Source organism: Bos mutus, chromosome 28, assembly GCF_027580195.1.
Source record: "Bos mutus isolate GX-2022 chromosome 28, NWIPB_WYAK_1.1, whole genome shotgun sequence".
Taxonomy (NCBI): Eukaryota; Metazoa; Chordata; class Mammalia; order Artiodactyla; family Bovidae; genus Bos; species Bos mutus.
Window position 1 is genome coordinate 17,302,409 of NC_091644.1, and position 70,204 is coordinate 17,372,612.

The 70,204-nt window shown below is 50.6% G+C and overlaps 2 protein-coding genes and 1 long non-coding RNA gene across 7 annotated transcripts in view; 2 read left to right on the forward strand and 1 right to left on the reverse strand.

Moving 5' to 3' along the window:
• Positions 1-4,999, forward strand: part of DNAJB12 (DnaJ heat shock protein family (Hsp40) member B12) — an 18,146-nt gene extending 13,147 nt beyond the window's left edge. The window contains exons 7-9 of one of the 2 annotated variants that reach the window (XM_005888690.3): positions 1,239-1,411; positions 1,957-2,054; positions 3,181-4,999. In XM_005888690.3, coding sequence (XP_005888752.1) covers positions 1,239-1,411; positions 1,957-2,054; positions 3,181-3,210 — 301 coding nt within the window. In that variant the 3' untranslated portion in view covers positions 3,211-4,999. Of the gene's footprint in view, positions 1-1,238; positions 1,412-1,956; positions 2,109-3,180 lie in introns of both variants that reach the window. The other variant, XM_005888691.3, reaches the window with a different exon arrangement.
• Positions 5,000-21,000: 16,001 nt separating this feature from the next.
• Positions 21,001-38,656, forward strand: LOC138986098 (uncharacterized). 4 transcript variants are annotated; one of them, XR_011462995.1, is made up of 5 exons: positions 21,001-21,479; positions 22,173-22,446; positions 27,178-27,349; positions 29,293-29,448; positions 35,164-38,656. It is a non-coding gene; the product is annotated as an uncharacterized lncRNA (long non-coding RNA). The 4 variants fall into 4 exon arrangements; XR_011462996.1 differs by having other exon boundaries at positions 29,293-29,389; XR_011462993.1 differs by lacking the exon at positions 35,164-38,656 and having other exon boundaries at positions 29,293-33,463.
• A 7,121-nt stretch (positions 38,657-45,777) lies between these two features.
• Positions 45,778-47,907, reverse strand: DDIT4 (DNA damage inducible transcript 4). The gene is made up of 3 exons (XM_005888692.3): positions 47,768-47,907; positions 47,390-47,645; positions 45,778-47,116 (listed from the first exon to the last, which is right to left on the reverse strand). The coding sequence occupies exons 2-3, from the start codon at positions 47,583-47,585 to the stop codon at positions 46,623-46,625; spliced, it is 690 nt and encodes a 229-aa protein (XP_005888754.1). The 5' UTR covers positions 47,586-47,645; positions 47,768-47,907; the 3' UTR covers positions 45,778-46,622.
• Positions 47,908-70,204: the final 22,297 nt, after the last annotated feature.

A 70,204-nucleotide genomic window follows, 5' to 3' on the forward strand; every position in this document is an offset into this window, starting at 1 on the left:
CTGGACTAGTTATGTAACTTCTCTTGAGCCTTTGTTTCTTCACCTACAAAATGGGAATATCTGCTTGTGATAATTAAATGAATAATACACATAAAATGCCAGGCTCATTAGAAATACTTGTTAACATTTGTCAAATGAATATACGGTCTCAACCACTGATGGTGAACTTGGGCAAGTTATTTGCCCTTTTAAGGCATCAGCGCCCCTCATTTATTTCCAGCACCTGACCAAGTATCTGATATAGAGGGACTGCTTGGCTTCTATGGCTGGAAGCCCAGTGCTCCCACCTAGCGGTCAGGCTTAGCCTGGGAGCCTGGCAGGATCCCTCTGAGCCAGCAGGGGGCAGAGTCGGTCCACTGGACCCGCACCAGCCAGCACAGGCACTCTGTGGCCTGATGCCAGCCTTTTTCTCTGTAGCTAGAGAGCTGAGAGGCAGGAATGGGCAGACAGAAGCTGTCCTCACCAAAGCACTAACTTCTGTCAGCATGTAGAGGCTCTTCCCTGAGCCTGCATGCATGTATGCTAAGTCACTTCAGTCATGTCTGACTCTGCAATCCCATGGACTGTAGCCTGCCAGGCCCCTCTCTCCATGGGATTCTCCAAGCAAGAATACTGGAGTGGGTTGCCATTTCCTCCTCCAGGGGATCTTTCCGACCAAAGGATTGAACCTGCCTCTCTTATGTCTCCTGCGTTGGCAGGCAGATTCTTTACAACTAGGGCCGCCTGGGAAGCCCTGAGCCTGCAGTTGGAGCTAGAAGATTCCAAGAGGTGGAAGGATACAGCGCCTTAGAATCCTTCCTGTCATTTTGTTCCTAAGGCTCTTCACTCTGGACTGGGAGCCCCTGGATAGGAGGGCAGGCCTTCAGCAAGGGTTGGCTTAGGGGATGAACAAGGGAATGGAAGCACGGGGAGCTCAGGTCACACAACTCATCACAGAGGGAGCCTGCGCTCACCCTGGGTTCGCTGCTCCCCTGACCAGGCCCTCCCAGAATGGGCTGCTCCCCAGAGGCCCCAGGCAGCAGTGTGGTAAGCAGAGCGCTGGAGGCACACCTTGCCGTGGTCCGGGCCACTCTACAGGAGGGCGCCTCATTCTTTTCTCCAGAGCAGCAGGGAGTTCCTGCTCCAGCCCTACTCCTGTGACCTGTGTGGCACCTTATGCTGGGGGCCCCAGTCATCCCTAGTGCTACCTTGGGCCTGTGGACCCCCGCCCACTTTGCGCTTGGTCTGTTTCTGGCCAGGTCGGTGGGCCACGTCCACAAGCGAGTCACTGACCACCTGAACGTCGTCTACTATGTGGCAGACACGTTCTCCCAGGAGTACACAGGCTCCAGCCTCAAAATGGTTGAACGGAATGTGGAAGATGATTATATTGCCAATCTTCGAAACAACTGTTGGAAGGAGAAGCAGCAAAGTAAGTTTGTGTGTGTTTGTGTGTAGGGGTGGGGGGGTGTGTGTGCACAAAGCCTGAGAGCTTGGAAGAAGAAGGCGCTGCTCCCCCCATGATCTGTGGGCCAAGCACCTGGCCCTGCCCTGCGCCAGCCTTGGCCCAGCCAAAAGCCACCTACCACTCCTGTGTTTCCTGGGGCTAGGAGCCAGGGGCCACCTGGAGATTTCTTCCAGCTTCCCATAAATCACTGCAATCAGCCTGTTGTTTGGCTGCCATAGGTAACTATGTAGAGAGAAATTGGGGCAAATCTCTTGGCCACTCGCTGATTGGATATCTGGATCTATCTTGGGGCCCTGGGGCAGTCTGACCAGGATGACAGGTTCTCACCTTGGCTGGCCTCACCTGTGCTCTATCAAAAGGGGCCTCTATCCTGCTCCCCAGCGGGGGTCTACCCTAAAGGGGTTCTGCCTCTGTCCCTGGCCCGTAATCGCCCTTCCCCTCCTGCACAGACCGTGCTGACGTCATAGCAGCCTTAGAAGCATGCCCTAACCTGCCCCATTGCTTTGCAGAGGAAGGCTTGCTGTACCGGGCCCGCTACTTTGGTGACGCGGACATGTACAACAAAGCACAGAAGATGGGGACCCCAAGCTGTAACCGACTGTCAGAGGTGCAGGCCTCCCTGCATGGATAGTCCTGGGCCAGCCGTGCCACCGAGGTCCAAGTATGAGCCAGGGCCTCCTCTGCCTGGCGACTCCTGGCAGCTCTGGTCTTGGTCATGAGGCAGAGGAGGGTATGAGGAGGGAGGGTGGGAGCCCAGAGATCGCGCAGCACAGTTTCCCTGTCCTCAGCCTGACCCCAGCCTGCAGAGTTGGGAGTGCTCTGGGGTGCGTGGGGAAACTGAAGTCTGTGTCAGCCCTCCAGGATGCCTCCATGCCACCCTACCCTGCCCCCTGGCTCCAGAACTGAGGGGTGCCCAGGGCTGCTACTCATGCTCACTTGGTCTACTCCAGCCATATGGCCCCCCAGGGCCCTTTCCCAAGTGTTACAGGCTGTTATCTGTGCCCTGGGATCTAGGCCGCCTGGTATTACTGGGCAGTCAGTAGCCCCCCACCCCCCGCCACATTCCCTAGCAGACACCAGGATAAACTATGTGGGGATGGGTGAGCAGACAGCCCTTCCTCTGCCCCTGTCCTTCCAGGCAGGAAGAAATGTGCGTGTGGGAGGGAACCCATGTGCAGGGCAGGGAGCCGACAGGCTGGGAGCAGGAGAGCCCTGCCCCCAGACTGGTCCTAGTCTGGGTGGACCAGAAGCACTCTGAGCAGCTCTATACCTGGCAGCCACAGGCATCTGACTGCCCATGCATCTCACCTGTGGTCTGAGGAAAGGAACAAAAGGTCACAAGTTCAGGGTCCAGTGAACAGAGAGCCCTCAGCACAGAGAAATGGGAGGAAAAATTAAAGGTGGTGGTAGCAGGCTCTACCACCCTACCCTCCCACCTTTACCCCCTTTACAGCAGGCTCTGTCCCCAGCATTTGCCAGAGGGGACAGCTTGGACCAGGCCCAGAGGAGTGTGGGCAGAGCTGGTCAAGGTTCCTTTTTAGTTGGTGCTCTGCCCAACACCTCTTCTGCCTGTGTCCCCTCAGCTGCAGGCTCTGCTCTAAGGCCATTTTCTGGTGCCTCTGGGAGAGAGGAACAGACTGCAGGGCCCAGGACTTGGCTTGTCAGTAGGGGCTAAGCTCCAGGCTGCGGGACACATAACTGCCAGGCTAACTGTTAACCACTCTCCTCCTCAGACTATGAAATCCCTGGAGAATTTTTGGTGACATGCACTGAGCCAAGGTGATGGACTATACACTTAAAGAAAGACAAAAAAAGAAAAAAAAAATTAAAATGGAATTGGAGGCCGAACGCTGCACAACTGCCCTCTCTCTCACCCAGTAAATGCAGAAAGCTCTTAGGACAGACAGGAAAACCTGCCACGGGGCTGCTTCCCTTCCTCCCAGGGCTGGCAAACGCTCGGGCTCCACATCAGCTCTCTCCTAGGATACAGAAACCATGGCAACGAAAGTAGAATGTAAAACTTGCAGCAAATGTCTGTGGGAAGGGCTGGGGGAGGGGGCGCCCAACTGCCTTTCTTCCCCCCTCCCAGGAGCACCACCATTCACCTCAGTGGAAGCAGTCAGATGTGTTGGCCAAGGATAAAGAGGAAGAGGAAAGAGAACTCTCCATAGAATGTAATTTATAGATACGTGTATATGTATATATCTATTTATATGTAAATAGCACATATAAAGATATATATAGAGAGAGTCTACTTTTTGAAACTATGCAGGGATTTGGTTAGGTTGTTGAGTTGATTTCTTCCCTGATTTAGAAAATGAGACCTGTTTGGGGAAGGGACCCTGGTCCGTAGCTGACAGCAGAAGGAAAGTTGGGTCACAGCTTCTAATGTTGCCCTCAAGCCCAGCCTGTTTTTGATGGCAGCAGTAATCATGATAGCATAAATCTGTAGAGAACTTGGAAGGCTGCCAACTTTATGATTAAACTGGAGGGGAACAGGCCATGGGGAAAAGAAGGTGCCCCTAGGGCCAGGTGCCAGGTCAGTATTGTGTCATGATAGAGGCCCCAGATGGCCTAGGGGGATGAGCCCACCCACTGTAAGTTAGGTCAGCTCAGGTGGCACTTAGTCCTGGCGTCCAGGAGCCCCCTGACCCCCCACCACCGAGAACAGCAGGATTGGAGAGGGGAATCAGGTTCTGCCTGACCACCTCCCCGTTTAGTCCCTATGTGAGTTTTGCCTTATAGGTGCCTCCAGGCACAGCCCCGTTGTTGCTACTGGTTTTTCCTAAGTCATGGACCAAGGCTCCAGAAGGCTTTTCTTCCAAGAGTCATCCAGGTGGCACCCAGGACCCTGGGGCAGCAGCCAAATCCTGAAGAAAGTCCATGACCGTGGGCACCTCTGTCTCTACCCTCCAAGGATGTGATGCCACCCGGCCTTCTCTTGCACTTTGGACAAAGGATGAACCAGAAGGTTTTCTTATCGTCACCTTCAAATGAGGATTTTTCTCAAAACAGCAGTTGCTGCCAGGGGAAGGGAGGGAGGTTTTATCTATTCCCACAGTTTATACTGGGCCTTTTGGAATTACCGTTTTCCCCAAATTTTCCTCTCGTGGTGGGTGTGTCAGCTGAGCCTGCCATCCTCCGAAGCCTTACTACCCCAAACCAAGCTGCCAGCCAGGAGGGGGTCACCACCCTCCCAGAGCTTCTCTTGGCTCTTTTTTTAAAAGTCTCCCAACAAGTAGGATTCTTGCTGGGAAAGGAAGCTTGGTTAAGAAATGTCAAATATGGTTTTTAAACAAGGTCCTGCCCTGTGATGAAGTGGCCGCCCAGCCCAGAGAGATGCTCAGAACTGGATGCGGAGGAGAGCGCCCTGCCCGCGGTGGCCCCGGTGCTCCGCCCCACCACCCCAACCCTCTGGTCTCAGTAGATGTCCCTAGACGGGCTGAGCCATGTGCAATAAGAACACAGATCCTGACGGATCCCCTGAGAAGCTGTATTTCTTGAATTAGAATTCTGAAATTGTATATCTATAAATATATGTTTATTATGTGATTGGTGGGTCTGTGTTGAGCAAGGGGGCCAGGTTCGGAGGGTAGAAGGGGGTACGAACACCTGCTGCTGCTGACACCGTCCTGCCAAGACCACGAGGAGTTTGGTGGCTAGTCGGCACGTCCCCTCGCCCCAGCTGACAGCCACTTCAGTCACAAGTGGTGTTTCAGGGCTGACTCCCATTGCAGTGAAGAGTAAGCAGCTCACTTAGGCCAGGACCCAGGGGAATCCCTGGCACTAATCCAAGGTGGGCAACCTGGGCCTCCCCTAGGTCCTACCCCTCTGACTCCATCAGGCCTGTGGTGAACACAGCAGATTTAGAACCTCCCTTCTCCCCAGCCTGGAGCTCCAGCCCACCCTGGATCCAGAACAAGGGAAAAGTTCTCAGAGTTTTTTTCCATCTCTGGCTGCACACTCTTCCCAGCCATCCCTGCCACACCGCCCCCACAGCCTACCCTCCTCCCCCATGGAAAAGTTAAAAATGTGGCAGCCTCCGTGAATGGAGCAGCAGATCTGCCCGGGCCTCCCAGAGACAGGGCCCGGCAGCCCTGACTGGTGGCCTGAGGCCCCTCCTGCTGCAGCTCCAGCCAAAGACAGGCCGGCTGCCCGGTGGTGCCACGGCAGCCCGGGAGCTCATTGGCTGCCCCCACCAGGGTCACTGCGGCCCGCGCCCGGTCTGCGAGCCACCACTTGTTGGCTGCGGTTGGCAGGGGCGGTGCCAGCCGCCCCCATTCAACCCCCCTCAAGTCCCCCTGCCCTCAGTGTGCAGTTCTATGAGCCAAAAGGGGCGGACAGACTCCGTCTGACTGTTTGCTACAAAAAGAGCCTTTGACAAGTGTCCCACCCACCGTCGGGTGGCACAACAGGGCCCGAGTCCGTGCAAGCTCCCGGAATCAGCCGGCTTATCTCCTCATTCTAGACTTGCACCAAGGGGCAAGGAGCACACACCCCAGCCTGACTGTAGCCTCATCCCCACCTAGAGTTCCTGGGCAGAGTCGCCTGGCTGTTGAGAGGTGCACAGACTTGGATGAATAGACTGTTGACACAATGTGGGCTCAGAATCTTTACCAAATGTCACACCATGTGGTCTGAGCCAGTCAGCCCATTTCCCAGAGCAGGAGACCCTGAGGCAGGGAAGTTCATGCCCCAAGAGTCTCTACGAAGCCGTGCATGTATTTGGGGTTTATGTAGCAGAACAATCAGTCCTTGAAGGGTCAGACCCACTCACACCAAGTAGAGTGGCAGGAGCCCTGAGTCAGAAGGGTGGGAATGGGGAAAGGCCATGCTAAGGGAAATGAGGCTTAATCTGGGGGGGCTGGGACTGGGGGCAGGCTGCCCTCAGGAGCTATGCACACTTATTCTCTCCCGGCGATGAAAGAGGTGTCCACCTGCTGTGCGGGCAGCTTCCCTGAGCTGGCCACACACTCCAGAGGCAGGACAGCGGATCCGTCAGTGTCGGCATGGACCCCACAGCCCAGCTGTGTGGACTGATCCCTGTACTGGTTGGGTGGCCTTGGGCATGTCACTTAACCTCCCTCTGTCTCGGTGGCCTCATTTTAAAAATGCAGATAATAAAACCACCTACCTCAGTGGGTTACTGCAAGGAGTAAAAGTTTTCCCATACGTATTAAAAAAAACAAAACAGGTACACAGGAAGGTCTATGTGTTGTCTGTCCTCAGGGAAGATTCACTAAGCACCAACTGGAGTCAAATCCCACTCCAGACACGAAACCACAAAGGTGACTGAGACTTGGGCTGCCCTGGAGGCACTTGTGGCCGGGTGGGTGAGCCTGGTGTTCAGCAGACCCCAGTGAGCAGAGGACTGTGACAACAAAGCTGGGAGCTTTGGTGGTGGTGAGAGCAGCTCTCAGTAGAGAGACCCATCTGTGAAGGAGTGAGAGTGGGCAGGGCTTCGGGTGGGCAGGCACTCTGGCTGGAGGGGACGGTGCGGGCACCCTGGGAAGGTACAGGAGGGAACAATGCATGCACCAGGTCCCCGGCCTATAGTTGTCAGCTCACCCAGTCACACCCAGGGGCCTTGGGCAGAGAAAGAGACCTTCACCGGGAATGAATGAACAAGAGCCCCTGCGCCTCCAGAATCCTGGCTGTTGCGTTCACTCTGTTAGGGATCCACCAAGTGTGTCTGAACCTTTGTCGGTGCTGGGCCCTGCCCTCAGGGAGGCAGCCTTGTGAGGCCAGTCGCACAGGACGGGGGACAGGGGAGTTGGGGGAGAGGTTGGCAAACTCGGAAGCCTGTGCTGTGGCATTCACACCATAGCCCTGTCCCCGCCCCCTACCCCCTACCCCACTCCTGACCCTCATGGAGGGATGTTTCACCGGGCACAGAGCCCAGGCTTCCTGTTCCTTTCAACAGCCCCACAGCTGTTTGGGCAGGAAATAAAGTTCCAGGGCCCAGACAGGACCAGGGGTGTGATGGGCATCTTCAAGACGCCCATGTCCAGGTAGCCCTCCCAGAGTCCAGGAGTCCGGACTGCTCTGGAGAAGAGCAGGCAGTCTGACCTTGTTTATTGCGTCCCCCCTTCCCCTTCATTAGTCTAAATAAAGCCTCAGGGGGGACCTGGCTGCCTTTCTTAGCTCCGACTTTGGCTGGGCTTTTCCCTGGGGATGATGGGGTGCAGTTCCACAGTGGAGCTGGTACTGGTGAGGCCGAGAGGTCAGCTTAGGGTATTCAGGATTCTGGTCAGCAGCCCCACTACCTGACCACATGGGTGGTTGCCGTTTTTCTGATGGACACCGTGAAGAGGTCCGAGAGACAGGCACCCGAACAGCGCAGGAGGTTACTGACAGACTCGATACAGAGAAGTGGAGGCCGGAAAAGTGGAGTGAGGTCCCCCTCCTGTCTCCAGGTGACCTCCTCTCTGACCTTGCAGACCTTGCAGGGGCCTGGTGCAGCCCCTTCCACCCACCCTTCCCTGACCCACCACCCAGCTCCTTCTGCCTGCAGCCTCCCTGAGCCTCCGCCATCCTCCTCCCCCAGAAGGCCTGACTGTGTTCACACAGCCTGGGCCTGCCCTGCCGTCTCACTGGAGGAGCTCATGTAGTTCTTGGAAGGAGGTTTCACAGCCTGGAGAGGCGTGGGCCTGTCTGGGGCCTGTCCACTTGTTCAGTGCTGCGGCCCCAGGGCCTGGGCACAGCGGGGCATCCGTGAACACTGCCGAGGCACAGTGGGGCACCCCCAACACCACGGCACCTCTCTGATGGCCACTCATAGCTGTCCCTCTGTGATTTTCCTCCCAGCCCTGCCCAGGGTCACCCTCCAAGTAGCTCTGCAGCCATAACCCCTCTTGCAGGACCAGGGGCACTTCTGCCACACCTGACAGGGCTCCCGGGAGGGCCAACATCCAGCTGGACAGATAAGATGTGTGAACCAGTCTGTTGTGAGATGAGCACTGAGTGAGGCCTTTCGCTTTTCCCCACCTCCTGAGGGAAGCAGAGTCCTGCTCAGATGCCCACCACGTCTCCTCTCCTTGTGGGAGGGTGGCTGGACCAGGGGTTAAAGTGAGACTCATAAGCAGTGCTCTTGCTCAAGGACACCTCTGACGGCTGTCCGAAGCGTCCCCACCCCAATGGGTGGAAGAGGACATGTTCTCTGGCTCTCAGGCCTCTGCCAGGTGGCGCTACCCACTCGTGGACTCAGACCCAGTTCTGTCCCTTGCTGCCTCAACGTGGCCCTGGCCACAGGCCTCAGGATCACCGCTGACAGGCTTTGCTACCTGCTGGCCACCAGCCCAGGGCCCTGGGTGCTGAGGATGGCACCCTGGACCCCGTGCGTCAGACCACCTCCCACGGTGCCACATGGGCAGCAACTGTTTCCATGGTATTCCGGGGAAGGGGCTTGGGGCCACTCCTCTTGGGACTGTGTGGGCCTCAGTCTCCCCCTGGTCCCTCCTCAGCAATGAACCACTGTGCACAAAGTCCAGAGATCAGGTTTCATGCCTCAGCTGTGAAGGACATTTGTATCATATTTCATTTGTATCTTTTAAAATTTTCTTGTTATAATTGTAAAATTATACATAAAGAAGCACTTTTCATTTGTATCATTTAAACATTTTTGTGACAGTTATCATCATTCCACAGACCACACCAAGTCCTTGATGTCGACCTCTGTCAACCATGGAGCCTACCGGCTGCTAGCCTGACTGGGGTGGGCTTGTACAAACAGGCCAACCCAGGGGTTCAGGTCCCTCCCAGATGCAGCCTCACCCCAGGACCTGAGCCTGGGGTTCACGCAGCAGCGCGGGATCCAGGCCACGGGACGGAGTTGTATGACCTACATGTGTTTGTGTTATTAGCTCCAGAGCTGGCAGGCGGAGGCAGTGACACAATCCGAGGAACTGTTGACTCCGCTCAGGGCCCTCCCCACGCCTGCTGCCAGAGGAGCCGGCATGAGGACTGCACGTCCCCGCAGGGCCCTGCTGATGTCAGTGCCGGCGGGGGCCTCCCATGGGCCCTTGGGTGACCCTGGTCAGCTGCCTGGTCTCTGGCATCCTCCGTACCCATTTGTGCAGTCCCAGCTTTTGAGGTCCTGGCCTCCCCCCTCCTCCCATGCTCCCTCGCCCTCCCCACCCCTCACTGGGGAAGGTGATGGGTGGGGCAGGAGTATCCCTGCCTGTTGGTAAGCTGGGAACAATGACCCCCAAGATGAGGAAGCAAGTTCCCCCTCTTTTCAGCCTTTCTCATAGATTCCTACCTCCTCTCTCTGTTGGTCCCTGTTGCTGGATGTTGCCAGCATCCGGGATAAGCTAGGGAGAGCTGGGGCCTTGGCCAGGTGCCCCAGACTGCGGCTCCAGGGAAGGACCAGGGCTCCAGGCGAGGTGCCCAGCTCTGACCCACAGGTGGGGGGATCTTGAAGCCAGATCCCTGTCACACGGGAACCTCAGGCCTGTCCTGAGGACTGGGCACATGAGATGCGGTACGTGGAAGTTCTCTACGAGCCTGGAAGCGCCCCACAAGGTTAGCTGTGGTGTGGGTTTTGGTCCTGTAACTTTCCTGAGACAGGACAAGGGGCCTGTGGCCACACAGAACTCTGCAACAAGGGCTGAGATTGACATCAGTGTCAACAGGAACCGGGAGCTAGAGAATCGAGTAGAAGGTGCCAGGTGCTGGGTGCTGGGCTTGGGGTCTAACTCCAGGCTGCTTGGGAAGGGCAGCAAGGACACCCTTGCCCTCAAGCCACAAATAATAGTGTTGGAGAGGGCAGGCACGCTGAAGAAGGGCCTCATACTGTGTCTGCCTGAGCCCTTGGGCCCCTGTGGGGGCAGGGGACGGGGTGGAGGGGGCCACCGGGCATTTCAATTGCCCACTAAACAAAGCAGGTCCCTCTTGTTCAGTGAGTGCAGTTGGAACTTTGGAAAAGAGATTCCACTACAAAAATGAATATTGAAAAACCAGAGACCTCATCTAACCCCACAGCTTCACCAGTGAGGAAACTGAGGCCCAGAAAAGAGAAGTGGTTTGTCTAAGGCTGCCCAGCTCAGTTGCATCAGAGCTGCTGCCTAGGCTACTCACCGCTGGTCTGCGAAAAAAGAGCCAACACCCCGAGGACAAGGAGGACAAAGGCAAAGCGGGGTGCTGCCATGAAGGTCTGGGCCTCCGCCACAGCAACTTTGACATGACCCCCGAGGTGAGGCCTCAGGGCCAGGGGCCATGATGAGCAGATGCTGATCTGGGATGGAGAGGAGGGCAAGGCCTCCTCTGCCCACTTCTCTGACCAGCTGAGAGCTCTGTGGGTGGTCAGCCCCCTGCAAGCCCTTTCCAACTAATCAACCACTTCACCCCCTGCTTTCCAGCCTGCTACCCGCTTCTCCAGGCACTGTCTCACAGAACTCACTGCAAGTAACCGCGGCAGGCAGACAGGCGCCCCTCTGCCCATTTTACAGTTAAGCGCACTGAGGCACCGGCAGTAAGTGGACCTGGAACTGAGCCTCCCTGATGTCAGAGCTGTCCTCTCGACACTATTTCCTGATCTTTTCAATGTCTTTCCTCTGCTCTTCCTCCTCCCCACAACACGGGCTCTGCTCTCCCTGCACCCAACCCTGTGCTGACTGGCCCTACTTTGCCCTCACTGGCTTTAGCAAGGAGTTGCCCCAACCAGGGGCTTCCCAGGTCTCTCAGTCCACAGAGAGCTACCCGCCTTTCGCAGAGCCTGGGCCCAGTCCCTCCCCAGGAGGTGAACTTGACTGCAGAGCAGGCTCGGGCCAAGAACTTGGTCCTTCAGCCATGACTGGGTGGGACTAGGCCGGGACATCCAAACAAGCTCCTGACACCTGCCCTTTCCCTAAGATACAGCCCACATTTCAGTGCCAGGGCAACCAACTGTCTCAGCTTATCCAGAACTCTCCTGGTTGGCACTTAAAGTCCCCAGGAAGTTCCTCATACCTGGGCAAGCTGGGACACCTGGTCACCCTACTCAGCATACACGTACCTAGGGTCTCCACGCCTTCCCCGCCCTCCACTGAACAGGGTCTTTCTTCTTTTTATTCCCCTGATCCCCACTGAGGTCAGTGAGTCCACTCAATCTGTCTGGCCCCCTCAGACTCGGCTGAGGCCTAGCCCAGGCCCAGAGTAGAGTTAAAGGCCCAGAGTCTGCTAAGGTGAGCAGAGGGTCTACAACCTATTGGGGGCAGCCTACTCTAGACCCTGTGAGAGAAATAGCAGAGGGAGCCCACAAAAAGCCTAGTGGGATCCTGGGTCTTGATCTCAACCCAGCTTTATCTTCAGGCTGGGAGGTAGGTCACTCTGGGTGACCCCAGGTGGGGGAGCCCTAGAGCTGGAGTCAAGCAGGGCTGCCTGGGGCTCACTGAGACAGCTTCTACCTGTCTGGGCTTGAGGTGAGTCATTTCCTCCCCCAGCTGGTATGAGGCTGGGAGGGGAAAGGAGGGGATAGTATCTAAAAATAGTAGGGCCCAGCCTTGGAGATACCCAAAGAGCTTCTCCTTGGGCAAGGGAGGAGCCAGCTTCTCACCAGAGCTGACACCAGCTGTGACTTCAGCCAGCTGCCTGCATCCGGCGGAGGAGAAGGGCGCCGCCCACCCCTTCCCAGGCTCAGTGTAGGGTGCTGAGGTGTGGAGGAGGCATCTGGAGGGCTGAGGCACAAGTAGCATTGGGATGGAGTGGGAGCTTGTACCAAGGCCTCAAGCAGACAGGGCCAGGAAAGAGGAGGGTAAGTCTGTGATTCGGAAGGCTCGGCCCTAGCAGGAACGGCAGGGACTGGATCACCAGCCTGATTTCCCTCCACATCATCTCCACAGAACCCGGTTCACTCCCCACCCCTACCCACACACAGAGACACACACGCAGATGCACAGACACAGCCGCACACTCAGCTGGCCTGTGAGTCACTTCCCTCTAAGAGGACTTATCCCCCTGCTAAGTGGGACTCAATTTCCCTGGTCAGCAACACAGACTGAGGACCCACTGTGTGCTTGACCCACACCCTGGGAAACAAGGAAGCAAACAGTAATCATGACTGTCCTTGGCCTTGGGGACACTTTAAGAGGCCCCCTCAGGAAAGGGCAGCAGAACAGCCAGAGCAGAAACATAAGAGGCAGGGAGGGCCCTGAGCGGTGGGACAATTGGGAGGCCTCGGCTCAAATCCTGGCCAGCCGTCTTCTACCCACAGGACCTGACACGTTACTTGACCTCTCCCTGTCTCAATTTTCTCATCTGTATAATGGATGATATATAAGGTCTTCCTCACATGTCAAATGCCATATTGCCTAGAGAGTCTCCAAGCAAACAGACCTGTTTCCATTAAAGCTCATGGTGTGAGGCTATCAACTTAAAAAACCAAAAAGGCACCACAGGCTTCAGTACACATTTGTAACTTAAAGACCCAAGATGATAATATTCTGCCTGGCCCCACTCGTGACAGGTTAAGATGAGCAGTGGTGTAAAACTGCATTTTACAACAACAGCAATGGCCACTAGTATGAACACATCGTAGTTACCTCATTTTCTTTAAAAAAAAAAATGTATTTGTTTGGCTGTGCCGAGTCTTAGTTGCAGTGTATGGGCTCTTCGTTGCAGGCGCTCAGGCTTCTCTGTGTCTCCAGGCCTCCAGAGCGCGCAGGCTCAGTGGCTGTGGACGGGGGTGCTTAGTCGCCCTGCAGCATGTGGGATCTTAGTTCCCCAACCAGAGATGGAACCCACGTCCCCTGCATTGGAAGGCAGATTCTTAACCACTGGACCATGAGGGAAGTCCCCCTCATTTTCTCTTGTCCTCACAACAGCCTCATACGGCAGGCATTATTATCCCCATGTTACATGTGGAAAAATGGAGGCCCAAGGACAGTAACTTGCCTCACATCATACAGGTAGTATGGGGCAGAGACCATGTTTGGACCCACTCTTGAGTCCAAACTTCTTGTACTTCGTGGGGTGTAAGTGGAGGTCTGTTATGTCTGGAGTTGGGTCTGTGACTCTCTGACTTTTGGAGGAAGGGGCCCTTGGAGACTAGCCTGGGGTGACTAGACTATGCCAAGCCTTTAGGGGCTGCCTTCTGTCTCAAATCCCTCACCCTGAGGCCCCACCTAGAAACACAGAATGTACTCTGCCCTCTCTCGGGGTTACCTCTTGTACTCACAACAGCCCCGTGAGGGAAATACCACAACTCCCACTTGACAGAAAAGGCAGACAGATCAAAGGGATCACGAGCCTTTGGTGGCCACAGACCTGGGGGAGGCAGAGTCTGCGTCCAGTGCTGGCCCCTCAGACTCCTAACTGAGGCTCTGTCCCCGCACCCCGGCTGTCCGATTTCAAAGGGGAAGGGGCAGGAATGCCTCTGCTCTCTCAGGCTCTTCACACTTTCCCAGAACCGTCCCTGTTCCCTCCTGCTAGGTTGCACGTAAAGCCCAAAGCTTGCATCACTCAGTGGGCCCCCGGCTCCAGTAAGAGCCTCTTTTCTGTTTCTGTGGACTTTCCCCACCGTTATCTGAGTCATCCTCTGCCGGTCCCAGGAGAAGGGACAGAGGAGGCCTCTTATCCCTACAGTACAGATGGACAGACTGAGGCAGGAAGTGACTTAACTCCAGTGCGTCAGGGGCCAGGGCTGGCAGCAGTCCAGGCCAGGAGGCCACTGGTGGAGCTGGCAGCACCCGGGGTGCCACGCCTTCAGTTTTTAATGCTGTAGAGTAGGCACAAATATCAAGAAATGTGTGTTGTGTTGCAGGCCCTGGGTGGAAAGACAAGTGATACTGCAGAAAAGATGAATCTGATAAAGGAAATAAAACAGACAAAACCCAGCACCCAGTCTTGCTCCTGTTACAGACTCCCTGAGCCCAGCCAGGTAGGGCTTGTAGCTCAGTTTTCTCCTCTATAAAAATCATCAGGGTTATCCTTTATTGGGTGACTTCTAATGACCACTGGGACTTAACACTTTATAGGCACTGTCTTATTTAATTCTTACTACAAGCCAGTGAGGTTGGTATGTATTAATACTATCATCATCTCCGTTGGACAGATGGCTTACCTGAGGCTCAGAGAGGTTAAGGAACTTCCCCAAAGACACAGCGCTTGTTCCAGCAAGTATAGGACAACAAATCTAGGGGCTGGCTTAGAACAGCTCTCCAAATACAGAGGCAGAGGGGCCTCCGCGCGTGTGACACCCACGTGGAGCTGCCCAGGTGTGTCTGCAGGTTGGTAACAGGAACTCATGTGTCTGTCAGCACAGTACGGGGGGCGTGGAAGGACCAGCGAAGAACAGAACGCCAATCGCCCGGGGTATAAAGAGCCAGGGCACCCTGGAGGCAAGGGGGATGGGGACAAGCCTTTCCGCACCGCCCACCCGTGCTGGGCCGAGCCAGAAGCCGACGGCGCCCGCCCCGGAGCCCAGCACAGGTGGCTGGGAGAGCAGGGCGCGGGGAGAGGGCGTAACTGCTTCGGGCGGGTCCCGCCGGCACCGTCCCCTCCCCCTTCCCAGCCGCAGCCCCTGACGGGCCCAGCCGCACGTTCCCCGCGATTGCCTCATCCGACCGCGGCGGCTCGCGCCCTCCCGCACGTGTAGCACACAGCACACCCCTGGCACCGGGAGGGCGGGGCCGCCGGGGCTGCCCCCGGCCTGTCCCTCCCCCTCCCCGGCCCAGACCACGGCCAGACTGAGTCCCCAGCGGCCCATTCACCCGGCTGCCGGAGCCTCGACCCAGACACCTTTGATGGCTGCCCTTTGCTCCGTCTGGTCCGGGTGGACAAATGAGGGAAATTGAGTAAGCCAGCTTACCAAAGCAGGAAACTCCTGGCCACTTTGTTACGCATGATTTTTCAGCAACTTTTCGGGGGGAGGCGGGGCAGGGAGGATTTCTGGAGTGAGGATGACTGGGGACTCATGCCGTCTTCCGGGCTGTGAGCACCCTCCAGGCTGGCCTCACAGCCCTGTGTACCTCCCAGGCCAGGCACAGTGCTTGACACTCGTGAGTGTTCCACAAATTCTGAAAATGCATTTCCTCACCCTCTTCCTGTTTTGAGTGGCTGCCAGAAAGAATGCCCAGGTGAAAGGGGGCGGGCTTTAGTGCAGGAGCTGAAAGCTGGCTGTTGGGGCTTTAGGTTTTGCCTTTGGCAGTGAGTTTGCTGTTTCTCTTGGGCAAATCCTTGATCTCTCTGGGTCACATTTCTGGGGAACTCAGTAATAAGGTAACGTGCTTGGCCCTAAAGCTCAGGACAGACTTTGAACTTCTAGCAGGAAAACGAACCTTCCATTTAAAGCAGAGATTTCCTGTCGAACATTAATATTCTCCTGGATCTTTTAGGCAGGAGCCCACAGTATTCTGTCTAGACTCAGTGACATGTTGAGAGGCTCTGTTGAGAGAATCAAGTCCAAGTTCCTTGGCTTGGTATCAAGGCTTTCTCACGTGAGTTCCACCCAGCCTATCTAGCCTCACCCTCAACCTCACCCCTACTCTGTAGCCTTAGGGGGAATCTCAGACTTCCCCAAACATACTACACACACAAGGTGTTCATACAATTCTGTCCTTGTTCATGCTGTTCCCTCTGCCCAGAATGCTCTTCCCTACACTCCTCAAATGATTGGCTCCTGACACAGATCTCCACTGAAATGACACCACCCCAGAGAGGTCTTTCTCCAGTGTCCAGGAAAGCAGGGGCTCTGGCTCTGATATTCCCTTTAGCGCTTCCTTCCCTCCTCGGCTCTTATTGCACCTTGGGATTAGAAGTTTGTCTTTCCACTGGACTGAAAGGTCTATGATTGAGAGACCATGTTCATTTTCTTCATCTCTATATATCCAGCATTTACCAAGATGCCTGGCACATAGTTAAGAGGTTAATAAATATTTGTGTGAAGGAAGAAAGGGTGGATGATTGATTAGCAAAAACATTGAGAACAACCTACATGTCCATCAGTAGGGGATTGCTGTTATAAATGATGGCATGGTGGGATACGAGGCAGCCATTAGATAGATATAAACCCACATGGAAAAATGTTCCTGGTGTCTCAAGAAGTAAAGAAACGAAGTTGGTTCCTTTCTAATTAAAAATGTCAGAGCATGACATTTTTTAAATGTCAGGAGCATGTATATAGATAAAGACACAGATATGTCTGTAAACATAAGAAAAAGTTGACAGCGTACGTCAACTGAAATACCCCTGAGGAGCAGGATACAGACATTGTCACGGTTTATTTTCTATCTAGTACCTTGCTTAGACATCACCTCCTCTGAGAACCCTTCTGATGCTGCCTTTGTGTTGGAGGAGCTGCCTTGGAGCGTGCAGGCAGGTGCTCCAAAGCAAGGCCTTGGTGTTCCTTCCTCAGAGCCCATCCAGAGGCCATCGAGTGCGTGCAGGCAGCTGGGACGGGGGACAGCAGCTCCCCTGGGTGCGTGAGTTTGTCCACGTGCAGGTGAAAGCAGAGCTGCTGAGGACGAAGAGCAGACTGTCTCTACCCGCCCGGTGACATTGCTGCAGGTGGTCTTGGGCTATCAGAAGAGCTCCAAAATGCGACAGGAAACCTGGCCTCCGTGCGGGTCTGCACCCAGCCGGCTCAACTGCAGATTTGAGACAGTCAGCTTCGGCTGTGGGAGGTGCACAGGGCAGCTCCTCACTGTCCACTGGGCACCTCAGAGTTGAGAGGGGTGAGATGCAGTTCGGTGAAAACAGGCCTCCTGCAGCCAGCTCGCTTGGCTCTGTCCCACGGTGTCTGTCCCATGAGGCCTGGGACCACACAGTTCAGACCAGCGGGGCCAGGGGAGAGGAAGGAAGAGCGGCCAAGGGCTCAGGGTCAGATGTCTGCGTTTCTATTCCCACGGGTGCCTCTCATTATGCTTGTCAGGAAACGGAAAAGAGCGCAGACCTTCGCCTTCACTTTGTTTCGGATCTCAACCCAGTCTCTCTTCCCCTTGCCTGTCTCAGAAAAGGTTTCCCAGCTGGACATTCACGGGGTGGTGCAGGCGTGGGCCCTCCATCTGGACTCACCTAGTGTCCAGTGGTTTCCTGTTCACACCTACCAACCCTGTGACCCTGGACAAATGGCTTTGCCCCCTGTACCTTGGTTTCCCCACTAAATTAGGTAACGCCCGGGAAGCGTTTACAAACGGGCCTCATACCTGCAGGTGTATCTGTTACTATTTGTGTAAGCTGTCTTACACAAAAACAAATTGTCTATCTGTCTGTCTGGGGTAATAACCATGCCTATTTCACTGAGCTGTTGTTAGGATTAAGTTAGATAGTGCGTGTTAGATGCTTGGTGTGTTCAGTGTTTACTTGTTTTACTAAAGATAATAAGATGGAAATACAGATCCCTGTCCCGGGGATGCCGGGAGTGGGGTGGGGGGTTAGCATGGTGGCTGCTAGTGGCATCCCGAGAATGGCGTGCAGGGCCTCTGGTGGCCCAGGCAGTCATGTTGGTTCAATGGTGTTGTTACTGTGCTGGGTGTTGCTGAGTTGTCTGGTTAGTCAACTGCCTGTTCCCTCAGACCCATGTAAACCAGCTCCATCTGGCCTAACTTTCCCAATGCACCATCCTGGCAGCTGTCACAGGCCCAGAGCACTGGGCAAAGTGTCAGGCCTGCTGCAAAATATGTTGGAACTTTATCTGACCCCTGGCTCCTGTCCCATCCAGAAATACATTGGCTGAAACTTGCAGCCAAGTTCAAACAAGCCTGGGGGTTGGAGGGGGAAGGCGGTTCTGAATCACAAACCAGCCATTCCCTACACCCTGCATCTTTGTTGGCCCCCTTTTTATTTGCACGGTTCTACCGATTAATGCTGTTCCTAGTTATGAAACAGTTTTGAAAACCAAAGGTTTAATCCTGAGCCCTGGATTTGCAGATAAGGGGAAGAGGACTGTGCCCCCAAACTCAGAGAAGTTCATTGCAGAATTTTCTTCTTTTTCTTCTTTCGCTGTTGATTTGCGGTCACCTTTCTGGAGGCCAGGATCATCCTCTAGGCCACTGTCTGGAAATCCCCAGAAAGAGGCTGTGACAATGGCAGCGCTGGCAACCACGCTGGACTGGCACCTGGCCAGCTTTGGAGAGGGTGGTGCTAAGTCTGGGAGTCTCCACCCCAGTCAAGGGCTGGTGGAGTCTGCATCCCTGCACCGCCAGCCCAGTCTTTGTGACTCCCCGAAGGGGGCTCCCAGGCAAGTGTAGCAGGCCCCCAGGCCAGCAGGTCTTCCTTCAGATGCTCCTAAGGCTAAATCTTAGAATTAGTCTTAGTCTTAGAATTCTAAGTCTTAGAATAAAAGGAATTCCAGGAGCACCCCACCCCAAGCATGCATTTGGGCTTTCAGAGAGCTGGCTCACTAGAGAAAGGAAATGAGGAAAGGGAACGTCAGTGTGGTGTGGGGCAAAGAGTTCTAGATACTAGGTTAATTTTCAAGAGCTCCCAAATTTCCCATTACACGGGTCATACTGTCAAGACCCTAAACTTCACAGATTTGAAATTCATCAGATTCAGAATTTTTGAAAAATCAGCCTTGTCAAATTTGAGTATGGACTGGATATGAGATGACATTATGGAACAATTGGTTTTCTCAATGTGCTTATATAGGAAAACAGCCTGTTCCTAGGAAAAGTTAAAATCGCTCAGTCATGTCCTGCTTGCGACCCCATGGACTGTAGCCCACCAGGCTCCTCTGTCCATGGAATCTTCCAGGCAAGAATACTGGAGCAGGTACCTGTTCCCTTCTCCAGGGGATCCTCCCAACCCAGAGACTGAACCCAGGTCTACCCACATTGCAGATGGATTCTTTACCCTCTGAGCCACCAGGGAAGCCCAGGAATACTTGAGTGAGTAGCCTATCCCTTCTCCCCCACATCTTCCCGACCCAGGATTCGAACTGGTGTCTCCTGCATTGCAGGTGGATTCTTTACCAGCTGAGCTACCAGGGAAGCCCTCATTCCTAGGAAATTCATGCTTAAATGTTTGGGGCTAAAATATCATGATGCCAGCAACTTCTTTTCAAGTGGTTCATCAAAAAAACTTGCTACAGATAAAGCAAATCCTGCCAAAGGTTAATAATCGTTGCATTTAAGTGGAAGGTACATAGGTGTCTATTGTGCCATTCTTGCAGGATTTCTATTTGTGTGAAGACTTTCTCCCTAAAATCTTAAAGGGAAAAAATTTAAATAAAATAAGCTATCCACGTGCAAAACAAGACAATGTGTAATTCAGCCTGCTCCAGCTGAATTTTACCTCTTTTCTGAGGACAGAAATAGTAGAAACAAGATGGTGTCCAGGATTGCAGAGTTGAGCCAACCAAAGAGAACAAATTATTTTTAAAGAGTTTATTAAGTACTTGTCTGGAAACAGTACTGGTAGTTAAAAATCCTTTTAGTTCATGGCCAGTGGAGGACTCATTGTGGAATATGGGAAATTTCAGCCCTTTTAGCTTATTGGCACCAGATTTAACACAAATCAGGAAACACATTTTGAAGACTTGCTATGAGCATGGCCCTGAAACATCACCAGGGGTGTTTTTCCCTTGCCTACAGTCTGATACTGCGTGCAGGGTAGCCATAATTTTTCACTGTGGTTTTTATGGGCTGAATTGTGTCCCCCACAAAACTCCTATGTTGAAGTCTTCATCCTCAGTGCCTCAGAATGTGAACTTATTCAAGAATAGGATCATTGCAGATGTCTTTAGTTAAGATGAGGTCAACAGTGTGGACTCTATCCAATCTGACTGGTGTCCTTATAAAAAGGGGAAATCTGGGCACACGGAGAGAGCCACATATACACAGAGAGAACAACTTGTGAAGATAAAGGCAGAGACGGGAGTGTTGCTTCTACAAGCCAAGGAACGCCAGAGCTTGCCCGCAAACCATCAGAAGTTACGAGTGAAGCATGGACTAGATTGTTCTTCGGAGCCTTCGGGTGTCAGCGTCACTGGGACCTTTATTTCAGATTTCTAGCCTCCAAAACTGTGAGACAGTACATCTCTGTTGTTTAGGCCATCTAGTTTGCGATTATTTGTTATGGCAGCCCTAATCAACTCACACAGTAGTAAAATGAACATACCATAAAATTTGCTATACTAACCATTTGTAAAGTATCCAGTGAATTAAAGACATTCACATTATTGGGCCACCATTTTTTTAATTTTTTTATTTTTAGCTAGGGAAAAACCCAAGACTGTGGGAAAGTTGGAAACCCTAGTTCCATATCTGCTTCTGCTTAGCTGAGTGACCTATTTCATCATGTGCGCAGTAAAGAGACCGGCAGATGACTTCCTGCTCTGATACTATCATTGCACGTATGTGGAGAAATTATAATAGCAGTAATAGCTCACAGCTTAGTGAGCAATTATTACGTTCCAGGACCATGCTAAGGGCTTTAAAAGGATTATCTTCTTTTAGTAATTACAATAACTTTATCAGGGAGGTATCATTAGTCCCATTTTACAAATGGGGAAATTGAACCTCAAAAAGATTAAAGAAATTAATTGAGCCTCGATTTTGACAGCCCTGGGATTTGAATGAAGGTAATAACCACCACTGTGCCTACTGCCTTCTAGCTCTTTTGGCCACACTGGCCTGGGAGCAAGTTAAAAACAGAAGGTACTGATTGGCTTGAAACATAGTTTATGTTTTTGCCAAATCAGCCAGCTGCTCTAGAGCCCCACTTGCACAGTGGTTACCAACCCACCCAGCTCTCTCGTGTCCCTCCTTGTGTTCTGGAGGGACTCTGAAGAATCCAAGAATTCTAAATTCAAACTTGACTTTCCAGGTCACTCTGAAGTTATATTTTAACAGCTTCTTAGGTAGACTTACACATTTTGGATATCGATACATGTGGTATATGGGTTTCCATTTGTGTTCTTTCCAGTGCCCCAAATGACAGAGGCAGCCTGGTTACTATGGTTCCCCTGAGCCAATGGATCTCCAGTGGCCTCCCAGTGGTGGCCAGAGCTTGAGAGTCTCTTAGAGTCAAATGGAGAAGCCACAACCTTTGAGCAGGGACCAGGCCAAGATCTGCCCTCCAGCAAGTTCACCTGTTTGCATCAGGAGGCAGGAAGGTACGTTGCTGCAGCATGGGGAGAAGCCCAGCTCACCCACCTGGCCTGAATTGCTGCTCCACCCACTGCAGAGCCTCCTTCTCCATAACGCATACCCTCCTGCTCAGCCCAGATTTATCTCAGTTCTTAAATCACATTTGTTTTCTATCCCTCTGCATACCCCTGTTCCCCAGAATAGAAAAATCTAGAGCAGGTTCTCTGGCCAAGGAGAAGGAAAGACGGAGTCCTGGAGAAGATGACAGGGTGGAGGGGAACTCGGGGAGAAGACCGGGGACCCTTAGCCTTAAGAACGGGGACCCTTAGCCTTAGGGTGAGTGAGAAAGCAGGAGGAGATGGGTAAGCTGGACGGCTCAGCGCTGCACAGTGATCCTGCTGGGAAGAGCCACTGTGCCTTATGGAAGGAGTAGGCGGGGAGGGGGGTAGCTGGGCGACTCAGCAAGGCCCGGGTGCTGCAGAGATGGGCTACCGTGGCCTCTTTGGGTGGACTGCAGCCCCACGGCAGAGCCAAAATAGAAACACTGCCTCAGCTTGAGGCTTGATGAGGAGATGAGGGGGAGATGGCAGGAGGCTGAAAATGCCCATGTGTGGCTGTTGCCCCATTCCAATCCCATTCTCCCAAACACCCTGCAACTGTGGCCAGGACTGATGGGCTTCTGAAGCACAACGGTGACCAGTTCCCTGTGCCCCTCACAGCATGTCTCTGGGCCCAGCCAGGCAGTTGTTAAACCCATTTCACCAGCGAGGGACATGAGAAGCGGAGAGGTGATATGCCTCACTTGAGGTCACACGGCCAGGAAGGTGTGACCACGAGGTGAGGCCAGCAGTCAGGCGTGGGAAAGGAAAACCAGTGGCCAGATTCCAAAAAGGACACACGACGCTCCAGCATCGGAGCTCCCACTGATGGAGCACTTCCCGGATGCCTGCTCTCTCGCCCAGCCCCCCTGAGCCTTGGGAAAACACCTAGAAGGTACTTATTATCCCCATTCTGCAGATGAGGCATCAGATGCCCAGAGATGTTAAGTCCATTGCCCAAGGTCACACAGTTGCAAGTGATAAGACGGACACCCCAGGTCAGGGGGCAGAGTGTATGCTGGCCTTGTTTACAAGTGTGAGCCTTGAGTACACGGGAGAAAAACCCACAGCGAATGCGTGTGTGAGACAGAGGGCCCGATTCCAAGCAGCGGGCAACAGCTGTGCTGGCAGGAGCGGGTGGGAATGCATGTGAGAGCGCCCCTTTGACGGTGGCCAGCAGCGCGTGGGAGTGTGTTGACGGCAGGGTGTGGGGTGGCAGTGCCATTGCCGTGTGTATTTCTGCTGGCAGCGGAATGTTCTGGTCTGTGTTGATAAACAACAGTTTGGGCAGGCGCAAGGCTGGAGCAGGACAGAGGAGAAGCACCAGGGGCGGGCGAAAGCAGGAGGAGGGGGTGTGTGCCCAGGGGTGACGGTGGCCCAAGCCTGCAGCTCCTAGAATGAGGGGCAGCAGGATGGTGACTCTTGTTTTCTCAGCTGACCTCACTGGGTGCAGGTCCCTTTACAAACCACCTGCCCATAAACATGAAAAACAGGAGCGGGGAACACGCTGTGAGGAAGAGAGGGTTCTTCCTGGGTTGGTAGTTACACGGATGGAGGTTTAATCAACAGCTGAGGCCAGTGGAAACACGTCATGATTTCCATGGCCAAGCAAATTCCTCAAAAGTCAGCTTCTTGGAAAAGGGGTCACCCCTAAGACCAACCCGGGTCATGACTGTAATTGGAGCACCTGAATCTCACCCTCACCTCCTGGCAGATGCTGGTGTAAGCCTGCCAGCATCATCCTGGGAGTCACCACATGCAAGACTGCCCGGGGCTTAGCCCACACCCCATCACTCCCCGGGCAGGTCCTCCCATCAGAATGCCCTGTTCACCTGCTCCCTCTCCATTAGCTGAACTATATGCTATCTCCGCAACCCTAGGTATTCCTCACCTCCTCCTGGATGCCTTCCAAACTTCCTGGATGGCCTTAGAACTGCCTCCTTCAGAACTCCGACCTCTCCTGTTGTCAGGGCCTCACACAAAGGCCTCGCCATGTGGATGGACCCTAACCATCTGCTCTGTGTGGGGCACTGAACTGGGCAAAACCCAGGGGCTTTGAAGACCCCTGAAGCTCCAATAGCTGCCCTCAGGGATCTTATGGCTGGCTACAGTTGGGGTGCCTGCTGGTTCATAAAGGGATTGAAGTACCCAACTGCAGGGCATGAAGTCTTGTCCAGGGCATTCATGCCACAGCCTGGGTCCTGCCGCAGTCTCCCTCCTGACTTGTAGTTTCCCTGATGTGCCAGGCTCGCCCAGACCTCTTAGTCTATACAGATCCTGTTCCCTCTGCCTGGGACTCCCTTTCCTTTCTCTTCTGCCTGGCAAAGGCCACTGTTTTCTAGATGATAGAAATGTGAGTAATTTTATATTCATTTTTATATCGTTTTCAAATCACTGGGTATATATTATTTGTCTAATTAGAGAGGAAGATAATACCCATTTTGTTTTGAGAAATTAATACTTTGACTTAAAAAAAAATGACAATTCATTACTTGGAGAGGCAACACCTTAAGTCATTACGTGTCTAATTTTTCAGATCAGGGAGTTTTGAAAAGGATCCCCGGAGAGGATGGAAGAAATGCAGGTTCCCTGGCTCAGGTGGCCCACGGGTGGCCCAGCAGCCCCAGTGGTTCCGAGGGCAGCCAGGCCTTCGACTCCAGACCTCGGAGATGAGCTCAGGAGCTGCCAGAGCGGTGGGAAGGGAAGAGGGCAAGCTAATAATGCCTTGCCACCCTGGCCTGCTGTTCCTGACACGCCCTCATGGGGCAGGGCCAAGATGAGAGGTTCCCAGTTCCTTTAAGTGGGAGCCGCCACATGCCTCGCCGTGTCTAATAGACACTGGGGAAACGGCAAGGAAGGCTGCCTTGATGGCAGGGTGCGCCCAATCTTTGGGCTTGGATGAGGCTTGGAGAGGTCATTCAGTCCATTCTTCTGCCTCTAGGCAGCACTGGCATGATCCCAGTTGGGCCTTTATCTTGTTCTGAGGACTCCCAGTTTCCCTCCTCGGCCAATCATTCTCGTGCCTAAACATTTCTAGCCAGGAAGTACTTCCTCATGTCTAATCCAAACTCTCTCCGCCATGGGATGCCATCCTATGGCTCTTGTGAGTCTGGCTAGAGACAGGAAAATGCCTCTTGCTTCCCTGCCTCCTCCTAGGTCGGGAGCCCTAGAGCCTTGAATCAGGACCAAAGTCCTGTCTGTGTGACCCTAAGCAAATCGCTACTACTCTTTGAGCTTTGGTTTCCTCACCTGTAAAATGGGGCCAATGATATCCATAGTGTAGGAACCAAGAGGACTGAATGAGACTGAATGCAAATGTGTGGAAGAGGCATATAGCTTGCTGCTAACGTGAGGCTATAATTATTAATAATAATAACCACCATCCTGGCTGAACCATTGTACAAAATCGTTTCCATTGTGAAGGTACACAGGGTAGTTTTAGGTGATACAAGAACAGGTATTTTAAATGAAAATTTAATGTGTGTTAGAAAAAACCCTGGCACATCAAATCCAGGATTTCACAAATATTTAACAAGGGCAAGTTAAGACAAAAATTGAACATGGTTTTAAAGAAAACTATTAAGTAAACGATGCTCCGGGTAGCACAGGGTTAGGGCAGAAATTGTAAAGGTGGTTTGGAAAATGCCGGCTGAGTGGAGACAGACGGGATGTGGGAGGAGGAGGTTAGTTCTTCAGAGTGGGCAAGAGAGGCTGAGCCGGGGAGGGAAGTCCCCGGGGACGGGAGGAGACACCTGTTGAGCGGCTGTTGAGCATCCTGCCCACAGATGCAGCCCTCTCTGGTTCTGGAACAGTTTGTCTTCCCCAGAGCTGGGTTGTTACAAATTCCAGCAAGGCTGGTGGGCAGGCAGGGTTGGGATTTCCTGCCCACAATCATGGTCCCCAAGAGCTCAGAGCCCTCTCTGCATGCAGCTCTCCCCTCTGGGGAGAACTGAACAATACCAACTCCACCCTGGAATCCCTGCTGCAGCATCGCCCACCCATGGTTGCGAGCCTGTGGTGTGGAACTCAGCCAGTGACTGGGAAACCACAGCTTCCCAAACAGATCCCCTCTTCCACGCTCAACGTGGGGCTGGCCAAAGAGGCCCTGGCAGAGAAGGTCCTCTGAGACCCACTGTGTGCCGGGTCCCTTTCTGAGCACCAGGGACATAGAGTGAGCAAGAGAGGCCCCTGCCTTTCAGGAGCTCACAGCCAAGCCAGGGAGACCCACCTCTCCAGAGGTTTTGGGAGAAGCTCCAGGCCCTTCGTTTATCTTCCATCCCCCAAACCTAGAACTGAGCATTATTATGCTTCCTCTTGAGCTGGGGTTCCTCAAAGCCTGGGATCTGTAGACGAGTTCTCTGGAGTTTGAGAGCTCTCTGTGAGACTATACAATGTTTGTGTTTTCATTTGGAAATAATATAAAAAATGAATATAAACACATTCTATATCATCTGGATGCCTGGCTCACAGCCGATTATGGAATCACAAAGTTTTAATGTCTACATTTGCACTGATGTTTATAGAAAGCAGTTAACTTTTTTTTTTTAAGCGGAAGCTACATACAGTAGAATATACAAAGCTTAAGTATAGAGCTGGATGAATTTTCACAAAGAACACATCTGTGAAATCAACACTCAGATCAAGAAACACAATATTATTACTGCCCTCTGGACACCCTCCTTAAAATCTTTCACATCCCCCCAGAGGTAACCACTATCCTGACTTCTCCGAACTTGATATAAGTGGGTCATATGGGATGACTCTTTCTTGACCCTGACCTCTTTCTCTCACCCTGTGAATTTCATCCCTGTTGTTGGCCTGTAGCCATAGTTGACAATGGTTTTAGCTTCTAATCCAACATTTCTCAAAGTGCGATTTTCAGCAGTGGTTCTAAGGGGTCTATGAATCCACCATTTGGAGCAAAGCAAATGTGGGTGCCTGCTGACTCATAGATTAAAACACCCAACTGCAGGGCATGCAGCCTTGTCCTGTGCGTTCACTCCACAGCCTAGGTCCTGCTGCAGTCTCCCTCTTGACTTGTAGTTTCCCTGATGTGCCAGGCTCGCCAGGCCTCTTGGTCTTTGCAGATGCTCTTCCCTCTGCCTGGCACTCCCTTCCTTTGCTCATCTGCCTGGCAAAGGCCAGGCATGTCTTGTGGCCTCTGAAAGGCTACTTCCTCTGGGAGGTCACCCCGGCTTTGCTGGGCAGGTTCAGGCACCCCTTCTCTTGTGAGTCCTTTGTGTTCTGCCCGTGTTCTCCCTACAGCATTTATCACACTGTGTGGTCATTGCAGGTCTGTTTCCTAGTTAGACTGTGGATTCTTCTTCTTTTTTATTGAAGTATAATTGATTTACAATGTTGTCTTAGTTTCTGACATACAGCAAAGTGACTCAGTTACACATACCTACATGCATATACTTATTCTTTTTCATTTTCTTTCCCATTGTGGTTTATTACAGGATTTTGAATACATTCCCTGTGCTGTACAGTAGGACCTTGTTGTTTATGTATTTTAAATATAGTAGTTTTTATCTGCTAGTCCTGAATTCCTAATTTATCCCTCCCCACCCTTTCCCCTTTGGTAACCATAAATTTGTTTTCTGTTTGTTTGTGCGTGCGTGTTAAGTCACTTCAGTTGTGTCTGATTCTCTGTGACCCCATGGACTGTAGCCCACCAGGCTGCTCTGTCCTTGGATTCTCTAGGCAAGAATATTGGAGTGGGTTACCATGCCCTCCTTCAGGGGATCTTCCCAGCCCAGGGATTGAACCAGTGTCTCTCACATCTCCTGCATTGGCAGGTAGGTTCTTTACCACTAGGCACCACCTGTGAGTCTATTTCTATTTTGTAGATAAGTTCATCTGTATCATGTTTTAGATTCTACCTGTAAGTGATATCATATGATATCTGTCTTTCTCCTTCTGATTTACTTCACTTAGTATGATCGTCTCTAGGTCCGTCTATGTTGCTGCCAGTGGCATTATTTCATTCTTTTTAATGGTTGAGCAGTATTCCATTGTGTTGACGTAACATGTCTTCTTTAACCTTTCTTCTGTTGGTGGACATTGAGTTGCTTCTTTGTCTTGGCTATTGTAAATAGTGCTGCTAGGAACCCTGGGGTGCATGCATCTTTTCAAATTAGAGTTTCCTGCAGATATATGCCCAGGAGCAGAACTGCTGGATCATATAGAACTCTATTTTTAGGACTCTCCATACTATTTTCCATAGCGGCTACACCAATTTACATTCTATATTGTGGGCTTCTTGAGATGGGGAGTATGGAGTGATCTACTGGACTCACTCGTAGAAGGACTAACGAGGCTGTCTTGCTGCACCCCCACCCAGAGCCATCAAGGGCAGGGGCAGGGCTTTCTGTCCTGGTTCACCTCCCTTGTTAAATATGGGTTCAGGTGGCCCCAGCATCCCTGTATCATCAGCAAGGGTGGACAGCGTCAACCCTGTGGCATGGGGCTTCCTTAGACAAGCCACCACGCCAGGGAATTAAAGGCCTAGACAGCCCAGCTTGGGCCCAGTGCCAGGCCCCAGGGCCCAAGGGTGAGATACTTTACCAGGTAGGCATCGGTTTTCTCATCTGTAAAATGGGGACAATGAACCTGGTCACCTTCCTCTTTCCTGGGGAGAGTTCAAGGTTAATGAATGCCCAAGACCGGACATGACTATACTGACGATGGAGTACAAGCTGCCTGGAGGGAAGGGAATGGCCTTGGTGACCTTGGTTCTCTCTTCCTGCCTAGAACTGAGGGACTGTGAGACCCGTAGTTCAGCTGTGGCTGCTAATCTTGGTCCCCCACCCTGCCCTGGGTGAGCCTTGGCTCAGAGGCCCTAACTGCTTGCTAGGCACCTACTACCCTTATTTCTACCTAAACTGCCCAGCCTCATGCCCTGCCCCTCCAGTGCTATGGCCACTTCCAATACAGTAAATTGGATTTCCTTGTCCCTTCTAACAGAAGCCTACTCATAGTGTTCTGCCTCCTGGCAGCCTTCTTTTTCATCTACGCTAGTAGCATTTAAGAAGGGCTTGGGCCCTACCTGCCCCTCAAGTTTGACCCCATCCTTATCCTAAGGTAGAACTGGGGCCCCCCCCGAGTGTGACCTGGCCGCTCCTGGGAAGAGTAGTCTCCGCGGAATGGGGGTAGTAAGATGTAGCTCCTTGTTGCCGTGACAACTAGAAGCACTCCTGTAAGCCTCTTCATTGGCTACTGAGGTTGAGATCCCGCCTCTGCCATCAGAAAGCACCAACCAGAAGCAAGCAGAGTGAGTAGGGGCGATTAGAGCTGGTGAGCGTCTAGCTTCCTAAGAGGCAGGGAGACTCAGGGACACCTGATCGCACCTATCCTGGCTACAGTGGAGGTGTGTCCAAGAGTCTGTCGTGGGTGAGGGTGGGGGTAGGGGAGCATCTCGCTGGACGTTTCTCAGGCCGAGCTGGGTGAATGGACAGGGGAGGAAACAGTTTTTCTTTTCAGCAGTTCAGGCCTGGGAGGTCTAGCTCCGTGAGGCTGAGGCTGAGGCTGAGAGTTCCCCGAGGGCTGCCAGGCGGAGGCGGGGCCGGGGAGGAGGCTGAGGAGGAAAAGTATTAGGGAAGGGGGTGGGGAGGATCTCACTAGTAAAAGAGGTAAACGTTCCTGGAGGTAAGGGTCTGGGCTTGGAGTCACCAAAGAACCGAGTTTGAATCCTCTCTCTGTCCTTGCCAGCACACACGTGTGCCTTCCTCTCTCCGTTTAGGGGAAGGATTCCAACACTCATGACTTTGTGCAGATCCTTGTGCTGAACATTACAGGACTTTTCCCTCCGTGATGCCCTCAAAACGACCCTGAAATAGGTGGGTGCCATTTACAGGTGAAACTGAGGCTCAACGAGGCTACGTGGAGAAAGCCGAAGGTGAGCTCAGTCCCCAGACGTGAGAATGACCTGGCAGTTATCTGGAGGGAAGTGGGAGGTGCCGTTCCCACCCCCACCCCCAGGCATCCTGGCCTGTCCGGAAGGAAGGGTCGTGCCAAGCCTTGAGGCTTGCGTGGTTTCCTTTAGCAAAACTGCGTCAGGCTCTCTCTGGGGGGTAAACCGCCTCTGACTGGTGACAGCCTCTCTACTACTTAAGATCAGAAAGGGGAAACCTGTAGATTTCATTGAAGTTCCTGTGCAGGAGACGTGGGTTAAAGATAAAGCCGCCCTTGGGGAAGGAGGGAGAGAGTGCTTATAACTTTTTGCCCTTTTCAAAACCGCCTAGAATTACTAATGGAAGGCTTCATTTAACAATAACAGAGCCATTTATTAATTTAGCCTAGTTGGGATTGAGACTTGGCAAGAGGTGGCCCTACTATGGGACCGCTCTGATATGCTCCAAGGGAGGGGCTGAGCCAGCAGAGTGGGTGGTGGAATTAATCTTAGATTGGACCTAATCTGAGCCTCACATTCTTCATCTGTAAAATGGGCTTCATTGTGAGGAGTAGGAAAAATAATCATGACACCCACTAGAGCTTTTCTTGGTGCCACCTGTGATCCGGATGGAAAAGCAGTCCTCCCTGAAGAGCGTCCTCCACTCCACCCCCACTCCCCAGAATTTCCTGGGACCCCTCAGTTATAGGAAGAGGTTTTTTCCCAGATGCCCTTGCAGTTCACATCCCAGGGCCAGATTTGTTAACACTTATGCTTACTCCTTGGAAGGAAAGTTATGTCCAACCTAGATAGCATATTAAAAAGCAGAGACATTACTTTGCCAACAAAGGTCCGTCTAGTCAAGGCTATGGTTTTTCCTGTGGTCATGTATGGATGTGAGAGTTGGACACTGAAGAAAGCTGAGCACCGAAGAATTGAACTTTTGAACTGTGGTGTTGAAGAAGACTCTTGAGAGTCCCTTGGACCGCAAGGAGATCCAACCAGTCCATCCTAAAGGAGATCAGTCCTGGGTGTTCATTGGAAGGACTGATGCTGAAGCTGAAACTCCAATAATTTGGCCACCTCATGCGAAGAGTTGACTCATTGAAAAAGACCCTGATGCTGGGAGGGATTGGAGGCAGGAGGAGAAGGGGACGACGGAGGATGAGATGGCTGGATGGCATCACCGACTCGATGGACATGAGTTTGGGTGAACTCCGGGAGTTGGTGATGGACAGGGAGGCCTGGCCTGCTGCGATTCATGGGGTTGCAAAGAGTCGGACACGACTGAGCGACTGAACTAAACGGAACACCTAGGACTTCCCAGGTGGCACTATTGGTAAAGAACCGCCCCCCCCGCGAGTGCAGGAGATGTAAGAGACATGGGTTTGATCCCTTGGTTGGGAAGATACCCTGGAGGCATGGCAACCCACTCCAGTATTCTTGCCTGAAGAATTTTATGGTCAGAGAAGTCTGGCAGGCTATAGTCCATGGGGTCGCAAAGAGCTGAACACAACTAAAGTGGCATAGTACAGCACACATGGAACACTAAAGAGTTGCTGCTGCTGCTGCTGTCACTTCAGTCATGTCCGACTCTGTGCAGCCCCATAGACGGCAGCCCACTAGGCGTTAGGTGGCTAACACTTAACAGTCTGTGTTAAGTGTTGGACTCTGATCAACCCTTTGAATCACCCTGGAACAACCCTTCCTTTCTTCTGAAAAATGCTTTTTATCATCATCCCCTTTTTGTAGATGAGGAAACTGAAATTTACAGAGAGGTTAAGAAAGTTCACCATGTAAATTTCAGACTCTTTCTGATGCAAGTGACAGAAAAACCTGACTCAAACTTGTTTATACCAAGAAGAGAATTTACTGACTTGGGAAACAAAGTTGAGGTATGGTTTGATCTGGAAGCTCGAACGTATCATAAAGGCTGAATCTTTCCACTCTGCCATCAGTGGTCTTCTGCAGCTCCAGGTTCATATCATCCCAAATTCTAGGTCGGTAGAAAAGCATCTCTTCTTAGTAATCGTGATACAGGTCCCAGGATTTACTTCAATTAGACTACTGGTGGTCATATAACCACACAAATAAAAACCCTGCCCAGGAAGGTTCAGCGCTGTCTGATGGGTCTGGTCACAGGTCCCATGCCAGCAGCCTCACCTGTTCAATGAGCTGAAAAGGAGGAGGAAGAAGTGTTTGTCCAAAGAAGCACTGGAAGAGATGAGGGATGGATGCCCGCAGCTAATCTACCTCTGTCCCCCACACTGATGTCACAAGGTCACACAGCTGAAAAGAGGTAGACCCTGGCAGTCTGGCTCCAGAAAGCATGGCCCTTAGGTGCTAGCCTGGTACTAAGGTTCTAGTAGAGATAACTTAGATATGGGAGATGAGGCTCCCCCTCACCCTGGGAGGGAGCCCACCACTTCCTCACTGGTCCCAGGTCAGTCCTCATCACACCTGGTGCGCATGCCCACCTCCGGCCCTGGCTCTGTTGCTCCCTCGAAGGTTCCGGAGCCCTTCTTACAGCTGGGCCTGGGCTGTTGCCAGCCACGCTGCCAGAGGCACTCCACGTGTTGGAGTTATGCACTGTCCTGGGGGCAAGTTGCTTTCTGTTCCTACAAGCAGAGAGGAGGTTCCTCAGCGGCCGAAACTGTTCTCCCTTGGCCCCTCTGTGGTCCTCCTCTGGGACCCGGCAGAATTTGTGCAACAGGCAGCAACTGTGATTTTGAGGGACCCTAGGAAGGTCCTTCTCTAACCCCTATATTCCTCCTTTACTTTTGAAAATTCCACCACTAAATAGGATGTCACTCCTTTGATTCCTGTGAAGATTTAAATTCCTCTGAGAGGGGGGCATAGTAGGTCTTATTACTCATTCACTCTTTAGTGAGATGTAGTTCACAGAATCTTTCCCGAGAGCAGGTTTTGTTATCATGGCCACCATTTATTGAGTGCCTGCCATGCATTCTCCCCTGATTCAAGAGTTTCTCGTACATTATCTCATTTAAATCTCACAACTCTGTGACGTGAGTGCTGAAGTCTTCCTTGTTTTACAGATAAGAAAACTGAGGCCCACAGAGGTTAAGGATCCTGCCCAAGGTTTTCAGGCAGTGGAGCAGGAATCTGAGTGTAGGAAGTCTGGTTCCAGAGCCTTCCCTGCCTACCACGGCACCAAGACAGTCCCTAACAGTCTTCAGTTTACAAATGGGTTCAGTGTATTCACTGACATCTTTTGGACCTCCCTACAATTCAATGATTTAGTTGGTAGGATCATCCTCATTTGTCAGAGGAGAATGTTGAGGAGGCTAAGTTCAGTCAACTGGCGAGAGGCAGATGCAGAATTCAGACCCAGCACACTCCCATCTCTGCTCAGCTCTCCGTGACATGTGGCAACACTCAATGAGAGGAGCTTTGAGGCAGCTCCGAGATGGGAGAAGGAAGATGCAGTGGGCACGAAAGCAGCTCCTTCCTCTCTTCTCCCCCTCCTCCCTTCATCTCTTCCTTCTTTTCTTCCTTCCACTCATTCATTCATCCACCTGGGCACCAAGAATGGTCAAAACAAATGGCCCTCATGCCCTCATAGGACTGACAGTCAAACAAACAGAAACACTTGCCATTTCTTAAGTGTTAAGGATGAGCTGGGCCCTGTGCTGAGAGCTGAACATGCATCATGTTTCAGAGCCCTCTTTATCAGGCAGGAGACTGGGACTTAGGAAGGGAAAAGTGCGTTATGTCACTCATATTTTAAGTCCATTCAGACCTCAGGGTTCCAGCATCTCACCACTGGGCTGAACTGCCTCGCTCTTGGGGTACAGTGAGGAGCCAGTGAATATGTTCAAAGTGATAGACACACACACACACACACAGCGCTGGCTCTGTGACCCTAGCACCTGAGTCAGCCATCTCTGCTGTCTCCAGCACCAGGAGCCGGGCCCCATCCCATACAGAAAGGTGACGGGAGAGGCTGGTACACTTCAGAACCTCTGGGTTGAAACTCCCAGGGACGCTGAATGAGAGTGATCTAACCAGAGGTGCTGGAAGGAGAAACCAGGGCCTGGGGTCCGGGGCGGTGGGGCAGGGGTGGGACAGGGAGGCCCTCCCTGGGTAGCCTTTCAGCATGTCTTCCTCGTGCCTCAGTTCCCCCTTCTGTAGGTTGCTGTGCTCACAGCTGTGTTTGAAGTAAGAGCCATCAGACACTTCCTAGAGCTGGCAGGATGCTCCATCCTCCCCACTTTCTGACCTGGGTTTTCTAAGCTCTTCACAGGGATTTAGTTTCCTACTTTACAGATGAGGAAACATGGCTGAGAAAGGCTGACGCATAGCCACATAACGAGTGTTAGAAATGTGATGAGAACCCACCAAGGTCTGAGTCTACTGCTCTGGCAAGAATCTATTAAGCACTCAGTGGGGCGTCAGAGTCTGAGCTGTGCCCAGGACACACAGCAGTGAGCAGGACGGGCTTGTCCTTCCTCCAGGAGCACCAGTTCCAGTGGAGGGTGACAGACAAGGGAGGAAATGTTGAGAACCTTAACAGGACAAAGTGGCAAGAGCCAGGAGACCTGTGGCGGGCAGAGGTTGACTCAGGGTTGTCTCAGTTCCTGTACTTGGGAGGACCCGGGCAAAGGTTTGATGACTGGGGAGTTGAAGTGGGGAAAGCTGGGATCTGGGACCAATATTCCTGGCTCAAGTGGCGTGCTGACTGGGAGAGGGAGTTGGAGCTGCCCCACCCTCAAAAATACCCAACCAAGGCCACTTTCAGCCTCTGTCGGCTGCTTCTCAAGTGTGCTCTGCCTGCAGGGAGTTTCCACCTGTTGATTTCCTTGTCTCGGGTGATTTCCAGTCCCACCTGCTCTCCTGGAACCCAGTCCACTCACCGTTCTTGCCCGGCATATACCAGGGTCACTCTGAGTAACTCTAGGGACCCGGGGTGACCTTAACTGCTTCTGATTCAGTTTGACTCATCCTCCCCATTTCTGGAAGGTGGCTCTTGGCCATTCTTATGTCATGCTTGGGCACCCGGGGCCTGTGGGAGTGGCATATCTCCCTCCCCACTCTCAACGGGTTAACCAGGTGGTTAACCAAGTCTGTGTCACACAGGGGAGGTGCGGGAGCCCTGAGGAGGGAACCCTCATCTGTCCAGATTAATTCACTCCCTCTCCAGCTCACTTTGGACATCTCCTTTCCAGTGAGCATGGACATTGTCCAGTCTACTTTCCTGTTTTTAACCGGAAAAGGACAATGTCTAGGAAGACTGTTGTTAATTGACCACTTACTATGAGCTGGGCACACTGTGCTGCTAAGTCGCTTCAGTCGTCCCCGACTCTGTGTGACCCCATAGACTGCAGCCCATCGGGCTCCCCCGTCCCTGGGATTCTCCAGGCAAGAACACTGGAGTGGGTTGCCATTTCCTTCTCCAATGCATGAAAGTGAGAAGTGAAAGTGAAGACGCTCAGTCATGTCCTACTGTTAGCGACCCCATGGGATTTTCCAGGCAAGAGTACTGGAGTGGGGTGCCATTGCCTTCCATCATTAAACTCTCAAGCACTTCATTATTGGTCTTCATTTTCTAGATGTGGAAGGCAAAGATCAGAGAGGGAGCTTGACTTGTCTGAGGTCACACTGCATGGGATTGGCTGAGCTGGAATTGGAACCCAGGTATTCTTGACTCCAGAGTTGTTTAGCCAGGGCCCCTCACCTGACCATGCCTTCTGCCGCCCACAGGAGGAGGAGGACAGAGGGAGATCACCCAACCCCCAGCCTGAGCCGGTGCAGATCCAGCCTCACACATCCTCAGGATCCCTTCATTGTGGTATTGGAGGGGATAGAAGCCCCATGAAAAGCCACCATTTGCTTAACCCAGGGGTCTGAGGGCCATCACTGTCTTGGTGGGCAGAAACCCAGACTACAGACCCATAGGAAGTGATCGCCTCGTGAGTGGGCCAGATCTATGCTGCTTGGTAGGAGTCATGGCTGGTCAAACCACCTCATTTTTATGACCAACCTAGATAGCATATTCAAAAGCAGAGACATTGCCAACAAAGGTTCGTCTAATCAAGGCTATGGTTTTTCCTGTGGTCATGTACGGACTGTGAAGAAGGCTGAGCGCCAAAGAATTGATGCTTTTGAACTGTGGTGTTGGAGAAGACTCTTGAGAGTCCCTTGGACTGCAAGGAGAGTCAACCAGTCCATTCTGAAGGAGATCAGCCCTGGGATTTCTTTGGAAGGAATGATGCTAAAGCTGAAACTCCAGTACTTTGGCCACCTCATGCGAAGAGTTGACTCATTGGAAAAGACTCTGATGCTGGGAGGGATTGGGGGCAGGAGGAGAAGGGGACGACAGAGGATGAGATGGCTGGATGGCATCACTGACTCGATGGACGTGAGTCTGGGTGAACTCCGGGAGTTGGTGATGGACGGAGGCCTGGCGTGCTGCAATTCATGGGGTCGCAGGGAGTCGGACACGACTGAGCGACTGAACTGAATTGAACTAAGGCCTGCCACCTCAGCTCCCCTGCCCTTTTCTCTCCTGTCTGCTCCGAATCCCTCCCCCAGGTCCCTCCCACCCAACCTGCCTTCTCATCAGATGAGGCTGCGTACCCCACAGTGGACGCTAGTCACAGGTGGCTTTTGAGCACTTCAAATGTGCCTAGTGCAGCCAAGGAACTGAGTTATCATGTTCTTTAATCAATTTACATGTAAGCTTAAAAACTGATACTTGATGCAGTGGTTAGAAAACATTACAGTACGTTTGAAACAACCTGAATATGTGGGTCTACTTTTTCAACTGCAAATTTCCTGAAATCTAAATACAGATCATTTTCTGACAAAAATTTAACAAGTGTTTTGTATGTAAACGAGGTGCCACATCGTGAAGACAGAAGCAACAGTTAGAACTGGACATGGAACAACAGACTGGTTCCAAATAGGAAAAGGAGTTCGTCAAGGCTGTATATTGTCGCCCTGTTTGTTTAACTTATACGCAGAGTACATCATGAGAAACGCTGGGCTGGAAGAAGCACAAGCTGGAATCAAGATTGCTGGGAGAAATATCAAAAACCTCAGATATGCAGATGACACCACCCTTATGGCAGAAAGTGAAGAGGAACTAAAAACCCTCTTGATGAAGGTGAAAGTGGACAGTGAAAAAGTTGGCTTAAAGCTCAACATTCAGAAAACAAAGATCATGGCATCCGGTCGCATCACTTCATAGGAAATAGATGGGGAAAACAGTGGAAAGAGTGTCAGACTTTATTTTTGGGGGCTCCAAAATCACTGCAGATGGTGACTGCAGCCATGAAATTAAAAGACGCTTACTCCTTGGAAGGAAAGTTATGACTAACCTAGATAGCATATTCAAAAGCAGAGACATTGCTTTGCCAACAAAGGTTCATCTAGTCAAGGCTATGGTTTTTCCTGTGGTCATGTATAGATGTGAGAGTTGGACTGTGAAGAGGGCTGAGCGCCGAAGAATTGATGCTTTTGAACTGTGGTGTTGGAGAAGACTCCTGAGAGTCCCTTGGACTGCAAGGAGATCCAACCAGTCCATTCTAAAGATCAGCCCTGGGATTTCTTTGGAAGGAATGATGCTAAAGCTGAAACTCCAGTACTTTGGCCATCTCATGCGAAGAGTTGACTCATTGGAAAAGATTCTGATGCTGGGAGGGATTGGGGGCAGGAGGAGAAGGGGACGACAGAGGATAAGATGACTGGATGGCATCACTGACTCGATGGACGTGAGTCTGGGTGAACTCTGGGAGTTGGGTGATGGACAGGGAGGCCTGGCGTGCTGCAATTCATGGGGTCGCAAAGAGTGGGACACGACTGAGCAACTGATCTAATTTGATCTGAAAAAGAACTCATTAATATTTTATGTTGATTGCATTGAAATGATAGTATTTTTAATATATCAAATTAAAATGTTAAATATTATTGAACATTTAAGTATTTAAACTATTATTAAGATTACTTTCACCTGATTCTATTTTTAATGTAGCTATTAGAAAAATTTTCAATTACTTATGTGGCTCATATTATATTTCTATCAAACAGTGCTAATCTAGAGGATAAATGTGTGGGTTCAAATTCTGGCTCAGTGTGTCCTTGCAACTTACCCAACCTCTCTGGCCCTCAGTTTCCTTACCATTAAGATAAAGATAATAGCAGCACCTCCCTCATAGAGTTGTTCAGAGGAGTAAGTGAGATCATGTTTATAAAGCATTTAGCACACTGCCTGGCATACAGTAGTCCTCAGGAAAAAACAACAACAACATTATTATAGGCTTCCTTTTATCATCGAACCCAATTGCAGTTCAATTAAACTCAACAATATATATGGAGGGCCAGCTATGTGCCTGACTCTGAGGAGTCAATGAGGAACAAGCTGGCCTCTGTTCTCATGCAATGTGCATCCTCCAGGAGGGAGGTGGCCACTGAAAGAAACAAAGAAGAACAGGTAGTGATGAGTGCTGGGGAGAAAATGAAGCAGGGAGGTGTTGCTAGAGACTGCTACAGCAGGAGTGGCCAGGGAAGGTTTCCCTGTTTAGCATGGCCGACTTGGAACCAACCAGGTGATGCTGTGAGGGAAAGGTGTTTCCAGCAGAGGGAACAGCCAGTGCAAAGGCCACAGCCAATCCCCTGTGACGGCTATCTGTCTCCTGGATTGCACCATCTGCTTCATCAAACTTTCCACTTCTTTCATCTACCTCTCTCCTGGCTACTGCCCAGCTCCTGTGTTCATGGCAACCTTTGTAAAGCTAGTCCACATTATTCCTCATCTGTTCTGCTGTCTCCTGTCTGCCCCGGAAAACCTCCTCCCTCCGCTGGCCCTCCAGCTCAGGTCCGCTCTTGCAGGGTTTCCTCTGATGGTACCTGTCCCTGCTGGTCTCTCTCTGGGATTCTTCTAGATCGAACGCTTTGTTCTACACCATCCCCATTCTCAGTCGGCCTATTCTTCTTTCTGTGGCAGTCGTGCCCTTTTTCCCAGGGCAGGAACCAGAATCAGGTCTTCCGTTCTTCCTAGCACTCAGATGAGCTGTCCATTAACACCTATGGATTGCCAGATCCCCCGGGGAGGCATGTCTGCCCAGGCAGAGTGGAAAATCCCTGGCTGCGGGGAAAGGCTGTGGAAATTTCTTCTTAACATTCTCCTTACAGACTTGGACTTGTCCCAGGAAGCAGTGAAGCCTTTGCCCAGTGACCTGCAAGGCGGCTCTGTTCTTCCTCCCGCCCCCGCCCCCACCCCCACCCCACCCTAGGCTTGAACCCAGGGAGCAGCGATAGGGCGGGGCTCCGGGAAAGCAGCAGAGCAGCAGCTGGCCGCTGAGCTCTGCCGCAAAGATCTCTTGGTGTCATCCAGTCCAACCCCCTCAGTTCAAAGATAAAGAGACAAGGTCAGGGGCAAAAGCATGCTAGACTGCAGATTTCCTCTCTCCAGTTTAAGCTCCTTCCATTGGCCCAAGTTCCTGGGTTTCCTCATCTGTAAAATGGGAATAATAATAACAGGACCTACTTCACAGGACTGGTGGTATGTTAAGTGAGCTAAAGATGTAAGGGTGAAGTGAAGTGAAGTGGTTCAATCGTGTAAGACCCTTTGCGACCCCATGGACTGTACCCTACCAGGCTCACTCCGTCTACGGCATTTTCCAGGCAAGAGTACTAGAGTAGGTTGCCATTTCCTTCTCTAGGAGATCTTCCCAACCCAGGGATTGAACCCTGGTCTCCCGTATAGGCAGATGCTTTACTGTCTGAGCCACCAGGGAAGTGAGCTAAAGATGTAAGGATAAATGTAACCCTAAGCCTGCCCTTTCTCTAGCCCTGTGGGGGAGTGTGCAGTTCCCACTCTGCCTGCTTCTGACTTCTGGGGGTGGGATGGGGAGAGCAGGAGGGCCTCAAAAGGGTTTGACGTTTATCACCAGGTGCTGGCAGATTCCAGCAAGGCTTGCCCAGTGTTGTCTGTAGGTCTACAGCACGTCTGGCCCATGTTCGTCCTGCTGCTTTTTTAAATGTCAGTAGATGCAAATTTGGTGAGTAAAGTACATATTCCCTTAACATTGTTACTGAAGTCACAGGCTTGTTAGGTATTCACCCAATGAATGATGCTGCTGCTGCTGCTAAGTTGCTTCAGTTGTGTCTGACTCTGTGACCAGGCTCCTCCGTCCATGGGATTTTCCAGGCAAGAGTACTGGAGTGGGGTGCCATCGCCTTCTCCGAATTAATGATGGTAAAAGTCACAATTTTTGGAGGCTGAGAATTGGTTGGGGGCAGGTTCTCCAGGCCTCAAGCCTTTCTCTCCTGGGGCCCAGGTCCCTCTCCTGTCCTCCGAGATGTGCCAGCCCGAATCAACTCTACTACTCTGTCCTCATGCCTAGATTACCCTCTCCCCTCTGAGGGAATGGGAATGTGGTGATAGGAGGCCCAGGAGAGAGAATGAGAAAAGCTGCCTTCACATTTTCAGGGCTGAAATCGCGTCCTTCCTACTCTGGGACCCTATTCTCACTCTGTCTCCAAATTCCTGCAGATTCATCACCCTCATTCAGCCCTTTACCACTTACCACCTATGGGCATGGGTGCAGTGGGCTTGACTCTCCACATTGTCCTGATGTGGAGAGTCATAAACGTGTTTGGAAGTGTTGTGCACTGTTGGTAGGAATTTAAAATGGGGAAAATGATATAGAAAACAGTATTGTGATTCCTCAAAAAATTAGAACTAGAATTATCATATGCTCCAGCAGTTCCACTTCTGAGTATATATCCGCCCCAAAATCAAAGCAGAGTCTCAAAGAGATATTTGTATGCCAATGCTCATAGCAGCATCATTCACAATAGCCAATGGAAGCAACACAAATGTCCTTTGACAGATGAAAGGATAAGAAAAATGTGGTATATCAATATAGTGCAATATTATTCAGCCTTAAAAAGGAAGGAAATTATGACATTTGCTATAATATAATTGAACCTTGTAGCTTTGTGCTGAGTGAAGCAAGCCAGGCAGAGTAAGACAAATAGTGTATGATTCCACTTATGTGATGTATCTAGAGACTTTAAATTCATAGAGACACAGAGTAGAATGGGGTGGGAGATGAGGCATTGTTATTTAATGGGTGTAAAGTGTCTGTTCTGCAAGATGAAAAAGTTCTGGAGATGGGTCGCACAGCAGTGTGAATATATTGAACACTACTGAACTGGACACTTAAAAATGGTTAACATGGTAAATGTTATGTTATGTGTATTTTACCGTAATAAAAAAGAAAGTATTTGAAAGTGGTTCCAGTGGGCCTCTCGAGGAGCTGGTGGGTTTGTCTTTTCTTCGACATATATGCATTGAACATTTTCTAGAAGCCAGGCACTTTTTTAGGGCTGACATTCTGTTGGCAGAGACAGACACTAAATACAATTTGCTCGTGGCTTCTCTTTACCTTCCTTAGTGAAAAATTTACTATATTTACACTGCTACTTCTAAGTCGCTTCAGTCGTGTCCAACTCTGTGCGACCCCATAGACGGCAGCCCACCAGGCTCCCCCGTCCCTGGGATTCTCTAGGCAAGAACACTGGAGTGGGTTGCCATTTCTTTCTCCAATGCATGAAAGTGAAAAGTCAAAGTGAAGTCGCTCAGTCGTGTCCAACTCTTAGCAATCCCATGGACTGCAGCCTACCAGGCTCCTCCATCCATGGGATTTTCTAGGCAAGAGTACTGGAATGGGGTGCCATTGCCTTCTAAATGGAACCCTAATTATAGCACTATAATAATTTATGCTTTAAAACTTCTAGGGGTAATTTTATGTACTTTTTCATGTGTGTTAAAATTTTTTAATCGATGTATAATTTACATACAGAAAAATGCACCCTTTTATTAGGTGTTCAATTCTATGGATTTGAAAAATGTATACTTAAAAAAAGTTTTATTGATATAATTTACAGGTGTGCTGCCGTCCATGGGGTCGCAGTCAGACACAACTTAGCAACTGAATTGCAGATTTCCCCTGTTAAAAGTGTACAGTTAAATGGGTTTTAGTATATTCACTGAGTTGCAGAATTAAGAATGTTATCATCACCCCCAAAAGAAACTCTATATCCACTAGCATTCACCCCCATCTTCCCCTGTCGCCCAGGCCTAAGCAACTCATTTACTTTCTATTTCGATGATTAGTTTTTTCTGGACATTTCGTATAAATGTACTCATACAATATGTGGTCATGACTTGCTTCTTTCACTTACCATGACATTTTTGAGAACCATCAAATGTGGTAGCATGGATTAGTACTTCATTTTTTTAATTGACAAATAATATTTCCACTGTATGAATATACCATGTTTTATTTATCCATTCATGTGGATGGACATTTGGTTTGTTTCTACTTTGATATTATGAATAATGCTGCTATGAAGATTCATACATTCATACATTCATTCATTCATTCATTCATACATTCATACATACATTTCATTTCTTGGGTATATCTTAGAAGTGGAATTACTGTGTCATATGGTAACTATATGTTTAACATTATAAGGCACTACCAAACTCTTTTCCAAAATGACTGTACCATTTTACAAACCATCCAGCAATGTATGACGGTTCCAGTTTCCCCACATCCTTGCCAGTACTTGGTATTGCCTGCATCTTTGATTATAGCCATTCTGGTAGTATGAAACAGTATCCTGTTTTATACTTCCCTAATGACCAATAGTTAAAACAATTTTTTTCATAAATGCTTATAGGGCATTCATATATCTTCTTCGAAGAAAGCTCTATTCAGATCTTATGTTCATTTTTTAATTAGGTTTCATGAGTTCTTTATATATTCTAGATGAAAATTGCTTATCATGTATAGGGTTTGTAAAATATTTTCTCCCAGTTTGTGGGTTGTCTTTCTACTTTCTTGATAGTGTCCTTTGAAGCACAAATATTTAAAAATTTTATAAAGTCTAACTTGTTGATCTTCTCTTTTAAAACTTGTATTTTTGGTGTCATATCTAAGAAGTCATTGCCTAATCCAAGATCATGTAGATTTACTTCTATATTTTCTTCTAAGAATTTTATAGTTAGTTCTTCCATTTAGGTCTGTGATCTACTTTGAGTTAATTTTTGTGTATACATAATTCTTAAAAAATTCAGATATTACGGTATAATTTACATTCAATAAAATTCACCATTTTAAGCATACAATTTAATTAGTTTTATGTAGGTATACTTTTAATCTTTCTTGATTGTTAGATTTTTTTTCCTGGGAAGTTAGGGATAGGGAAAATTGAATATATAGCCATTTTCTCTCTCTCATTTTTCTTTGCCTCACAGTTTTGCTTGTAAACGTATGTGTGTGATTATGTGGGAGTCTGTGTGTGAGAGAGAGAGAACTTTGACTTTACCATCAGCTTTTTAAGGGTTCCCACTTACTTTGGCTTCGTCTTGCAGGTCCACGGCCCCATTTCATTGTATGTAGGTTGAATAAATGAATGCAGTGATCAAGTGACCATCTATCTGCCAGTGTCTGCCCTCTGGAGCCATCAGTACTGCCTGGCCACAGATATTTTTATGCAGCTGCCCATTGTTGGGACTGAGATGGAGACTCCCCAGCTGGGACCCTGCATGGATGTGTCTGGGTTTAATGGACTGTTTTCTAATTTGTGATTCCTTCATAAAGAGCCCCCCTTGCAGGATAATTATAGAGTCCTGTATTCATCTATTAATTGGGCCTGATTTCTATGCCTCATGTTTCCTCAGCTTGCTGCCCCAGCAGCAAAAGCAGGATGAGGCTGACCGGGACACCTGAGCTGGGGAAGCAGCAGGGTTCAGTGAATTGAGCCAAAGGCCCAGGAGGTAGGAGACACTTTTCCCTTCTTACCCCTGCTCACTGAGCCGCTCTGAGCCTTCGAATTTCCTTCTGAAACATGAGGCAGAATTAAAGGAACCTTATATAGGGTGCTTAATATGCACTGGGTTTAGAAAACTACAGCTTAGAAGTGATGCTATCTGAGCACAGTAGCCCAATATGATGTTTTTTACAAGAACTTATTAAGATTATATGTTGACATGACAGTTGTTAAGGTGATGACTTTAGAGCATTAGAGGAAAGTCAGATCAGAAGGGAAGGCAGTCAAAGGTGGTTTCTATCACAGGGTGTCTGCTCTGCCACAGCTCAGGCCTCCCATCTCTTGCCCAGCCACTGACTTCCTCTGCCAGTGCTGGACTCCAGTTATACCTTTTTCCAGATGGAAACTGCAGTCTTTCATTAATTCAGAAAGGTCTGAGTGTCAGGCTAACTACTGAAAATTCATAAACCCTGAAAATTGAGGTCCAGCGGGAAGTGGGACCTCAGGGTCCCTCCCACTCAGGGTCCGCATGCCTAGACTAGTACCTGCCCGGCTTTCAGGCCACACTCATGGCCTTCCTGCCTCAAGATCAAGGAAATCAATACAAATTTTATAGGCCAAACAGAATGATTTCAGAAAGCATTTTTCAAAGTTGGATTTTATACGGAAGTCTCATAAGCTTTATTAGCTTTCAGTCTTGGCAACAAAGAAACCTGCTTCATCTTCTCTTCAACAGCCCAATATCTAGGACAAAGCTCCCTTAGGCCTCATAAGGGGGTCTAAGAGTCCCAGCCTCGGGGGCTCTTTCTATCCTATTTGGGGGGATTTTCAAGCACCATGAGGATGAGGAAAGGGAGTCTGGCCACAGGAAAGAACATCTTAGCTGAGCCTTCTTGGGAATGCAAGTTTTCCTCTGGTCTTCCAGCTAAGAGAAGGAATGACCTGAGGGTGCTTGCTGCTTCCTGGTCTAGGAGAGGGTTAATGCTTACCACTCTATCCCTCTCTTGCTTCCAAATACCAATAAGACTCTCTAGACATGATTGTTTTCCTCTTTGGGGGCCAGGGAAGCACAGCCATGAGAATTGCCCCTGATCTCAGTTCCTGGGAGAGTGCCCCCAGACACCACCGAAGTGCTAAGTCTGCCTTACTTTCCACCCTGAGGGGCTAAGAGTGGGCAAGGACAGCCAAGGTCAGAAGAAGATATGGTCATTTAGGGGTTAGGCCTCTGTTAGTAAACGTTTCTGCTCCAGCCTGGACCTCCCCCCAGCTCCAGATGCACAAATCCAATCACCTACTCCAATTGGATGTCAAATAGACATCTATAAAACTGTTTACTAATCTGTAAAACTTTACTAACCCTCACCCCACCCACCCCTCCCAGGGTGGCTATCAGGAAGATGTGCCAAGAAGTAAGGGCTCTCTTAAAACTGCTCTGGGCACCTTCTTACTTTTACCACCATTTTCAAATCTAGTTCTAACCACTTCATTCATCTTGGGGAACAAGTCATTTCATTCCACTAGAGACGTGAGTCTTCTAGACCATCCCGAAGTTCAAGACCGTGTCAGGATCCTGAATGAAAATGCAGATTCCTGCGGCCCTGCCCCAGACACATGCAGTCAGAATCTCCACCAGGGCAGGGGGCTCTGTGTTTAACTCAGGCCCCAACAGATTTGACTCTACAATCCAGTGGAAGAACCACTGTTTCACAGTTGGGCAAACAAGGCCTGTCTCAGACAAGGAAGAGAAACAAAGGAGATAACAACCCTCCAGAGGCTGGTGTGGGAGGACTGGCCGAGTGGCCGGGAGGGAGGAGTGGGAAGGGCCCTGGCCTTCATCTGGCCCAACCCCAACTTCACTGATAAGGAAATTGGGGCCCAACGAGTGTAATGAGTCCAGGTCACCAAGAACATTCAAGAAATGTTCTGGAGTCCCCTGGTTCCCAAAGCCCTCGCCACGCCTCCTGTGTGTGTTGTGTGTTTTGTTCCTGCCTGGCAGGTCTTGCCCCTCTCTGAGCCCTAAGTTTCTTGTCCAGTCAGAGGCTTGAACAAAGTAAGTCTTTTTCAGACTCCATGCCTTTTGCTCCTGCTCCCTAGCCTGTTCTTGTCCGGAGATAAAATGTGTAATTTTCATGACTGTAGAACCAATAGAATGTGCCTTTTTTCACACACCCAAAATGTCTTTTGCAGTCCTTTAAGTGCCTGGAAGAACCGTGGGCTCAGCAGTCCTTTGCGCCAGGCCCTTCTAACCCCAGGCACTCAGGTGAGACTCTGACTCTGTGAGGTCTGACTCCCTCCTCAGCTTCCAGGGCTTCTCCTTGGTAGCCTCAACCAGCAGAGCAAAGGGAGCCAGGGTTCTTGACACAGAGGGCGCTCAGCCTGCATACCTCCATTACTGTGCTGGCAGGGGGCCTCAGACCGTCCTGAGGAACAGAGAAACACCGAGCTGCACCAGAGTCTGACAAAACCCACCCTCTACAGCACCCATCTCCCTCCCTTTTATTTCGTGGCACTAATGAGAGACATGTGTTTTAACAAACTTTTTTTATTAGAAAAGTAAAAAACATTGCATAGGTCTTAATACTTGAACATCAAGTGTATTCATGAACAGCGAGTATCTTCATGTAAACAGTTCTAGATGGAAGATCCAGATGGTACTCCTCTGAGGGAGGGGTGCCAGCCCCTACCCCAATCAGCCCCATCCCCTCACAGCTCAACCCTTTAGTACACATCCAAGGATGGGCCACACACAGCTCCCAGGTGTATTTATTCTTCAAGTGTCAAAGATCCCCAAGTGATCCTAACACCCACCCCTTTCCTACTCTTACATTCATGCGTCTGTAAGATAGCTGCCTTGAACAGGTCAGTAGTGAAGCTATGATCAAAAAACAAAAACAAAGAACCAAACATTTGGGCCCTTCAGACCATGAGATACACGAATCACCTCGATGACCTCCCCCCCTCCCACCAGGGCCAGCTATGGTGAAACACACATCCCTCGAAGAGGCCAGAGCAGCCCAGCTGCTCTCCCGGCTCTGTCACACCACTGTTGCCTTAACTGTCAGTAACAGTAAAAATAACTGGGTACATGCTACATACACATCCAGTCAGAAGCCTGGTTGGCCCCTAAGCCTTTGTTCATGCTACAGTACTGAGGGGCAGTGCGTGCCTCCAACTGGGAGCCACCAGCTCACACCTCAGTGAGCTTCCTAGGGAAACACTGTGTTCCCCCCACCTTGACTTTTCTACCCTCAGGTGGCTGTTGTCAGTTTTCTAAGGGCAGGCACCAGTCCCTCAGCCTCTGCTTGCCCCCCACCCCAAAAGTTCAAAATTGTCTCTGACATGGGGGCGTTATCGGCCCCCCAGGCCCAAGTTCAACACTCCTCGATGAGAAGTTGCTCCGAGCTGTACAGTTTCTTCTTGATTACTCTGAAGCCAGTGCTCAGCGTCAGGGACTGGCTGAAGCCAGGGACGAAGGGAGAGTTGGCAGAGCTAAACAACCCCTGGATCTTGGGCCAGAGGCGTGAGTCCAGGCGCAGCACGAGGGTCAGCTGGAAGGTGGGCACCAGGCTGGGGTCGAGGGCCAGTTGCCCCACGCTGTGGCAGCTCTTGCCCTGCTCTACGCAGACGTCCAGCAGCGCCCCTCGCAGGCCGCACGGCTCGCTGTAGGCCAGGCGCAGTAGTTCTTTGCCCACCTGGCTCACCAGCTGACCCGGCATCAGCAGGCGCGCGGGGCGCCGCGAGCCCAGTCGGGCCTGGGCCAGGCTCTCCTGCAGCAGCTGCATCAGGCTGGCACACAGGTGCTCATCCTCGGGATCGCTGAGCAGCTCGAAGTCGGGCAGGGACACCCCATCCAGGTATGCAGAGTCTGCAAGGGAAAGCAATAGGGGAGGATTAGGTAAGAGAAGCTCCAAACGGGGGAAGTGCTGTTTCGCTAAGAAACCAGCACTTGTTCCCACTCCGTGCCTCAGTTTATGCCCCATGATAGTACCCTATACCTCAATTCCTCTCCTCTGCTTGCCCCCTTCCGCAATCCGGATTCTGATGGGATAGGAAGTCTAGGTGGGCTTTGACTCCTAGCGCGGTGTTTCCTCACCTCCCCGGCCCTTCTACTCGCGTCCGGCTCCTGCCTACCGCTTACCTTCCTCCGGCCCAAAGCCACTGTTGCTGCTGTCCAGGGATTCGCAGTCCGAGCTCTCCAGGCTCCCGCAGCGGCCGAGTCCTTCTTCTCGGGCCGCCGACCCCCACGCTGAGCGCGGCGGCTGATTCGGGGTGGGAGTTCGGGACAAGGACGAGGACGAAGAGGACGACGAGAAGCGATCCCAAAGGCTAGGCATAGTGAGGATGGACGCCAGGGCGTCTGCCGATGAGCTCAGGGTGCTGGAGCTCAGAAGACGCTGTAAGAGAAAAGCGGTTCAGATTGGGCGTCAGTCTGGGGGCTGGATCAGACAGAGCGCTAAGACCCCCACGGCCGAGGCCTCTCGGCTCAACGATCAGCATACACAGAAGGGACACTCACCAGTTACTGCGGTCAGCGAGGACTGCTGGGACAAGTGCGTACTGCCGCTTGAATGAGTGCGCGAACTGGTGCCAAGCCCCGAGCTCTGCCCAGACCTGTCCCTTCTACCCACCCGCACCTCCCCCTAGGCCTGCCGCGGTCCCTAGCACCAGCGCCGAGAGACCTATAAGGGCTAGTGCAGAGAGGCCACACCCCTTCCGCGAGGCGGCCCAATCCAGACCCGGGAGTGTGGCCCACCTCGGCCAATGGGCTTCAGGCGCACGTTCGCAACGTTCTCTCCTGCCCAGTGACAGCCGCCTGGCCCCGCCCCCGTTGAGCCCCAGAACGCTCCGGGACGAACCCCCGAGCCGCGGCCACGCCCCCTTTCTGGAAGGGATCTGTGGCGGCTGCAGCTGCCAAGGTCCCCGAGGGCGCTCGCGGCAGGGGAGGATCAAGGAAAGACTTGTTTATTATACGGTCGTATTTCTGATGGAGGGGGTAGGCCGCAGCCGCGGGGGGAAGAGGCAGGGGAACTTGAGGGGGCAAGAGGCAAGGAAAACGGTTGCACCCAGCGTCTGAGAACCTGCGAGCTACAGGCACAATTGGGTGCCCGGCTGGATACTCGTGGGACGGCGGTGCGGGAGCAGACGTTAATCCAGCCGGCTCTCGCACACGTACCCCACGCTAACCTTGCCTTACGAAAGGACTGGGGGTGGGGTGCAAAGACTGGGCTGCTCCGGGCACCGTTCTCCCTCTTCCCGGCCGCCCCACCTGCCCGCCCGCCTATTACTCTCCAGCCCCAGGGGATGGACTAATGCGGGGGCCAGGGTCCGTGCCCGGAATGTGAGCCTGGTCCCCAAACAGTGTCCGCTCCTTCCAGCTGCCTACAAGAAGAGGGTTTGGGAAATGTGGTTAAAGCAGTATTGATGGGCCCGGGTTCCTAGCGCTTGGTTCTTGAGCTGGGAACTGACTCTCATCATAGAGACACACAGACCCACCCGCGTGCCCGATGGACCGACTGCGGTGCGGCTGTCTCTCCAGTCCGCAGCGGCGAGAGAACCCAAGGCGTCTGCTGGGTCCTAGCGCCCGTCCTCACCAAAACGCTTTGTGTAAAAGACCCGGAGAGTTGCATCAGGATCAAGGACCTAGATCTCCAGAAAAAGCCCCGGAGAGCAATCGCCATTCCCTGTTTCGTCATTCAGGCGGTGCCACAGAAAATGTGACCCGACGGCGGTAATATAGAAAACTAACAGAGATTGCTGACGGTGAGAAGAGGTTCTGACAGATTCGACCTTTATTTACTTAAGAGATTTATCAATCTGGGACACAGAATCCTGATGGAAGAGAAAACCAAACTTACATCAGACGCTCCCGTGCCGGGGCGGGCCAGAGCCTAACCAGATCAGACTGGCGGGCCTCGCTTCCGGGCAGACTTGTGCGACCAAAGACACTTGCCACTGGAGTAGTCAGGCCGCTGCCATCCACACACCCCGCTCCCATTAAAAAAAAAAAAAAAAAAGACTGACCCGTGGGTCTTCCGGGTAAACCAAGACTTAAAACTGTAAACGATCAGAATTCAAACCCTGCACCCCATCAGCTTCCAGCAGATGAGAGAACCATCTCTGGAGACAAATTCATGGATAAAAAATAAATCAGATGACTCAGATTAGGAGATACCTTAAAGACTGCTGCAAAATAGAATAGTCTTTTGGCTGCCAGAGCTTTCGAGGCCTCCACACTGGCCCTTTCTTCCTATTCTTCAAGCTCCAGTAACTTGCTGGGAGCCTTAAAGACACCAGGTCCTAACAGTTGGGTGAAGTGCTTGGAAGACTGAGGGGAGATGACATCCTCTTGAAATTACCCTTTACTGAGGTGAAAAGAAAAGAGTTGGGGTGACCTGTATGGGTGTGTCTTTCTGTCACTCAGAGTAAAGATCAGGGAATTAGTCTATCAAGACCGTTCTCTCCTCCCAGGCTGACTGGACTGGGGAGACAGCAAGAGACAGAGTGGTTTTCTTCTCTCTCCCCCATTCCCTGCATGAAAAAATATTCTGAAAAATGTGGAACACTAATCTATGAAAAATAGAGGTTTTGTAAGCAAAAGAATCCAGAGTTATTCTAGAAAGGTCAGTTTACTAGGAATCATTCATTCATTCAATAAATAGCCATCATGGAAGTAGTGTGTTGTGGAGCCATATACTGTGTGCCAAGCAGCTTTTTTCATTCACTGTCTCATTCTGTTAATAAAACAGCTAAAAACACACACACACACACACACAGCTTTTTATAATTGGAAAGGGTTATGTTAAATGAGCACTGGATAATTTTGTTTCTTAAAAAAAAAAAAAAACTCCATTAATGTTGTCTCATTGTTTTCAAAAAGTGATGAAAAAAGGACAGGCAGTCTTAACCTTAAAGGTTTTTCCCTTGTAGGAGAGAGTAGGCTATAGGGTAAAAGACCACCCAGGAGGAGGCCTAGCTGCAGGGGGATGAGGGTGGAGGGCAAAATGGCTTCTCCACTGACATTCTTCACCCATACTGTTGTCTGTTAGGAGAACCTTTGGATCTAAAGGGGAGTTTCTTAACAACCCCTCTGAGGGGCCTGGTTGAAGGGTCTTGGTTCATGCTGTGAGGTGAAGGGTCCTGTGAGGTGAAGGGCAGGATCCCTTCCCCAAGGCAGTGGCTGGAAAGACATTGTTACCATCTCACATACTGAAACAGATGGGATGAAGGGGGACCCCAAAAGGTGGTACTTGCAGGAAGGAGACAGCTACATCTCCTAGCTTCTGAGCCAGGCCTCTTCAGAGCCTTTAAAGATCCTATGAACCCTGCATTTGGTGTGCTTCTCTCCCTCTCAGGCCTAGGCTGGCTGCTGGTCAGGCTTGCCTGGACATGTTTCCACCAGCAGATTTTGAGACCAGCTCTGGCATCCCATCCTCCAGGAAGACCTCCCCAGCTGGTGAATCCAATTCACCATCCCTTAGATGCCCCTCCTTGGGTCATCCTTGCACCTCATGCGCATCTCTGTTAATAACTGTTTCCACTTTAGTTTTCTCGCTGGACTATGAGCTTCTTAAAGGTGGTGTTCTTCCCTCTCTCTCTCTTTTTCTTTTTTTTTGGCCACACAGAATCTTAGTTGCCTGAACAGGGATCTAACCTGTACCCCCCTCTATGGGAGAGCAGAGCCTTAGCCACTTGGACCACCAGGGAAATCCCTGTTCTACTCAACTTTCAGTGTAAAGCACATAGTAGAGGCTCAGTGAATACTCCTTGGATGAACAAATGAATTAATGGATAAAGCAAGAAGGTGGATTCTCTGAGAACCGCAGGCCTACATTTGGATTTTCATGATCTGGTGGACTTTGGGGTAGGCCTTCAGAAGAACTGCTTGCTACCTTTCTATCCCATTTCTGACAAGTGCTGCCAAAAGTGTGGGATGTATCCGAATATTTCCCTTCTTCCTTTGCTCAGGTCTAGCAGCGGGGCTTCCAAGATAACCTAATTCTTTCAGTTGGAGTACAGTCGGCAACCCCAGGAAGCTGGGGAGAGAGGTGCATTGTGGGAAACGCACACATTGTCAGAGAGGGCTGACTTGTGGGAAATCTTTTAAAGCAATTTGTACTTTCCTTTCGAGTGCCTTAAAAAAACTTAAAAAAAATTTTTTTTTACTGAGATGAAATTCAAATATAAAATGAAACTTTTTAAAGTGCACAAGTCACTGGCATTTAATGTGTGCACATGCTGTGCCCTCACCACCTCCGTCCATTCTACAATATCTTGATCATCCCAAAGGAGACCCTGAGCTCACCAAGCAGTCACTCTCTTCTACTTTTGAAGTTTATATTCCTGTGTTGGTGGTAGTACGGATGTCCCTTTGCACAACTCCAGAGGGCATTGTTAACCATTCAAGTCTGTGCATTTACATGTGTCTTCTGGGGAAAGCACGCCTAACATAGACACAGTGTGCAACATGGAATCTGCGCCAAGCGACCCTGAAAGGGAGATGGCTGAACTCCCAGCAGCAGTGGGCTAAGTGTCACGTCCCCTGTGACTCAGGCCTCTGGAGTTGGTAACCAGGTCCCAAGTCCCAGTCTCTGTGGCCAGGGCCCTGCCCATGCAGACACTCCGCATCTTCCCAGGCTCTGCTGTCTTCCCGTAGGACCCACAGCAGCCTGCAATTTAAAGTCAATGAGCACTCACCCCTTGGCCACCTGCCCCTCCCTGTTCTGGTGGTTTCTGTCCTGCGCACAGGTTCCCAGGGCCTCAGTCTGGCAAGTTGCTCCAGTCGGGTTTGGGGAGTTTAACCAGATCTTGGGGTGGGAGTGTGGTTCTTGGAACCCCAGAATTCAGGATGGGAACCCCTGAAGGCCAGCTGGCATGCCTGTGTGGCTGTGCTTGGGGCGCCTCCACAGCCCTTTGGAAGCATGTCATTGAGGGGAGTGGAGGAGGCTGGAGGAGCGTGGGGGGTAGGGAGAGGGTGGAGCGGTGGTGGGAGGTGGGGACAATGAAGCCAGCAGAAGTGTTCCCAGGACTTCTGTGGCTTTTTTACTTGAAAAACAAACAACTTGGTCAAAATAGCAAGATTATAAGTGCACCTGGTTTACTAGGAGGGCTGTGAAAAGCTGTTGACAGCTGAGGACTACCGTAGGATTTTAACTGTGCTGTTGGAGGGATAATTAAAAATTCAGTGAGGAATCTTTTTGCAAATAAAGCTACTTTTTGAAATGGAAATACTGACAATACATTGTATTATGCAGCCTTTCAAAGAAGCTTTTGAATTGTATTATCTACTTATACCCAGAGGAATGAACATAATACCATTCTACAGAGGAGCAAATTGAGGCCCAGAGTGAGTGTCCTATAATCTTTCCATCAACTAGTGGCTTTTAAGCCTGATTGATAATTAGAATCTTCTGTGGAACTTGTAAATCATAGAGTCCCACCTCCCCAGCCCCCATTCTGATTTGGTAGGTCTGAATGGGACCCTTTTGTACAAAAGCTCCTCGGGAGGTCTTGATGCTCTTGTTTAGTTGGGATGTCTGCGAACTGAGGACTGACTTCTCAGGAAGAAGGGTAGGCCCTGGAAGGAACACTGGGTTGGCTCCCCAGCCTCTCTGTGGGTGGGGGGTGGGTTCGGGGTTGGTGAAATGGCAGACAGCTATGGAGAGTAGGCCTACTTGTGGCAATGGTGAGCTCACAGGCAGCCAGTTCTGCTGGGCTCCCAGGTTTCACAGGAAGCCATTTCCTCTGGGGACAGGACAAAGGGCCGAGGGAACCCCAGGAAAGGCTGGCTTGTTAAACCACCATGACAAAGGCGGAGGATAGCCTGAGGCTCCTGCAAGAATTCAGGTTACCCGTTGCACTGATGAAAGTCCTGACAGCCTACCAGACCTCACTGCTCCCCTCCTCGTCTCCCATGCAGCTAGAATTGCCCATGGGACCCAGACTCCAGGCACTGTCTCTTTTCTCACTGACACACTGCACTGCTTCTCAGGAAGGAATCCCATCTGCGGGGTCAGCTTTTGGCCAGCTTCCCAGAATCCCTCTCCCATCCTAGCATCTGAACTCTTATGAGAAAAGAAAATAGTGAAGTGGAGGGAGGGTGAGGCAACACCCCTCTCCAGTTAGTACCCAAAACTGCTTTCTGAGGCAAGCCCAGGTCCTATGAGGGGACAAGAGTCAGCTGACCCCAATTCAGGCCATTTGGCTGCTAAGGATGAATAGGGTACTGGGCTGTGGCCTGAAGCAGCCCCTAGGAAGCATAATGTCTTTGAAACTCAGTATTTTCATTACAAAGTATCATTTTATTTTATTACTTTTATTACAAATAATATAATCTTGCATTCTATTTTATATTTTATCTGTGTAGGGGAATTTGTGTTAATTTTAGTAGCAAACTTTAAAATGACTTAATATTAAATTTCTTAATCTTCCCTGCCCCCACAAAAACCCTTTTTAACAAAAGATTCACTGCGTTTATCCTGTGGCTTCATATACTGCTGGGGATTTTCATACCCCAGTTTTGAAAACCCAGAACTAGAGAGTCTCAAAGGCCTATTCAAGCGCCACAAAGATCATAACAAAGAAAAAAAAAAGATTTAAATTCTATGGAGCTCCTTTTCTAAAACTCCCAGGCCTGACCTGTAGGGTGGTGGACCATCTGGAGGAGGCCTGCCAGAGAAGGTAGAAACAGACGTCCCAGTTCAGTCCTTTCAGTGTGCTTGCTTTTTGAGGGTTTCCAATTGCCATATATCAAAGGGGGGAGGCGGGGTCAGGTTGGGCTTTGTTCCCTCAAGCTGGGGGGTGGAGTAGGGGTGGGGGATGACCAGGGTGATCAGAAGCTGCTACCCTGGGGACAGCCTGAATCTGGGCTTGCTGCCTGCCTGGGAAGTAAAATGAGCTCACCCCCTCTACCCCCGCTGCTACACACACACACAAGAAAAGAGAGACCAGGGGGGCTGGCCACCTTCTGGGTACCCCCTAAGGGGCTGAGGTGAGGTGAGCACGGCTAGATTAATACTCAGCAGAGAGAGAAGTCAGTCCTCCACTCTCAGGATTCTTCTTCAGTGGAGTGAGTGAATCTTAAAATCTTTGAATGTTAGGGCCTGCAGCCCCAGGGAAAGTGCCTCTTTTAGGAACCCCCTCCCCACTTTATGGATAAGGAACCAAGCTGGAGAGCAGGGAGCCTCATGAGTTCTCCTAGCAATTAGGCCTTATTCAATCTTCAAGAACTTTCTTTTCCCAGGCTTGTAACCCCTTCCTGGCTCCTGTCAAGTTTCTTAACTTCCCTCAGAATTGCGGCTTTTCTCTCTAGTGGCCTTAGTAGCCAAAGGCTTGAAAACTCAAGTCTGTGCAAAAAGGCAACCACCCAGGGTCTGCATCCTGGGTCTTTGTCTGGAATTCCTTGGCTTGCTGGTGATGACAGCTGCCAGTTCCACCTGGCAACACTGCCACCTCCTCACAAAGATCTTTGACCTTTCTGGAACTCCTTATGGTTTTAAAAACACTCATATCTTTAGCATCTTCGTAACTCTGTCAATAAAAACAACTTTTATTTGCGTAGTGTAGACAGGACAGGCCTCATCAGTGTCATTTTACAGGTGAGAAAACAGGCTTGGATAGAGGCAGGGACTTGCCTAAGGTCACATAGCCAGTCGGCAGACTGGAGCCATGACTCTAGATCTAGGCTCATTTCCTTGATTCCAAGCCCCTGACTGATACTCTTAGTTGTGAGCCAAAGGAGACTGCATTGCTGGGAAAGGGGTCAGTACATGCTGGGGACACATGGTGTAGAATAGGTGGAGTGAACACCTGGAGTCGACATGATGTTGTTGACAAAAAACTTTCTCTGTTGGTTTGGCTCTTATTTTATCTGATGAGGTTCTTCCTCGCCCTGCAGAATTCAGCAGGGCCCAGCAGTGCTGACTCAATGGCAAAACAGTGTCGCCCAAGGGATCACCTTCAGCTAAACAACCTCAAGCCCAGAAGTGACAGTGATTCTGTCACGTTCCCCCATCCCAGCATCCTCCCTGAGAGCTCTGGTCTCCTCTAGGAAGGCCCATCTGTGAAGTGGTGCGCTGAGGGGTCTCTCCCTGCCCCATCTGTTCCTCTTGTAACCCACAAAGGACAGAGTCTGACAGAGGAAGCTAGAAGCCATGGCTCCATCTTTTTGTACTTAAAAATCAAAGGCAGAGAAACACACACACACAAATCTAGACCTCTAGATTCTGCTCTGGGAAGAGGTGAACTTAAGAGCTGAATTGACTTCCCTAGAGCTGAACCGACTTCCCTGCTGTGATTGGTCTGCAGTGGGGGCCAGCGGGATGGGGGAAGGGAAGACCCTTCCTCCCTCTCCTTTCCCCTCCCACCCCCTACCCTCAACCGAGGTGCGCCCTCTGGGGAGTCTGGCAGTGGAGGTGACAGATGCTAAGCAGCTGACTGGCGAGGGGGTGTCCATCTCCACGGACCCCTTGGTGTGTGCTGAGGGGAACGGGGACGTGACTTGGAGAACGTGTGCGTGGGGGACGAGGAGAGGGGAGGAGGGAAAGTGAGACAGGGGAGGAGGGCCGGGCCAGTGATAGCTCCGCCCACTGCGGGGGGAAAGGAAGGGGATGACTCCTACCGTCTTACAGGAAGGCGGCCGGGCTGCGGAGATGCTGAGCTCAGCGCTACGGCCGTTGGGCTGCTGGGTGGGGGCAGGGCGAGGGGCCGGCCCCTCTCTCGGTGAGGGCAGAAGAGCGGGGAGAGAGGGAGGGCGGAGAGGCTGAGGAGGCCCTCACAACCCTGAGGCTGTAACTCTCCTCCGACCGGGTCTGCTAACAAAGCGGTCTCTGTTGGGGTAGGGGAGGCCTTCTGGGTTGCGCACAGAACCCTTATGAGGGTGGGCGGGGGAGTGTTTGTGAGTTACCACCCTACACCCCGACTTAGGTGCAAGAATTCATGGCAGAGGCCGAGCGCTTGTGCCCTCTGACCCCAGGATTTGTTCGGTGGAAGGAGCGCACGGAGAAGTGCCTGCTCCTGTAGGGCTGCAGGTCAGAACTGCCCGGGCCAACTCCAGCCCATGCAGGAAGGGACTTTTATTTAAGGTAACCTTATAAAAAAGCAGGGAAGGTCAGCTTGGGAGAGGAGCGAAGAAAACTTTGGACCCACTGGCACAAATGGTTACCTAGGTCAAATGGGTGGGTGGCTGGCTATTTTTGAGCTGACCTACATACCTATTTGCCTTTTTATCTTTTTATTATCACACGTGGTTATTATGGGAGCTTTTCCTTAGTACTCGGTGCTGCATTTACTGAGGGCTGCACAATGAGGCTTGTTTGTCATTCTCCCAGAAAGTTTTAAGAGTCTCTGGCCCCAGGAAAGGACATCAATAGGCCAGCAGAAGCTTCACTAAGTTGCTTCTCAAAGGAGCAGGATCTGAACCCAGATGCACCAGTCCAGAGACAATTAGCCTTGGAGGCCAGGAATAACATTCAGATTTGACAGCAATGTCCCTGAGTTTTGCCCAGGCTGGTTTAAAAGCTCCCTCAGCCTGGGCCTCATTGCTTGCCAAAGTTGACCCGTGGTGCTACAGCCCCACACTGGCAGGTGAGGCTTCTTCCCTTTACAGGTGGAGAAAATGAGGCAGAGACGAGTTGTGGACAGAACTTGATTTGGGAGTTCCTGCTTTGGTTGTGGAGGTAACTTTGTTATCTTAAGGAGAAACAAGGAGAGCCTAGAACTATTTTACTATTACTCTGCTTCCCACTACCTTTAGAGCAAGTCTGGCTCCATACCTCGGCCTCACAAACCTCCAGCTTGACTATCTCTAGCTGCATCTCCTTCCTGAAGCTAGGAGGGGAAAATCACAGATGGTTCTAATTACCTCTGAAATGCTCTTACATTTTCCATAAAGTACAGTATGCCTGGCTTTGTGTATACAGCTTTGCACAGTAATACGTATGTAGATGTGCAAAATATATACAGCCACATACAGTGGCTCACAAAGAGAACATCAGCAAAGTAAAAGCATATGATTTACAATATTTTTAATCACGCTAAAGAGAAACAGACATGTAGACTTGGAAGTGAGACTGGCAGAGGTAACATTTCTGTCTTCTCCCATCTGGTGCCCTCTCTGGGGCATGAAATCTTTGGCTCCCAGGAGGAGAATGGGGGATGCTTGCACTCCTTAAACTGCTCTTTTGTGCTTGGATTTTCTTCCAAGGCTGGTATAGTTGACTTTGCTCAGGTTCCCTGTGGGTTACTTTTCCTCTGTGAAGTCAAGTATCTTCCCTTCAGCTTGTTCCCATCTTCACACAGATTACCCTTCCCAGATCCCCTTCTAGCTCTTGTGATTCATACTCCAAGCTTGTCTCAGCTCCGGGCCCTCCAGGAGCCCTTTTTGAACACACTTGGAAAGTTCTACATTCCCTGGCTGGTGAGTGCAGGACAGCGAGTCCAGCCCAGAGCTGCCTGCCTGTGAAGCTAGTGCTCAGTTCTCAGAGCTGTGGATGAGCTGTGCTCTCTTCTCACCTGATGTATATTGAAATGATCCTCTCCTGGGCGTGATGCTCCATCAAGTTGTAAACTCCTTCAGAGGTCACCTATTTTAAATCTTTAAACACCTAACACCACAACTTGCCCCAACACACACACACATATGTCCCTACCTCTGTATGTTAGCTACATATGGTATGTGCTCAGTAAGTATTTGGCCTGGGGAACTCTGCTACCACTGAGCTCTGATAGCGTGTCTTACTGTCACAGAAAGTTAAAACTGAAAGGGGGATTTCCCTTCTCATCAGCTGAGAAGAGTAAAGGGGAAGTGGCCTAGAATGGAAACCAGATCCCACGGTCTGCCAGCTTCACAGGCCCTCGCTCCTGGTGGCCCCCTCCCATCTCCTTGGTTGTTTCCTTTCAAAGCCCTCATCCCATATGTAATTATTCATGTATTTATCTGTGTGGATGTACAATGCCTTTCTTTCCCACTGAACTGCAAGCTCTGAGAGGCCGAGGTCTGCATCTGTTTCATCTCAGAGCTCCAGTGCCCGGCACAAGCCAGGGCCCCAGAGTTCTCAGCATACAAATATGAAAAAAGAAAATGAATATCCACGTGGCCTGAGAACCTCCTTCCACTTTCCCAGGGCAGCACTGAGATTGGCTCGAAAACTGCACAGTTGATAGGCTGTCCTTGTCACGACCTCTAAGGCTAACACCCTGTCCTGAGCTTAAGACCAAGGAGGAAAGATAAGACACCTCGTGTGTAACCCTAATGCAGGGAAGACAGCTGATCCAGGTATGATAGACTGGGTGTTGCAATCCGGCGGCGGTGTGGAAGGCAGATTGGAAGTTTGAGACCAGAGGCAGAGAGTCAGTTAGATAGTGACAGAAAAAACTGAAAACCCCCTTGAGTGTCTGTGGCAAATAGTTAAATAAGCTCCAAATCATGGAGCATTATGTGGATGTTAAAAAGAGTGAGGTCAGTTTTGGAAAAATGCCCAAGATATGTCGTTAGGTAAAAAGGACAAGTTGCAGAACAGTTTGTATCCTCTCATCTCATTCTGAAAGTAAAACAGAGGACACTCCCCAGCAGACACACACTTAGATGTGCAGAGAAAACATCTAGAAGGATACTGTCCACAGAGGTTATCTCTGAGGGACGGAGGGGAGGAAGAGGCTTTTACTTTTTCACTTCATATCTTTTTTTGTTTGTTTTTCAGGTTAAAAACTAAGGTTACCTTTATTTTGCTTTGTAGAGACATTGGAAATTGGATTTTTATCATGAGCTTGTATTACTCTCAAAGATTTTGGGGTTTTTTTTTTTTTGCTATTGAAGGACTGCTGATGGGGTTTGGGGTTAGACAGAGGTGGGGCAGAGCTGTGGCAGTGGAGACCCAGTGGGAAGGGGCCACTGACAAGATCTGGACAGAGGGAGGGAGGGTCTGGGACAGGTCTGTGGTTCCAGATGGGGAGAAGTGAGGATGGCTGTGGAGACGATTGTGGAAGCACGGGGCAGTGTAGGAAAGGCTCGTTCAAGGTGACTGACCTCCACAGTGCCTGTGACCCTGGGTAGGTGACAAGGAGCCCAAGGCCAGGAAACTAACTTTTGGGAACAAGGGCAAGGAAAGGAAGAAGGTCGACCTTTAGGACCCTACGGATTCCTTGGCTGTTTCACCATCTTTGAGTACAGACCGTTCTTGCTGCAGCTTGGAAACAAATAGAGCAAGGAGGGGCCAAAACCAAAGGCAGCAGGAGGAGTCGGTCTTCCACTGGCCGGTTGCGGGTGTGGCCTGGGTCTCTGCCCCACCCCCCCCCACCCCACCCCCGCCTGCTCTTGTGGGCACACGTCCAGGCTCTGGTGAAAGGTCAGGGCTTCTGGCCCCTTCTGGAGGCAAAGCAAAGGAAATCAGACTCGAATCAGGAGCAAAGGAAACCAGAACCCAGCTGTTCATGGGGAGATTGGGAAAGAGGGAGCTGAGTTGGGGCAGGAGAAGTTTCTTGGCTCAGATAAGCCCGTCAGAGCCTGGAGAAGGTCAAAGATGAGGAATGTTCTGTGATTTCTAAGACAGCAGCTCATTTATCCCGTGAACACTTGCTTGGAGCCTGAGTCTGGTGCTAGGGCTGCCACCGTGCACGCTGGGTACAGCCTCATCAGAGGGACTGTGTTTGGAGTCCCATCTCCACATCTCCCTACAAACGTGCCTGTGAAAGGAAAGGGGCACTTTCACGGGCCTGTTCAGCCAGCACTCCAGCCCCTAAAGGAAGTGTTCTTTTACAAATCAAGAAACTGAGGCTGGGAAAGACAGTGCCTTGCCCCTGACCGCATGGTTAGGACGTGTTAAAACTGGGATTCGAACCTGGGTGTGCCTGTGTCCCACTTATAATTTGGTTGCTTGGAGCTCAGAACACATTTTCCCATCAAAATAATGCTGTAAGTGGTGGTTTGGTTGCCATAATGGCCTAGCTCACCCAGGGTATAGCTGGAATTAATTCTATGTTTCAGTGCGGTTGTGGATGAATCAGGCTTCTGTGGGCTAGCCTGGAAACCCACAGGAGAGGGAAAATGCATTTCAGGGTGTGCCCAGCTGGGAACTCTTGCCCTTACCATAGCGCCTGATTCAGGGCAGTCAGGGGATTGGTGGCTCAGGGAGCACTTGCTCATTTCCAGAGCTCTTCCAAGCCAGCCCTGGTGAGTTCTAGCTGTTCACTGGACGGGGCAGAGCACTGGGCAGGTTTGGGGTTTCTAAGACAGGGAGTGTTACGTGAGAATATGCACTGATTTTCAGACTCTGACCATCTTAGTCCTCTCCCTTCTGTCCTTACACTGCCTCTCAGCTTCCTGCAGTCATCTTTTATCTTCTTCCTCTAGGATGGATCCTGAAGACAAGATCTAGGATTTATTTTCACCACTAAATCTGATGTCTGTCTGTGAAGTATGTGGGCAATAATGACTGCACAGGGTTAGAAGTGATAGAGATCAGAGCAGCTGCTAAGAGAAGCAAGGATCCATCAAAGCTTCTAGAGTGACTTCAGGGAGAGCAATCACATATTCATTCAACAAACATTGGCTGTGGGTTTGCTGGTCAGTGTACTCGTTCCTTTCTTGGCACTTCTGTTGCCAAAAGAATCCTGGGAAGGACTGAACATGGGTCTCAAACCCAGAATCTTAGCATTGGAAGAAATCTTTTTCCAGATGGAAACTGCAGTCATTCATTAATTCAGGAAGGTCTGAGTGTCAGGCTAACTACTGAGAATACATAAATCCTGAAAATTGGGAAGTGACTTGCCCAGCATCTCAGCTCAGGGTCCCCATGCCTGGACCAATACCTGCCCTTTCAGGCCACTCTTATGGCCTTTCTGCCTCAGGATATATCCCAGTCAGCTTTTAGGATTCCTCTGATTTGGAGCCTAGAGCCTAGGGGAAGGCCAAAGGGAAGTAGCAGGATTCCTTTCTCATGGACAGTAACAACAGCTGGACTCTACCCTGAAGTGAGAACTAGATTTCCCACTGGTGGGGTTCTGAAGACAGAAGACATTTCTCAGTTCTTTCAGTGAGTCACCTGCTCTCTAAATTCAGGTCTTCACAAGTACTATTACCTCTGCTGGAAGCTCCCTTTCCCAGCCTCCTTCCTCTGGCTAATTCCTAACTCCCCTTTGGGTCTCAGTTTGAAGAGCTCTTCCTCAAGGACTTTTCTGGGCCCTCAGCGTCCTTAGGTCTCCCTGCTCTGCATGCAGTCACAGCACTCCTGACTTGCTCTAGGATAACCCTGGACCCTTGGAATTGTTCTTGCTTATTGAATGCGTTTCTTTCCAGAAGACTCTGATCTCTAGGAGGGGCAAACACCATGGCCGCCTTCCCTTTGTTTGTATGTTTGTTTTTAGCAATTGTGTGCCCTTTATCAATCAGTGCCTACTTAGTACACAGTAGGTGCTCAATGTGCAGTTGGGAATGACTTTGCTCCATAGCTCCAGGCACGGCCTTCTTTCTGGTGAGAGATTTCCATTCAGGTCGTGAAGGTCGTTCAGCAACTGTTTACCAAGGACCGGCATACCCACAGGATACAAGGATGATTTGGAAAAAGAGGTTCACCGTCTGGAATTGACAATCCAGAACTCATTTTGAAAACTGTAAAAAATCTCTTCTAACCAGAGTGCTTCCAGCCCCTCCTAAGGCCCCTTTCCTGCTCTACTGGCCCATTGATTCTTGGCTCCTTGGGTTGGGGCCCAGCATATTCCTCTGAGTTTCAAGACCTACCCAGGCCCAGAACAAGCCAGGCCTGCTGTGGGGCTTCACACAGGCTCCTGGTGGCAGGTCCAAGGAGCTGAGGCACAGGGCAGACAGCACTGGGTTCTCCAAGCTCCTCTGGACAGTGCTACACCACATGCCTAAGCCTTTAGTTGTTTTGGAGAATTTGTTAGGAAATCACCTTTTCATCAAATTCATCTGGAGAGAAACTTTGAGGGTAAAGGCTTACATTCATTTTAATGATTTGAAGTGCTGGTCTTAAAATAGTTATCCCTGAAGTGTCGGGTTTGCACAGCAAGTAAAAGACATTACTCTGCCAACAGAAGTCCATATAGTCAAGGCTATGGACTTCCCAGTGGTCACATATGTTTGTGAGATCTGGGCAGTAAAGAAGGCAGAGCATCAAAGAATTGATGCCTCTGAACTGTGGTGCTGGAGGAGACTCCTGAGAGTCCCTTGGACAGCAAGGGGATCAAACCTGTCAATCTTAAAGGAAATTCACCCTGCATACTCATTGGAAGGACTAATGCTGAAGCTGAAGCTCCAGTATTTTGGTCATCTGATGTGAACAGCCAACTCATTGGAAAACTCCCTGATGCTGGGAAAGATTGAGGACAGGAGAAGAGGGTGTCAGAGGATAAGATGGCTGGATGTCATCACTGATGCAGTGGACATGCACTTGGGCAAACTTTGGGAGATGGTGAGGGACAGGGAGGCCTGGCATGCTGCAGTTCATGTGGTCGCAAACAGTCTGACACGACTGGGCAACTGAAGAACAAAGTGTCAGGACATCTGGGTCCAAAAACCTTGAATTTCTGATTTTGGTTGTTCCTCCCAGTTTCCCAGAGCCTCAGCTTTGTCATCTGCAGGATGTTTTGTCGTGAGGAACATGAGATGTTACTACGTGGCAGTGCCAAGCAAGTTGAGGACGCTTCATGATGATCGGGAACATCAGTGCCCACAGTCTGGTCGTGGGGCCTCACACAGTAGGGAGGGCACAATGGAAGTGGCCTCCTGGGGTCCCACAGTGGGCTTCGTGTGGTGCAGGTGAGCGAAGGCTGAGGCTAGTGAGAGGCAGCACTAGGACCCAGGGGCCGAATCTGGAGCGGCTCAGCTGGGTAAGTTCACAGCCAGAACACAATGTTCTCAGTGTACCCACAGGAAACCCTGAAGAGGAGAGCTGCACATGGCCTTCTGCTGGGTGTGTTCTGGTCCTAGCCTTTTATTCTTTTTCCTAACCTCAGTCCCCACTTTCACATCCTGTGACCTGCAGAGCTGCAGGGCCCCACCCTGCTGGGCTGGTCCCAGGCCCTGGGAGAGCAATCAATGCAGGAAGCCCAAAACCTGGCTGGCCTTCACCATTTTCAAATAAGACCGTTTGCTTCTAACCTTGGTTTCCTGAATCAGCCCTTTGTGATGGAAACTTTTCACGGTGCGGAAGGCAGACACAGGGGACAAAGTTGGGTTTCTAGCTGAGGCGAGGGTCTTGGCTCAGAAGCAAGGGAAACAGCTGATACCTCTGAACCACCTCCTCCCTTCCTCCCTGAAGGCCAGACTCCACCTGGGATGGGGCGAGGGCCTCCACGGCTGCTGCATAAATCAGGAGGAACTGGGAGCTGCCTGGGAAACCAGGGCCAGGTTTGGAGCAGAACGTTGTATGATGTGGTTCCTAGTTTTTATTTCCACGAATGCTATAATATGTTGTCCTACCGAGCTATTTTTATTGAATGAAAAGATTTTAAAAAAGCAAACCTCTACAAAACCAATAGCCCTCTGTTACAGGGAAGGACAAGGTGAACTTTTCACTTCCTTCCCCACAGCCTATCAGCTCATCTGCGGTTTGGTGTCACCCACACTTCCGTGTTATATTCAATCTCAATTTTTGCCTCCTTGTTTTTGAAACTGCAAGAGCAAGGCTTTTAAACTCATGTTGCTCCTGCATGTTGCATGAGACTTGCAAAAGAGTCTTTTTAGTGAGTTGTCACAACTGATTGCAGAGAGGCTAGATGCCAGCCTGGAGGCAGAGGTAAGCCCAGAGAGTAAACAGTAGGGGAGTCTGTGAGCAGCCAGCACCACCCAGCTGTACTCAGCAACCTGAGCTGTTGGGGGCAGCAGATAAGCAGCAAAGCTCTTCCTTTATGACACCCACAGGTCTGCCTCCTTAATGAGGGGCCTGGTCATTGAAAATAAACCCTGGTGCTTATATTATGCTCCATTAATAAGGCTTTTTCCACTCTAGCATTTCAGAGTCTTTTCCCAAATCTTGATTTGTAAGAGAGTTTTAGTATGTCCTCCCCAGAGGCTGATAGAGATTCGACTGGGTGCTTCCCAGACTTGTCCAAGCTCAGGGATTCCCTTCTTAGAGAAGGAACTTCCCCAAAGCCAGCACTACTCCTACTCCGGGGAAGTAAGCACAAAGCTTGCAGCTCCCAAAGACCTGGGGTCTAGTCTTAATTTTGCCAATTTGCTGTGCAACCCCGTGCAAGTCACTTTCTCACTTGAGACTTCAATATCCTCATTTATAGAAGGAGAGGGTTTGGTCAGACACCATGGCTGTTACAGGTGTAATTGTGTCCCTCCTCAAAGTTTATATATTGAAGTCCTAACCCCAGTGACTTAGCGTGTGACCTTATTTGGAGATGTTATTGTCTAGTCACTAAGTCATGTCCGACTCTTCGCATGCCCATGGACTGTAGCTTACCAGGCTCCTCTGTCCATGGGAATCTCCTGGCAAGAGTACTGGAGTGGGTTGCCATTTCCTTCTCCAGAGGATCTTCCCGACCCAAGGATCGAACCCACGTCTTCTGCCTTAGCAGAAGGGTTCTTTATCACTGAGCCACTTGGAGATAGAACCTGAAAAAAGGTAATCAAATTAAAATGAGGTCAGTAGGGTGAGCCCTAATCTAAGATGATGACTGGCATCCTTAAAGAAAAGGGAGATTTGGACACAGAGACGTGCATAGAGCAATGATGATGTAAAGAGACACTGAGAGGAGGTGATCATGTATAAGCCAAGGAGAGAGGCCTCAAATAGATCCTTTCCCTCACAGCCTCTGGCAGGAACCAACCACAGTGAACCAGCCATGGTGGCATCTTGATCTTGGGCTTCTGGACTTCAAAACTATGAGGTAATTAAGTTTCTGTTGTTTAAGCCACTCAGTCTGTGTACTTTGTTATGGCAGCCCTAGCCCAAAGGAATACAGTTGCCAAGGCCCTTCAGCTCTTAGACTATGGGATTCTTTCCTGCCATCCCTTGGTGGCTTCCTCTGCCCCACATAGCCTTTCTGCTACCCTCTCCCAGTAAGTAAATGGCATTATGTGTCTGAAGTGCTTAGCACAGTGCCCCACATATAGTAATTCCTCACTACATATTAACCATGATGAACGTTCTTCGAGTGCCTGGATATGACCTGTACCTACCCCGGGAGCCTATGTGCCAAATGAGAGGTGTGGGTACTGAGCGTGGGCCCTCATGGTCACTCATACCTTCATTCCCGAAGCTTTCCTATCCCCCTTGGCAGCTTTTTTTTATTTTTGAAAACATTTATTTATTTATTTGGCTGCATTGGATCTTGTGACATGCAGGATCTTTCAGTTACAGCATGTGGAATCTCATTCTTTGACCAGAGATTGAACCAGGCCCCCTGCATTGGGAGCGCAGAGTCTTGGCCACTGGACCACCAGGGGAGTCCTCCTCCCCTCGGCAGCTTTTCAACTGAAGAGTATTAGAGTGACACCTTCTAGAAGCCGAACTCTTTTTTCATGGAAAGTTCATTCTGGCCACAGAGCCAGTAGGACTCAAAAGAGACTGCAAAAGCTCAGGCTGGATGATGGTTCCTCTGTTCTTAGATTCCCCAGGGTCATGAAGAGGTGTAGAACTCTGAGGTTGAGCCTCTGCTTTCATATTTGCTCAGTGAGGATGCCCGCTGGTTGGCAGCAGAGTAAGGCTTAACTACGGGTGCAGCTGGGGCTTGCCATCCCAGGCAGCGCAATGCTGCCTTCCTGTTTGGGCATCCCTCCCCGCTTCTGCTGCTTCTCTAGCTCTGCTCTCAGAATGAATTCTCCTCTGTACTGAGAGATGGCATGGGGATGAGGTCTTGCTTTCTTCCTGGCTCCTGAGACTATAGGTCTCTGGAGGCGATAGCACCTGGATCCTCCAGCTGCCATCTCAGGCAGGTTGGGAGACTGTGATTTTCCTTTCCATGATCGGGAGTGCTTTCAAAAAGCACTCTAGCCTTGAGCATTGAAGCAGTATCACAGAATGAGCCTCGAGTCTTCTCTGGGCAATGACACTGGTCCAGGATAGAAGGTCCTGGGTTGTCCTCTAGGCAGTATGTTGGAGAGCTAAGTTGCCCTGACTTCATAGAATATTCCAGACTTACTGTATTTTGGAGACGCTGCAGAAAGTTAAGTGGGTAGAATCTGACTTCAACAACCCCCAAGCATGAACTTTAGGTTTGCTAAACAGATGAAATGCCCGTACTTGTGTGGTTTATATGCCTGGAGATTTCTGAGAATAAGGAGAGGGAGAGAGGGTGTGGGAGTTTACTTCAGGCCTTCAGGGCCAGGCAAGGAAGGAGGAGAAACCAGTCCAGGGGGAACAACATCTCTCCGCATTGTCCATATACTTTAAATTTGATCCCTTCAGACTGCCTTTATCCTGGTTTGGCTCAGAGCCCAGAAGGGAGGTTCCTTCCGTAATTCTGAGCTTGGAACATCTGCCTTCCCCTAAAAGTAACTAAATAAGTACAAATCTGTAAATGCTTCGTTTCTCAGCCAGAGCAACAGCACCGTGAACAGTACTGCCTGGTGGCCGGTAAAGATCACTCTGGTGCCTTATGCCAGGCTAAGGGGCTTAACCTTCCGGGCCCTGAGGAGCCTGCTTCCCGAGTTATTTATTGTGAAGGGCAGGATTCTTGGCCTCTTTCTTAGGTGTACCCTGGCCCTGTCAGAGAAATGCTGTCTTGATGGAAAGTAGAGCATGGCTCAAAACAGTCTGGTTCTTGCTTCCTTCTCCTGAGAGGGCACAGCCCTCCCCAGTTTACAGGCTCAGCTCCAGCCACACCAGATGACTTTCGGAGTTCCACGAATGCAGCCCTGCCTATGCGCGTGCTAGTCCCTGTACTTGGAATGCTTCTCTGGCATCTTCCCCTCTGACCCTGACTGACCAGTCCGCTCAGGCCCAGGCTCACCTTCCCTAGGAAAATGTCATCTCCCCTTCCTTCCCACCACCAAGCCCTCTTGGCTTCCACAGCACCCCGTATAGACCAGAGTCATGGAGTTATGGTGCTGTACAGATTCCGTGTTTCTGTTTACTTCTCTGCTTTTTCACTGGTCCAAGTGTTTTCTCAACTGGCTGCAGGAGAGTTACACGAGACCCCCAATTATAGACCTGTTGGATCCCAGGAATCATGCTAGCGAGTCTGTATTTTTATTAAGCTTAATTCTGAGGCACAGCTAGGTTTGGGAACTATTGCCCCTTCTTTGTATTTCTGTTGCCTTACATATTACCAGAGACATAGTTGCTGCTGCTGCTAAATCGCTTCAGTCATGTCCGACTCTGTGCGACCCCACTGACGGCAGCCCACCAGGCTCCCCCGACCCTGGGATTCTCCAGGCAAGAACACTGGAGTGGGTTGCCATTGCCTTCTCCAATGCATGAAAGTGAAAAGTGAAAGTGAAGACGCTCAGTCGTGTCCGATTCTTCGCAACCCCATGGACTACAGCCCACCAGGCTCCTCCATCCATGGGATTTTCCAGGCAAGAGTACTGGAGTGGGGTGCCATTGCCTTCCACTCAAGAAATGTCTGACCCTTCTAATCTTTCTCTGGTAACCTCTTCTTGTTTTCACTTCCTTCTCTCACTAGCCCCAGACCAACCATCTGCTTACCCTCTTGTGCTTACCGTATAACCACCAACTATGCATTTTTTTTCTATTCCTACTGCCAGGCTGCTAGGAGCTCCTGGTATACTTCTCCAGTGACTGGTGCCATGGCAAATTTAGGGACTTGAACTGCAAATGGCCCCTGAATATGCTTGGCAGTCTGACCCTGGTCAGCTCCTTCCCATTCTTCACAGGGACCATTCCCAATCCCACTGTTCCCGCCTCCTGCCACAGGCCACAGACCAACTTGCCTCCTGCATCACAGAGAAAAAAGGAGCCTACTGATGGGAACTCCCTCAGCTTCCTGCCACCTCACCTGCATTTACCCACATCAGCACTACCCTTTCGCCCTCCTTCCCCTCTAATAATCGCCCCACCTGGGCTCTGGGTCCCATCCCTCCCACTTGTCAGGGACCTCACACCCTCAATTATGCCCTCTTTCTGGCCTCTCCCCAAAACAAATGTCTTGACTGTGTTTCTTGCTTTAACTGTCATGCTCCCTGCCCCTCATTTTTGCTTCCCCTTACCACTGAACTTCTTAAAAGTGTTGCCTAGATTTGGCCCCACATTTTCACCTTCCACTCACTCTCCCAGCCACAGCAGACTGGCTCCGCCTCCACTGTGCCACTTAGGTGGCTGCTCTTGAGACAAGGTCACCAACAAGCTCCTTGGTAAAGTCCCAAGGCCTTCTCCACCCCTGTCACTTAACGGCTTGGCTACACCAGATACTGGTGTTTGCAGCAGCCCCCTTCTTAAAATGTCCTTTCTCCTGGTTTCCCTGATGCCATATTCCTCATTTTCCAGCCATTTCTGGTGACTTCCTGCCACTTGCTTTCCTGGGCTCCTCCTCCTCCTCTGAGAAGGTTCTAATTCTCTTCTCACTCTGGGTTCTCTCCCTGGGCAGTGCCATTCGTGCCTACCTTTGGCTGCATATCTCTAGTCTGGAGAGTCCCAAATCTAACTCTAGCCCAGATCACTCTCCTGAGCTATAGACCAGAGAGTCAACTGCCAGATATCTCCTTGAATCCACATCTCTCCCTGTATCCCTGGCTCAGTGAATAGAATCCTGTCCATCAGCTATTTAGACATGAAACCCAGGTGTCTTACTTGAATTCTCCAAGTCTGACGAGTTACCAGGTCCCACATAAGGCTATTCCTTGAGTAACTCTCAGTTAAAATCTATCCTCTTGTCTCCACATTTTTAAGGTTGCAGTTAGGTCTCCCCTGGATTTCCATGACAGCTTCCAAAAGGATCTGGGTCTTATCACCACTAATTTGCACTGTGCCTTGCAGCAGCTGCTGCTGCTGCTGCTAAGTCGCTTCAGTCCTGCCCGACTCTGTGCAACCCCATAGACGGCAGCCCACCAGGCTCCCCCATCCCTGGGATTCTCCAGGCAAGAACATGGAGTGGGTTGCCATTTCCTTCTCCAATGCATGAAAGTGAAAAGTGAAAGTGAAGCTGCTCAGTTGCGTCCGACTCTTCTCGACCCCATGGACTGCAGCCTACCAGGCTCCTCCGTCCATGGGAGTTTCCAGGCAAGAGTACTGGAGTGGGTTGCCATTGCCTTCTCCTTCCTGGCAGCTAAGATTTCTAAAGTGAAACCAGATCTTGTCATTCCCCTACTTCAACCCCTTTAATGGTTCCCCACTGTCCTCTAGTTGAAGTTCAAATTCCTTAGCAAAACCCATCAGGTCCAGTTTTGTCTCATCTCTTGTCTTTATGAATCATCCATAACAAAGCAACCACAGCCCCACAGAAGCACGATGCCCTGCCGCACTCTTGGGCCTTTGCATATTTCGTACCTTCCATCTAGAGTCCTTCCTTCTCACCCCACCTACTTGTTCTCCAGGTCTTAGCTCGAGTGGGTTGCCATTTCCTTCTTCTTCTCTAACCCTTATTCAGCTGGGTTAGCTGTCTCTGATTTTACATGGTTTCTGTTATCATACAGTTTTTAGACTGAAAATTACTTTTATCTCTTTTAATATATCTATATAAACTCAAAGCCGATGACTGTGTCTTGATTGACAGCATATCCTCAGCAGCTAGCAGATGCTAGACACAGAGTAAGTGCTCAGTAAATGTCTGTAGAGTGAATAAAAGACATTTAGAAATAAACATCCACTCTGTTGTTCCTTTGGAGTAGGAAATGGCAACCCACTCCAGTATTCTTGCCTGGAGAATCCCAGGGACAAAGGAGCCTGGTGGGCTGCTGTCTATGGGGTTGCAGAGAGTCGGACACGCCTGAAACGACTTAGCAGCAGCAGCAGCTGTTGTTCCTGGTAATAAACTGTATGTTGTTTCATTACCTTCCCTAAAGAGCTTATATTATAAAAATGAAGTAAGTGGA

Coding starts and splice junctions, on each gene's coding strand:
- DDIT4 (XM_005888692.3), bottom strand. CDS start 47,585: ATGCCTAGCCTTTGGGATCGCTTCTCGTCGTCCTCTTCGTCCTCGTCC. Junction 47,117..47,389: donor TGGCTTTGGGCCGGAGGAAG/GTAAGCGGTAGG, acceptor TTTCCCTTGCAG/ACTCTGCATACCTGGATGGG.